Source organism: Mauremys mutica, chromosome 1, assembly GCF_020497125.1.
Source record: "Mauremys mutica isolate MM-2020 ecotype Southern chromosome 1, ASM2049712v1, whole genome shotgun sequence".
NCBI lineage: Eukaryota > Metazoa > Chordata > Testudines > Geoemydidae > Mauremys > Mauremys mutica.
In genome coordinates, this window is record NC_059072.1 from 342,854,741 (window position 1) to 342,915,311 (window position 60,571).

The 60,571-nt window shown below is 48.3% G+C and overlaps 1 protein-coding gene across 1 annotated transcript; it reads right to left on the reverse strand.

The window, feature by feature from the left end:
* Positions 1-1,846: 1,846 nt before the first annotated feature.
* Positions 1,847-45,515, reverse strand: CCDC83 (coiled-coil domain containing 83). The gene is made up of 11 exons (XM_045020472.1): positions 45,369-45,515; positions 38,075-38,197; positions 27,360-27,444; positions 16,396-16,564; positions 14,415-14,582; positions 8,847-8,938; positions 7,179-7,247; positions 5,455-5,576; positions 4,291-4,385; positions 3,395-3,582; positions 1,847-2,549 (listed from the first exon to the last, which is right to left on the reverse strand). The coding sequence occupies exons 2-11, from the start codon at positions 38,158-38,160 to the stop codon at positions 2,373-2,375; spliced, it is 1,251 nt and encodes a 416-aa protein (XP_044876407.1). The 5' UTR covers positions 38,161-38,197; positions 45,369-45,515; the 3' UTR covers positions 1,847-2,372.
* Positions 45,516-60,571: the final 15,056 nt, after the last annotated feature.

Genomic DNA, 60,571 nt, shown 5'->3' on the forward strand with positions numbered 1-60,571 from the left:
CCTTTGCTGCCTGGGTGAGAGGTTTGTGTGTTAGGATGTGTGCTGGGTGGGGGCACCACCTGACAGAGAGTCACAGTTAGCACCTGCCAGCTGCAGTGACGACAAGCCTACAGTGGAGCAGGGCACACAAGTGGAGAACAGACTAGGTCACAGAAGGCTCAAGGCTTGCTCTTAGAAGGTACATCGCTTTGGTTCTGTTCCTGTAATTTAAGAGGAAAGCCTGTCTAACTTAGCTGGTCATGGAGTCAGGGCCGGATCCAGGCACCAGCTCAGCAAGCAGCTGCTTGGGGCGGCCAACTGTGAGGGGTGGCATGTCCGGTTCTTCAGCGGCAATTCGGCAGCAGGTCCCTCTCTCCCTCTCAGCGAAGGACCTGCCGTTGAAGACTGAAGCGGCGGCAGTAGAGCTGCAGATCGCGAGCGTGGCTTTTTTTGTTGTTGTTTTGGGGGGGGGTTGCTGCTTGGGGCAGCAAAAACCCTGGAGCTGGCCCTGCATGGAGTGTAAGGTTAGATGAGACTGAATATGCACACAGGCTGTTTGTTGTTTTAAAAGCCTGTTTTCCTCCAATCTTTTGTTCCAACTACTAAACAAACATACTTTGTTCGAACCAGGCTGTTGGTCACTGTGGCTCCTGAAGAAAGGAAACACGGATGCCCAAAGCCCAGTCAGGCCTGCAGGGCGATAGGGGTTGCTAGACAGGACAGAGGTACAGTACCCAGGTCCTGCTCAAAGAGCAGAAAAATCAGTAAGGCTACACGAGAGAGCTTACAGCGGCACAGCTATACCAGTGCACACACCACTGTAAGATCCCTCGTGTAGTTGCTCTATGCTGACAGGAGAGAGATCTCCCATCGATGTAATTAATCCACCCAACGAGCTGGTGGCAGGAGTGCTTATGCCGGTGAAACTTACATTGCTCAAGGGGTGCAATATTCACACCCCTGAGCTATATAAGTTTTGCTGACATAAGTGGCAGTGTAGACATAGCCTAAGGCACTCAGAGTGATCAAGGAGACAGATACACAGCCAGCCCCGTAACCATGACAGGCCTGAACAATATGCCCAGCAGGTTTTCAAATCCCGTGGGGCTCCAGCAGTTTTGGGGCCTGGTCTCTCCCTTGGCCCCACCTGCCGCCCCCCGGTGCTCCCCCCTCAGGGACCCTGGCAGCACAGCAATGCTGAGCAGCATCTGCCTGTTCACTCCAGTGGCTGCCGGCCCCTCCCTCAGGCCCAGGGGCGAGGTGGGGCTGTGCCCCGCCCCAAGTGCCCCTGAAACCAATGGGACGCTGTGGTGATGGTGCCTGGGGGCAGAAGCATGCAGAGCCCCCCTGGCCTGCCCTGCCTTGGAGCCCCAGGTAAGTGCCACACCCCTTCCCAGAGCCTGCACCCCCACCCCACATACCCCCTACTAACCCCAAACTCCCTCCCAGAGCCTGCACCTGGTCCCCACACCCCCTACCACCCCCAAACTCCACTGCAGAGCCTGCACCCCAAACTCCCTCCCAGAGCCCAACCTCTCACCCCTTCTGCACCCAAACGCCCTCCCAGAGCCTGCACCTCAATCCCCTCCCCAGACCTCCTTCCCCACCCAAACTCCATCCCAAAGCCTTAGGCAGGTGGGGGGCAGAGTTTTTTTGGGGGGTGAAGTTTTTGGGGGGCGGGTTCTGGATGGCATGAGTGACATTGGCCCGCTGGGAGGATTTGAGGACTGGCGCTGGCCCTAAGGTAAATTGAGTTTGAGACCTCTGCTTTCATTGAAGAATATATACATTTTTAAATCCACTTTCTGGGGTTGCAGTTTAATTTCATGCCATTTATTAAAATGTATCTGATCTTTTGATTTATGGGGGTGAAAATAAAATCATTCAACCAAATATTTTGGCAATAGTTTGGATTATTCTCAACATACTGTACTTTGCTTAAACCGAGTAGTAAATACTTAGCAGCTTCCACCTTTTATGTCAGCCTATGTTTATCTGTTTGTCCTGTCTAATCAAACTAGAATTCTGTATCTGGAAGACTGCAAGTAGGGACCAGAGAAGTCAAATATTGACCCTGATCCTGCGTTAGCTACTCCCCATCTACATTACTGGGAGTTTACATTGCACAAGGAATGTGCAGGTTCATGCCCACCGTCTATAGTACTAAGGAAAGAAACCTTTATATTAGCCATCTAGAGACATTCCTGTTAATGCAGCCAGCTATTTAAATAGTCTAATATTTAATTCTTTCGGTATTTAAGAAAAGAGCTTCCATAAAGCATTGTGTCACAGATTACCTGGAAAACAGATCAAAGATTTAATGAACTTCAAATTACATTTCTAAACGAGCAACATAAATTAGACTATTTTTAACCAACCAGGACCTTTTGTTCCTAAGTAAATACAGATTTGATCATGCGGTATGTGATGTGGCCCTCTGATTTATAGGTATCAAAACTCTCTTCAAACTGGCATTTGCTTGACATTTCTCTCAATTCTTCATGAATAGGCATGGCTCTTCCCACTGCACTCATCAGTTTCGTCCCCAGGGGACCCAGTTTTGAGTATTCCTGGAGTTGCAGAAGAGAGAGGGAATATTGTTGTTCATCAGCAATTGCATGACAAAATAGAGGCACTTCAGAAGATGATTGTTTTCCTTTTTAAAGAGACTCGGTAAAGATGTCCTCAAGGGGTTCCATGTTCAACAATTTCCATATCAAATGTACTTAGTTTACAAGTAAAAAAAGGTTCCCGTTCCAACTGCCAGCCCTGCCAACTCAGTCTGGGATTCAATAGCCTTAAATACACTCTGTGCCCCTTTGCACTTACACCTGGGAAGCCCTAGTCCAAGGGGATGTCTACACTGCGCAGTTTACAGTGGCACAGCTGTGCCACTCAAGCCTTGCCACCGTAAGGTGTGCCGTGTAGCCGAGAGCTCTCCTGCCGACAAATTAAAACCAGCCCCAATGAGGGATGGTAGCTTTGTCAGCGGGAGGGCATTTCCCACGGACAAAGTGTTTTTTTTCACACCCCTGACCAACAAAAGTTTGAATAAGAAAAGTGCAATGTAGACATAGCCCAAGCCTCCCCGCAGACAGTGAGGTCTGGAAGAGGTGGCCTGGCCATTTACCCTTCCCAACCCCAACTTCAGAAAGGTCTAAGATCCAGACAAAGGAGAGCATTTGAACCCACACAATACCCCACACTTGGGGTGCAGCATCTCCAACTCTTTTCATGGGGAGTGTCACCCTGGCTGCTTATACAGTATATCTATAACCCCAAATATGGAAGCCAACAGCACCTTTCGCCATAACAGTACTGAAAGCTGAACTAGTGCTGCTGGTAGCTCATTTCCTGATTAAAAAAAGCTAGCGCCAGGGTAAGTGAAAGAAGCCCCATTGATTTTATCCTTTACCTGGATATCTTTTTCATCTTCATACAATAGGTAGTTGAGAGCAGAAGCCATTGGCTCTCCCCGCAGATCCTCATAGCTGTCTTCCTGCTTCTCGGCCTCTGCCTCAGACTGAGTATCTGAAAACACTTCCTTCTCTATGGCTAGGGGTGCTGTGCTCTTGGTGCTTTCATCTCCAGCATCTGTCTTTGCTTTTGGGGGGAAGTCCAATGAGATGTAATGGGGTTATACTTTGTGAAGGTTAGAAATAAGGTTTATCATGGAAATTGTTTGTAATCTTTACTATGAGGTTGCCAGGGAGACTCCCAAATATACACTATGGACAGGTAAAAAAAGAGCAATGGACAAGAGTAAATAGTTTTATGCCATAATGCACATGCAAGCCGCTGAGATACTGCTGCTCTACCAATAGCACCACTTTATATCGCACAATCCAGTGGAATATCTCTCAAATTGTCAGTTAATTCCACATGTGTCTTGGACAGACACACTGAGACCATCCTCTTAGACCATAGGTCACTGTACTGCTGGAGGGAACATCTTTGGGATGAGATGTAAGACAGTATATGATGATTCGTGGGCAGTAAAAATCCAAGGCATCTTTTTGCACAAGGCAGTTGATCCTAGCAATCTGGCCTGGCCCAGTTCCATATTGGGAAACTACATCCTACTGACCTAAATATCTATTTCACTTAACACAATAGTGTATTATTTTCTTCCTGTCCTGCACTGTGATGTACAGCTGCTGTACAGGCTGCTAAACCCGAGGTAACTGCATTTCAGTGGTAGATTAAATGATCACCATGTACACTAGAATGTTTGCAAAGGACTTTGCAGACGAAAAGCGCTTAATGTAAGATTACTTATAAAGTTCCATGACTTTTTGACATGTGCATTACCTGCATAATCTCTACACTGTAGTCCTTCCAAGTCCTCACTAAGCAATTCCTCTCCTTGAACTTGCAGGCCAGCTCCCTGGGTAAGAAATAAATGCCTATGGAATTTAAAAAAAAACACATGACATTAGAGCTCTGAACATATTTCCCTAGAAAGTGGAACAATTAACTATGCCTTGTTTTCAGAAAAGACGTACTCGAAAAGCCATCTGACATTTAATTGCAAGCTCAGAATAATGCAATAGTTTAAAAATGTGATTGAGGCAGCCAGGTAGCTTAATGACTATGCTCTTTTGTATCCCTAATTCAAGTCTGCCATAAAATTCAAAGAAAACAAATGCAGTCTCGGATCAGTACATGGTCCAGACCAGAGCTGAAAGTCTTCACTTAGAAGCAGTCCAAGGTTCTTCTAGCAAGGAGAGTTAGAGACCCTGTTTTGTGGTTAAGATGTGACTGCTACAGCAGGGCTGAAATCCCGGGGCAGGGACAGTAAAGAGATGAGTGATAAACATAGTGTGTAACACCAGAGGTTATGATACCACATGTGCTAAATTAATCCTCTTTTGAGGAATAAGTTAGTGCCATTAGATGTGAAGGAACTTTAAGCTGTGCAATGTACCCTTACAGTGCCATGAAAGAGCCTCTTCCTTATTTCTGCTTAGTACAGCACGCCACCTGCGGTACTTGGGAGTGAAAAAACTAAATTAGCACATTAGCCTTCACGCCCTCAAATATTTGAACCAACAATAAGGAGCAGAGCTATGCCCTAGTGTCCAGCCTGCACAGCTAGATATAGGGGGGGGGTGTGGCAAGAAGGAATTCTTCCTCCCAGCCGGGGGTGGTGTGTGATCTGTACAGCAGGAGATAATCCAGCTCTTCCACCCCCACATCCGGATCCCTATGTGCTGGTGCATACAGAGTTACAAGGTAGCTGAGCTTCAAATCATGCCCCCAACATCCTCAAATCCTGCCTCTTTTGGATAGGAAAGCTGCATTGGTTCTGCTGCCCAGGGACACTGAATGGCTGTGGAGGCAGCAGAAGTAGTTTCTAGGACCCAGATTCTCAAAGGTATGTAGGCTTCAAATGCCCACTGAACTCAATGGAAGTTACGCGTCTAAATACCTTTGAGGATCTGGGCCTACATCTGTAAATGGAACCATTCTTACCCTGATATTTTAAGATTTTGAAGTCTGCAGTTAAACAGGCTCCTAATCATATATATATTTTCTTCTTCTAGTAGCTGAGCAGATGCTTCCAAGTCACTTACTTCCTTTCGGTATATTTCAACCTGTCACAGATGAGAAAAACCATGAGGTAATCTTGAAAGAGAGGGGGACCTGCACAAAGGGTCACGATCCAGCAGCTTTCTGAGTTCTTATCCCGTGTCACACTAGCTCCCTCTGTTGCCTTAGACAACACAGAAGGTCAAGAGGAGGAAGACCTGAATCTATGAGTAAGATGACTATGAGTAAGGCTGCGAGTCTGTAGCAGCCGGTGCTGGCTCAGGGGCTGCCCAAGCCGGGTAGCCTGTAGGCCAGCAGCAACAGTTTGGGTGTGTGGGAGGGGGCTAGGGGTTGGTGGGGTGTTGGGGGGGCACTTACCTGGGCAGGGGGCTCCCCGGTTCCCACGGGCATGACCCTGTAGCTAGTCCTAGGCGGAAGGGCCAGAGAGGCTCTGCGCGCTGCCTGTGTCCACAGGCCACGCCCCCGCAGCTCCCATTGACTGCAGTTCCTGGCCAATGGGAGCTGCACAGCCGGCACTTGTGGCAGGAGCAGCATGCGGAGTCCCCTGGCCTCTCCGCCACCTCGGAGCTGCAGGGACAGGCGGAGCTGGGTAGGGAGCCAGCCCCACCAACCCTCGCACCCCAGCACCAGCAGGGGTCCCGGGCCACCTTCACTTGCACCAGTGGAATCTCTGGTCCACCTCCCTCCCGCCCCCCCAGCACCTGCAGCCCCCCTGCTCAAGTTTTAGTTAGGGATATATACTAGTAAAAGTCTTGGACAGGTCATGGGCATTTCCAATAGAGACACGGAAGTGTTAAGGCACTGGTGAGACCTCATCCGGAATCATAAGCACTGACTCCGGCCCTGGAGCACCCACGGAAAAAAATTAGCAGGTGCTTAGCACCCACTGACAGCCAGCTTCCCCCTTCCCCCGCACCGCCTGCTCATCAGCAGCCTCACCAATCAACTCCTCCCCCCCTTCCTCCCAACACCTCCCACCCCCCCAATCAGCTGTTTTACACCATGCAGGAGGCTCTGGGAGGAAGGGGGAGGAGCGGGGACGGGGCACGCTCAGAGGAGGGAGCATAACTGGGTGGGAAGAGGTGGGGTGGGGACTTGGGAGAAAGGATGGGTGGGGGTGGGGGTCTGAGGCAGAGCAGGGGCAGGAAGAGGCGGGATGGGGGTGGGGGTATGAATGGGTCAGGTGGGGGCGAGGTCTGGGGCGAAGCGGGGGGTTGAGTACGTCCCAAGCCCAGAGGAAGCTGGTGCCTATTTTATTGCAAAATTGCAACACTAGGCTTTTAATACAAATTTAAACTACATTCTGTAAACGTTTGAAGGACTGGAGTCCTAAAATTGTATACTGGATGATCTCGTACATTTCTACTTATTAAACAGTTGATTGTATGGAGTGGTGTAGTCACTAGCAGAGCCATGATTCTGGCTGTCACTGAAATTGTGACAGGATATGCATCTTGACATGCTGATGTCACAAACAGAGAACCTGTCTTTCCCTCACAACTGTGGCTTACTTAGGACAACATCCTGCTCACCTTTCTCGCTGAAGGCCTTAGAGGCCTACAATAAGAAGCAAAGTGATGACTACAGACCACCACTAAATTCAAACCCTAATTATCATGGCGTGAAAAACCAGATACTCCTTTTACCTCTTCCTTCAGCCATTCGTTTTCTTCAATCTCCCTGTGACTGGTTTTGTCAATGTGCTTTACGGCATTCTGAGAAAACAGAATTTCAGATCTTCTCTGAAGACAGAACTTTGACAATGGCACATACTTGAGGAAAACATTTCTAATGAGCAGTTTAGTCCTCTAGGCAGGAAATATCCACACAGGGAACTAGAAACTGTGCAAGGTTCCCCTATACCATTCTCTCGGGAGACTTGAAGGGGCTCTGCCATGGGGTAGGCAGGAGGGTTAGCCCTCAAATCAGCTATTCCTTACAGATGTTCCAGTCCAATACAATTTGTGACCAGTTATTATTTCTGATATGAGTTTCCCTAAATAAGAGCTTTCTCCCTCCCCTCCATATCTGCTATTTCTGATTTATCCTGCACTGAAGTCATAATCTTATCTGTGTGAAATCAGACTTTTGCAACGGAAGGACGGCAATACCACAAATTCAGTGTTGTGGCCCTGATCCTTTGGGGCGCCTTTCAGGTACAGAGGTCTGTACTAGTGAATTTGATTGCAGGATCAGAGGTTTGTCTTCATTATTGACTCACGTAAGAAATGAACTACCAGGAATCCGTTGTTTAACATCACATGTTTACAATCCATGGGTCTGATTCTCTTCTCACACCATTGTAAATCAGGAGTAACTTAACTGAAGTCAGTGAAGCTAAACCTCTAATCTTCAAAAAGATCTAATGAAGTGTGGAATCCTACTGATGGACATACAGATCCATCAGCATAGATCACTTTGTTAATTGGATACTAACACTGGTATAGATGAGAGAAGAATCAGATCTCACATATATTGATGAAACCTACCAGTTTCTGAAGTATGTTTTTCTAACTTTCTGACCATTTTGGTCCACTCTTGGATCAATCTTAATTCTTGAGTGAGAAAACAATATGATATAAAACTTCAAGAAAAGAACATACTAACACTTCAAACTTGCAAACACTTATGCACATGTTTAACTTCAGTGGGACCACTCAAATGTTTGAAACTAAGAATATGTGTTTGCAGGAGAAGGGCTTTGATCATTGCCAGTTTTGTTTCTGCAAAGACAGCATTCCGAAAATACTTAATTCATGATTTTTTGAAATGTCAAGTTATTTAAGTTGAAATTCTAAACTGAAACTCTGTATTTGCCTTTTTGTGTTCCACACGTTCATGTTTACATTTATTTTTTGAGACTTTTAAATTGTGAGAAATATCAATATTTGGACATTAACATTTGTCTGTAAATGTAAAACATGCCACTTTCTGTATTTTTTATTACAAATTCAACATTTTATTGTAAATCCCACACTCTTAGAAATTTTCACTAATTTTTATTTTTCAAAATTAAATTCCCAGTAAAAATGTCAAGTTCTTGAGTGAGCCTCTGTGCCTCAGTTTCCCCAACTCTAAAATAGGGATGATGCTACTGACATTTGGAAAAGCTCTTTGAATAAAGAACACTACAATATTGGCCAACAAAATATTTTACAGTTCATTTTATTTTGTTCCAACCCATAAGATACCGTCATTCCACTAATGAAAGCCCAAGTCAGTCTTTTTTTTACAATCCAGTTTAAAATCAATAAGAGAATGAGTATTTGTAATCAAGACGCGATTAGCATTCAGTATAAAAGCAGAAAAAGTACCTCAGTAGCCCATTCTTTCTTTTCGTTCATTTGTTTCTCAACCAATTTGTCCATTTTTTCTTTTGTCGTTTCCAGAGTATGTCTATAATATTCTTTCAAAGCAAAGCAGAAGTCATTAGGTGACACTGATTCCCTCTGCAGATGATGAGATAACTGACTCGGTGTTACTGAGCTCACAGGACACTACAGCCAGCACCTCTTTAGTGCATGTTGATATTGCCGTGAGGATGTGAGTGTAGCACAGGGAAATGTACCATGCTAGGTTTACTCTAGCTAGCATGGGTAAAAAGAGTAGTGTAGATGTGGAGGCACAGGCTTCAGCCTGGGTGAGCAACACAAGTACAAACCCAAGAGGGAGTCAGAGTATGTACCCAGGTGGCTAGCCCAAGCCCCCATCACCACCAAGTCCTGTGCTTTGTATGATTTTATATCCTATATAGAGAGGATATATCTACACTATGAGCTAGGAATGTGCTTCCTCTGCTCATGTACACAGACTTGTGACAGCTCAGTGAAAGAGAGTGCAAGTCGACATAACAGTGTAGCCCTGGTTTCACAGACAACAGCAGCAAAGGCACGCAAACCCAACTGAAAATGGTGAGTACGTACTTGGCACCGCTCAGCCATGCCTCCACTATGTATGCTCACGCTCGGTCAATGAAAGCTAGGATTAGTATATGCACATGAACAGGGGAATCACACCTTTAGCTTGTAGTGTAGACATAGTCTTAGACTTTTGTAAGGCTTTCGCTTTATATTGCCCAACATTCTGATTAAAGAATTGGCACTACACAATATTAATAGAGCACACGTTAAGTGGATTAAGAACTGGCCAACTGACAAATCTCAAAGAGTAATAGTCAATGGGGAATCATCAAAATCTTAACTTCAGTTCCCAGAAAGATAATGGAGCAAATAAACAAGCAATCAATTTGTAAGCACCTAGACGATAATAAGGTGATAAGTGACAGTCAACATGGATTTGTCTAGAACAAATCATGTTGAAACAACCTAATATCCTTCTTTGACAGGCTGCCAAGCCTTCTGGATCCTGGGGGTGGGGGAGCAGTAGATGTGATATATCTCGACTTTAGTAAGGCTTCTGATACTCTCTCTCATGACCTTCTCATAAGCAAACTAGGGAAATACAGCCTAGACCAGTGGTTTTCAACTTTTTTCAATTGCAAACACCTAAAAATTTTTGAATGGAGGTGTGAACCCCTTTGGAAATCTTAGACATAGTCTGGGACCCCCAGTGGTCCATGGACCACAGTTGAAAACCAATGTTCTATGATAATGACAACCTTTTGCAGACCCCTTAGACATAGTCTGCAGACCCCCAGGGGTCCACAGAACGCAGGTTGAAAACCACTGACCTAAACGAACCTATTGTAAGGTTCGTACACCATGGTTTGAAAAACCAAACTCAGTGAGTAGTTATCAATGGTTCACAATCAACTGGAAGGGCATATCACAGGGGTGGGCAAACTTTTTGGCCCGAGGGCCACATCTGGGTATGGATATTGCATGGCGGGCCATAAATGCTCATGAAATTGGGGGTTGGGGTGCAGGAGAGGGTGAGGGTGAGGGCTCCAGCTGGGGGTACAGGCTCTGGGGTGGGGCCAGAAATGAGGAGTTCAGGGTGCGGGAGGGGGCTCCGGGCTGGGTCAGGGGTGCAGGAGGGGATGACCGGCGGGCAGTACAGGGTCTGGGGTGGGGGTGGGGCTGAGGCTGCAGGATGGTGCTCCGGCCTGGGACCAAGGGATTTGGAGGACGTGAGGGGGGTCGGGGCAGGGGGTTGGGGTGCAGGAGCGGATCAGGGGTGCAGGCTCCAGGCAGCGCTTACTGCAAGCAGCTCCGGGAAGCAGCGGCATGTCCCCCTCCAGCTCCTACATGGAGGCGCAGCCAGGCAGCTCAGCACGCTGCCCTATCTGCAGGCGCTGCCTCTGCAGCTCTGATTGCAGCTCCCATTATCTGGGAACCTTAGCCAGAGCCCCATGGGTGACCCTATGCATAGGAGCCGGAGGGGAGACATGCCACTGCTTCTGGGAGCCCCACAGAGCCACAGCACATGCGGAGCAGGGCAAGCCCCCAGCTGGAGTACCAGAGTGGGGCAAGCCCCGGACCCTGCTCCCTGGCAGGAGCTCGAGAGACAGATTAAAATGTCTGAAGGGCTGGATGTGGCCCCCAGGCCGTAGTTTGCCCACCCCTGGCATATCAGGTGGGGTCCTGCAGGAATCTGTTCTGGGGCCGGTTCTAGTCAATATCTTCATAAATTATTTGGATAATGGCATAGAGAGTACACTTATACAGTTTGCGGATGATATCAAGATGGGAGGAGTTCCAAGAACTTTGGAGTACAGGATTAGAATTCAAAAATGATCTTGACAAACTGGAGAAACGGACTGAAAGGAATAGGATCAAATTCAAGAAGGACAAATGCAAAGTTCTACAATTAGGAAGGAACAATCAATTGCACAAATACAAAATGGGAAATGACTGCCGAGGAAGGAATACTGCAGAAAAGGATTTGGGGGTTATAGTGGATCACAAACTAAATATGAGTCAGCAATACAATATTGTTGCAAAATAAGTGAATATCATTCTGGGATGGATTAGCAGGAGTGTTGTACACATGACACGAGAAGTAATTTTTCCACTCTATCTAGCAGTGAGGGCCTCAGATGGAGTATTGTGTCCAGTTCTGGGCACCACACTTTGGGAAAGAGGAGGCCAAATTGGAGAAAGTTCAGAAGAGAGCAACAAAAATGACTAAAGGTCTAGAAGACATGATCTAAGAAGAAAGGCTGTAAAACTTGGGTTTGTTTAGTCTGGAGAAGAGAAGACTGAGAGGAGACATGATAACAGTCTTCAAGTATGTAAAAGGTTGTTATAAAGAGGAGGGTGATAAATTGTTCTCTTTAATCACTGAGGACAGGACAAGAAGTAATGAGTTTAAATTGCAGCGAGAGAGATTTAAGTTAGACATTAGGAAAAATTTCCTAACTGTAAGGGTAGTTAAGAACTGGAATAATTACCTAGGGATGTTGTACAATCTCAGTCATTGGAGACATTGTAAGAACAGGTTAGACCAGGGGTCGGCAACCTTTCAGAAGTGCTGTGCCGCGTGTTCATTTATACACTCTAATTTAAGGCTTTGCGTGCCAGTAATACATTTGAACGTTTTTTAGAAGGTCTCTAAGTCTATATAACCAAACTACTGTTATATGTAAAGTAAACAAGGTTTTCAAAATATTTCAGAAGCTTTATTTAAAATTAAATTAAAATGCAGATCTTATCAGTTTAGTGTGATCCTTGCCCTTGCTTTTCCTTGCTGAGTTTTCCAATGTCTGGCACGTATTTGGATACTTTAGGCTGCACACAGGCTTCTGAGTGATCAGTTGTTAACCAGCTGGCAGGAAGTCAGTGGCTGGAACCCCAGATCAGCCGCTGAGGTGAGTGGAGCTGGCGGCTGGTAAGGCTGAGCAGGGCTGGAAGCCTGGACCCTGGCTGGCAGGGAGCCTGCGCTGGAACTCCAACTGAAAGCAAGGTGAGTGGGGCTGTGGCGGGGACCCCGGCTGACAAGGGGCCAGCAGCTGGAACCCCAGAGCAGTGACTGAGCGGCTCAGCGCACCGCCACTCTGGGGTTCCGGCCACCGGCTTCTGCCAGACGGGGTCTCAGCCCGCTGCCAGCCTGGGGTTCCTTCACCCAGGCCAGCAGTGGGACCCCAGCTGGCAGGGGGCCAGCAGCGGGAACCCCAGAGCAGTGACTGATTTCCTATCCTTTTTAGTCTGATTTCCTATCCTTTTTGTAGTTTTGAGCTTAAAGTCCCTGCATATTTGGTACCTGTCTTGGACATGAGGTTTTCCTAGGCACTTCAGGCACCTGGAGTGTGGCTCACTAGTTCCCAAATGTCAGGAACTTAAGAGTACAAAAAGTACCCCAATAAAAGGAAAGCTACTATTAAACTATCCTAACCCTAAAACTATTAGCTGTTAATCAAGTACCAACTCTATACAACACTAGAAGCAAGGGAAAGCTTGTAGAAGCATGGGGAATGCTCCAACCTCCATCACAGGCAATAAGAAGGAACTGAGGAATGTTCAGGGCAGCTCTGCCATTTCTGCCATGGTCCAGCAGTGCAAGGGCACATGTGCCACCTTGATGGGTACCACTGAAGTAAAAATCTGACAACTGTGCATTGGGCGTACACACATCTGAAATGGAATGGACATGTGCAGTCACTTAAAGAACCACCATTTTTTGTCTCTTGTCTTTTGACTGTAAGCTCCTTCGGGCAGGGACTGTCTTTGTGTTTGTATGGCACCCAGCAAAATGGGGTCCTGGTGCATGACTAGGGCTCCTAAATGCTACAGCAATATAAATAACAGTAAATCTTTCTAAAAATATGCTTTAGTTCAAACACATTATTGGATTAGATGCAAGAATCACTGTATGAAAGAGACTAGATTATCATAATGGTCTCTTCTGGCCTTAAAGATCGATGAATCTATATAAATGTTCATTCTATTTTCTGCTTTACATCTTGGTGCAATAACATTTTGAACTGATTTAAAACAGGGAAAAGACAAAGTGCAAAATACCAGTCTTTCCTTGGTAGTTACTTAAAATACTAACTGACAGGCTAATATGCAATAGGAAAAACAGTTCAGATCTTTATCAAGATAAAGTATGTTTTCAGAACAATTACCCTGGGGAAGCCAAAGAGAATAATAGAATGGTTCTTATCTGCAGCACTTGATGCTTGGTAATAGTTGGCACCGACTGTACGGGGACCATTCTCACAGTGGTGTCGCTGCCTGTCACTACCAGCTGCTTGGCTGTGGTAATGAATACTAAGAGTGTTACAAGGGGAAAAAAAATCAGGACTTTCTTTTAAATAATAAGAGTTACATAACACCTAAATAACTGGCATATTATTTAAAAGTCCTCTATACAGATGAATCTATATAATGGTTTTATAGAGCACACATCACTACTGTTTATCTAAGCTCTTACATATGCTCCATAAGAACTTAAACTGTGCCTTGAATTTGCACATATTTATGTTGAGGATTTTGCAAAGCTGCAAATAGGGGACTTTGTTACCAGTAGGCTAAATGCAGTTCTTGCGTAATCAGGTGAAGCTCCATGGGCACCTGATTATACTAGATCTGAATTTCACCAATCCCCAAAATGATCTAAAATTTCTCCTGTGTTAAAGGAGCTTTCAAATGGAAACCTGTGACGCATGGTACACGATGAGCACAAACCAACACTTTCAAACTAAGGTACCTAAAATTAGGCTCCATAATCTGTTTTTAGCCACCTATGTAAAAGCAGCCTGATTTTCAAAGGTATTGCACATCTGCAACACTCCCTGGACTTCAGTGGAGCACCTCGGAAAAGTAAGTTGCTTTTATTTAGTTGCCTACATACAGATATATAGGATTAAATATTTTGGCTTAAATGGATGTAATTAGTCTGAGCACAAATTACTTTCTGCAAATGAAGATTGTAGCTTATTTATGCACTATATGTACTTGTATTGATCTTGCCATACTGACCTGTCATTTGCACAAGGTCATCTTTGAGTCCGTGGATATCATTTTCTAGGAGCTTGATCTGTCTGGCATGTTCTCCACTTCCCACATTTTTGTACTCTAACCAGTAATCCTTCTCAGCCTGTTTTACCACTAATTTATGGTCAGCTTCATTTATCTTGGAGTGTAGCTCTATTAAAATAACAAAACCAGAAGGGTGAATCCTTTTTTCTGTCAATTTTTTGTATCAATTTTTTTTCAGTTAGGGAGTTTTCAATGGGAGTGGAGGAGGAAATATCATATCCTATAACTTATTACAAAATCCTGGCCCTCTACATTCTCAGGGGCCACCATTTTCCCTGAGTGCAGCCTGGTCTCACCTGGTTGGGAACAATAGGTGACCATGGACATTTTGAAAGAGACCATTTTAAACTGAGGGCACCAGTCCTGCTAAGAACAATAGGAAATGGCAGCCAGTTCGAAAGAGGGCAGTGCTGGGAATTTCTGTAGTAGAACATTATTCCTCAGCCTCTGAGGAAAAAGAAACTTTCAGCTGTGAAGCATAAGAGCAATAAATGGCTACTAATCTTAAAAGAATCTCTACATGTATTCAATGCACAACATTTCAATGAGTTTTAACTACATGGAAAATTTGAAGAGTCTGTGTTATTCCATTATAACTTGAGACATAAAAGGACCAACACAAGGTGCCTAATTTCTTACAGGAATCATTTAAAATTAATTATAACTCAAACCAATAAGCTGATTTACTGATTTATGTGTAAATTCCCGGACAATTCATAGTGTACTCAAAGAGTAAGTACTGTAATTTTGGGGGGTAAAGCTGTATTCTTTCTATGTAACCAATAGGTTGAATCTCTGTGTCACATGGTGACTGGCCCTTAAGTGAAGATGAGGAGTCCACTCCCACCAGTAACACACTTCACTCACTTTCCCATGTGGAGAAAATGATCAAAGTCACATGAGAGGCAGGTCATGAGGCTAAATCAGGCCTTCTGGAGTGGAGATAAGACAGAGGACTGTGGAGAGCCAGTGCTGGGAATTGATGCTTGGTGGAGACTGGGAAGAGACCCAAACGAATCCCCTAAAGGAGGGTCTGACGTAGAGCCATCTCTTGGGTATGGCGACTGCCCTGGGCCCTGCAATTTGGGGGGCCCTGTGCAGGAGGGGAGGGAGGCGGGAGGTGGGTAGACAAGCAGGGTGAGGAGGCAAATGGGGAGGCGAGCGGTGGGGAGGAGAGTGAAGAAGAGACCCCCTATCAGAACTTCCCCCTCCCCCCAGCCCCTCCTGCCTGCCAGCGGGCCTCGCCGATCAGCGCCTCCCCTCCCCCTTCCAGCACCTACCACCTGCCGTGGATCATCTGTTTCGCAGTGTCAGGCGGTGTTGGTGGGGGGAGGAGAGAGGAGCGAGAGTGCAGAGTACTTGCGGGAGGGGGCAGAACTGGGCAGGGAAGAGGCAGGGTGGGAAGAGGTGGGCGGGGCCTGGGGGGAAGGAGTGGAATGGGGGCGGAGCCAAGGGGAGCATTCCCCAGCAGATTAGAAACTCAGCGCCTATGTCCCTGGCCCTGCTCCCCCCTGGGGATGGCCCTGGTCTGAAGGAAGAGACTGAGCAGAGCCAGGGAAGGGCAGAAAGCTGATCCCAGAGGGCAAGCTGAAGAGTTCTGAAATCGTCTGAAAAGACAAGCCCTCAGGAAGGAGGAGGCTGTGCCCAGTTTGAGACTGAGGGTGGAAGGCCGCGTTGTGTTTTTTCAATGTGGATACCTTTCAGGGAATTTCTCTTTACTGACTTTGCTGGCCAAAACACTGTGGCAATCAAACCAGGCTGGAAGGTTGGGAGATGCAACTTGAGTGAGGGGAAACTGAGGAAGATGCTAGCAGCCTGACACCAGACTGGGGTTAGGTGGTGCTGCTTTAGTACAAAATTCAACTCAATCCTAACTATGGAAAACTGCAAACAGCACTTCCATAACTAACTTACTACTCACCTTTCAGAAGCACTTCTTGGTCCCTAAAATACTGCCATTTCTCCCTCATTGCTGCCTCTACATCATCCCTGGTTACAACCTCCTTTTGCTCTAGTTCTTTGTCCTGTGTTTTCAAGTTGCTTAGCAGACTGCGGATGTGTCCCAGCTGTTCTTCCTTCAGATAGTCATTCTATGAGAGGAACAACAGTAAGATACAAATAAAAGGGGTTTAAAATCTCTTCCTGAGCAACAAATTGAAATATCACTCGGATCTGTGACAGCATGGGCCCTTGCAAAAAGTAGAGTTGAAGGTGTTTTGTAAGTCCCAGAAGTTTCTAACTAAGCTCAAGCCTGTTACCAACATGAAAAGGGAAACAAATGACTGTTAGTCTGCTCAATATTCCCATTGCTGAGAATATAGGCTGTATGTTGCGTTTTAACAATAATACTTATTACTGACTTATTTGCTTAGATTCAGGAGAATTCTGGGCACCATACAAACATTCCTTATAACAACATACCACATAAGTTCTATCACCTTTGTTTTACACATGGTGAACTAAGACAGTGAAAGGTTAAATGACTTGCTCACAGTCACAGAAGCAAATTAGCATCAGTGTCAAAATTAGAACTCCAGGGTTTTCTGGTTCCTGTGTTTGTACTCAGATCACTGCACCATGTCTCTCTATCATGTCGCCCAAACTCTAGTTGGAAAGAGTCTGCAGCTACCAATGTAGTGAGTTTGCTCCCAATGCCACACCATCAGAGATCTAAGTACTATACAAGCCAAATACATACCAATGGGAATCCAATAAAATACGCAGCCAGAAAGCATTAGAGACACTTTGCTTCTCAAAGGATCAGTGCCCAACTGACCAGAGAAATGGGGTGGAAAAAAAGAGGGAGCCCAAAGAGCTGTCAAAAGTAGGCTAACCAAAACAAATGGTACTGCAGCATACTCTAAAATATCCTCCAAGAACTAAAAAATGAAAGGAGTCCCATGAGAGACCATGAGTTGGCTGCTGACTAGGGGGAAAAAATCACAAGAGACTACAGCTGTCAGTGGAGAGCAGAGCCAAATTAGCTGCTCCCAGTGATGTCAACAGTCCACAGCTGGAAGAGAATAGATGCTGCAGGAATTTGGGAAACACCAGCCACATGAAGCTACAACTCTCCTAAGGGGAGACTTAAAATCAGTGGCCTAATCACGCTCTATCACTTAGTAAAGTGCTACAAACAGAGGGTAAGGGGAGGATAGGGACCTTATTGTCCACTTCACCTTCTGGAAGAAGCCTAGTCTGCAAAACTGTTTGATTGCCAAGGTCCAACTCTTTCATTTCATTGAGAGAGACAGTCTTCCTTGAGCAATACATTATATATATTTCTGGAGTCCAAAGTTCACTGTGCTCTAATACTAACCTAATTAGGCCTTGTACTTAATTTCTTTTTGAAGTGTGATTCTTCTGGAACAGTGACCATGTACAATTAGTACCCTGGGGTTCCATGTTTCTTTGTTTCTAAAGTGACTCAATGTGGTTAATTTACAAGTAAGTTATTTCTCTATCTGATAACGTTGTAAACTCAGCCTGGAGTGTTGAGCTGAGCTCTGTAACGGGTTGGACTCACCCCCGCGGCGCCTCCTGCTGGTGACTCCAGGAATTAGCTCTGTGCCAGCGTTCAGAGCGCCCTCTGCAGGCTGGTGATCCACCTGTCGTCTGGCCCCCACGTCCCTCCCTGGACCCGGTGCCCTTTCACATGGGGTGCTGCCCCCTGGCAGTAACCCCTTTCTCTCTGGGTCTCCCCTCCTTAGGGAACCCCCACCCTCTATCTCCACCTTGCCTCAGTATATGGTTACTGTCAGTCATTGTCTAGCCCCACACTCTGGGGCAGACTGCAGTATCAGCCTACTCATCACAGGCAAGGAGGGTTTGGACCTGCTGCCTTGGCCTACCCCTGGGCTGCCCTCTGCAACCCCCAGTACCTGTTAGCCCTCTGCTAGGCCGCAGCCTGGGGCTTTCTAGGCTGGAGCTCCCCAGCTCCTCAGCCTTTTCCCCAGCCCTGCTTCACTCAGGTATCCAGTCTCAAGCTAAGCAGCCAGGCCCATCCCTCTCTGAAGGCAGAGAGAGACTGTCTGGTTTCTGGCTTCCCTGGCCTTCTTATAAGGCCCTGTTCCTCAGTTTGGGGCGTGGCCCCCAGCTGCAGCCACTTCCCCAATCAGCCCAGCCTTGAGAGCAGCCGCTCTCAAGCCCTGCCAGGCCACTTTTAAACCCCTCAGGGCAGGAGCAGGGTCCACCCTGCTAGAGGGAGCGCTCTGCCTGCTTGGGCTGCCCTGCTGGCTGGAGGGCTCCCCCTTCTCTGGCTGCCTTGCTGGCTGGAGCTCCTTCTTCCTTTCCTGGGCTGCTGCTGCTGGCTGGAGTGCTTCTTCCCAGGACTGCTGCTGCTACAACTGCTGCTGAGTGGGTGAGTGAGGGGTGGGGGGGGCCTTGCTGGCCAGCCCCCACTCCCCCACCTCTGGAGGGAGAAGCCGGGACCCCACCACCACCACCACTACAGCTACCACCTGTGGGGGGTCCTTCCTGCCTAGCCACTGGGGCTGCTAGAGAAGGAGCTGCTACTGCTACTGCTGCTGGAGCTGTGTTTGTCCTGGGGAGCTGCTGGAGCCTGGAGGAGGAGGGAGAAGAGGACTGAAAAGACCACCGGCTGCTGGGGAGCGCACAGAACACCGAAGACCACTGTGGAGGGGGCTCCCAAAGACTGAGTAACCCTTTAACTGTGCTCTAGTGGTGGGGGTTTAGACTGTGTTTGTGGGGACACAGGGGGTGTGGTGTGGAGCCTGCCCCCTGGTCCATCTGTGTCCCCCCCCTACCCCCACCACCACCGCTGCCCCCTCCACCACCCCCGCAGGCTGCTTACCATCTGCCTCTGCTCCTGCCTCTGGGACCCAGCTGCTCGCCTGGCTTGCCACGCCCTATTGCCACCATTTGGGCTTCCAGCAGCCAGCCAGCCATTGACTTTGCACAAGTGCTTGTGGGTGCACGCACCCCCCCTCCCCGGACTGACCCCTTCCCCTCAGCAACAGGCCCCCTAGCTTTGCCCCTTGTTGCCTGCCCCATTTGCCCCTCGTAGCCTCCCTGCCCCCCCCCCGCTTCAGTTTGTTTGCCTGCCCCGCCCACCTCCCTTTGCAGCTTTGTTTGTCCTGCCCCAGCCCTAAAGCCAGCCCCTTGGTCCCTCTGCCCCACTCCCAGCCTGGTTGCTACCTTCCCTCCGCGGCCCCTTGCCCTGATTAGCCCCTCCCCTCGTGCACCCATAGCTCTATCAGCGCGCTTGTGCCTCTCTCCTGTTTAAGTTGCCCCTCTTGCACTGCACCCCCCCATTGCTCTTGTTTCCCCCTCCCCTCCCCTAGTGCAGCTAGAGGAGCCGGAATTCGATCCTGTGTTGGTACCTGACCCCCGCCCCCCCTCGAGTCCTTGGTAGTCCCCCTATCTGCCCCACCCGTTTTGGCACCCTCCTCCCCTGCCCACAGCCTAGCAGGGAGGAGTGGTTGACCTGTCCTTCCCCCCCCCGCCCCTTTCTCCGGTGTTCTCCCTCCCTCCCTACTCAGCATGGCGGGAGACGCGGTGGGTGGGACCCCTGGGACAACGCCTGTCCCCCCTCCCCCGCCTGCTCCCCCCGAAAACCCCCCAGTCTCGACCTCAACCGCCTCTGCCGGACCTCCTGCCACCGCTACCGCTGAGGCGCCGGCAGCGGCGACCGATGGGGTGCCCTCTGCTGCTGCCACGTCCCTCGCCCCTTCCGCCTCTGGGGGAGCCCCCCCAACCGGCAGAAAGGGCCAGGGCAAAAAGAAGGGAAAGGGCCCCGCTAGGAAGACAAAGCCCTCCATGGCGGAGCCTGCCACCGCGGCCCTGCCACCGGCCGCGGCGTCCCTCCCCGCTGTCCCCTCCCCCAGCTCTGCGGGTGCCCCTCCCTTGGCCCCCAGAGCGTACGCCCAGGTGGCGGCGGCCCCTCCGCCTGCCGCTACGTCATCTCCCCCGACCGCCGCCTCCGGTACCATCTACAGCGGCCGGGGCCCCTTCCCCACCTTGACCCGGAAGCACGGCGTCCGTTGCCTCCTGGTGCCCGCCTCGCCCCACGTGGAGACCTACGTGCGGGCGTTGGCGAGGGTGGTGGGGCCCACGGCCATCGTGGCGGCCTCCAAAATGTACGGCAAGGCGGTCTTCTTCCTTGCCTCGGAGGCCGCCGCCCAGGAGGCGGTGGAGAAGGGCCTGGCGGTGGGGGGCGTGTTTGTCCCCCTGGAGCCGCTGGAGGACCTGGGGGTCCGTGTGGTCCTGACCTCCGTCCCTCCCTTCCTGCCTAATGTCGCCCTGTTGCCCGCCCTCTCTACTCTGGGGAAGCCCATCTCCGTGGTGAGCCCTCTCCCCTTGGGCTGCAAAGACCCCGCCCTCCGTCACGTCCTCTCGTTCCGCCGGCAGGTGCAGCTTCAACTGCCGCCGGCGGCGCGTGGCGGAGAGGCGCTCGAGGGGTCTTTCCTGGTCCCCTATCAGGGGGCCCAGTACCGGGTGCACTACTCCACGGGGGAGGCCCGGTGTTACCTCTGCCAGGCGACGGGGCACGTTCGGAGGGACTGCCCCTTGGCCCGGCACGGGGGAGCGTCCGGGACCCCCGAGCCCCGGCAGAGCGCTGGCCCTGTCATCTCTGGCGCCCCCGGCCGCCCGGTGCCCAGAGCCGCCCCTCCGCCTCCTCAGCCCATCACTGCTCCCGCTCGGGCCTCAGGGGGCCGTCCTCCCGTGCGCCCAGACGAGCGGGAGTGCCCTGCCTCTGCTGCCTGCACTCTGGCGGGGCCTGTGGAGGAGGGTGCGGCAGGGGTACTGCCGGGCGTGGGAGGGGGCTCCCCCCAGGGGGACCCTTCCCTCCCTCCTGCTGTCCCACCTGTGCCTCTCCAAGCCCCAAAACTGTCTTCTCTGCCCCCTGACCCAATCCCTGTTGACCAGCCCGCAGGCAATGCCATGGAGGGCTGGACCCGGGTACAGGGTAAGCGGGGCAAGCGGAAGGCTCGGGCTCCGCCCGTGCCACCTGAGGCGGAAGCTCCCCGTAAGACCAGAAAGGGGGCCGCCGACACCGAGCCTTCCGCCGTGCCCCAGGGGTTGACCCATCTGCCGATGACGGCTAGGGAAGACGTGGCAGCACCGGAGGGTACCACCATCCCTCCTCCGCAGTCCCCCCCTGCGGAGGCCTCCGCTGCGGCCCCTCCTGGTCCCTTGCCGCCTGTACCCCCTGCAATACCCGAGGTGAGCGTCGCCTCGGGCGCGAGTGGTGAGGACCCCGGGGTGGTGGGAGGCGAGCTCCCCTCCATCTTCGAGGAGATCGAGGCCCTGGGTCTGACCCCGGTCACCCCGGGGGAGGACGACCCTCTGCCGACGGGCCTTGATCTAGCCGATCTCACCCCAGCTTCCCCTTCCCCGTGCTCCACCAACCCTCCAGCTGCGTCTGCTCCCGCCTCCGAGGGTCCCCTGGACTCCTCGACTTGCCCGGCTGCGGATGGCACCCTGCTGCTGGCCGCCGAGCCTGTTGAGGCGACGGCCGGTGCCTCGTGGCCGGGAGACAAGCTACTGGGGGTGTCCCTCGGTGGTGTGGGGCGATCGAGTTCCTTCCCGGGTGGGGGCCCCCCTGAGGGTTCCGCATCTCCCCGTGCCGAGGCTGCTCTGCCTGCCATTGAGCCCGAGCCCGGTGTCACTGGGGACCCCCTCCGTACCCCTCAAACCCCCATGCCTGGCTGCGAGGAGCCACCCACTGAGAGTCCAGCTCTTGCGGCCCAGGGTCCCATCTCTGTCCCCCCCCCCCAACACTGCTCCTGACCCCAGCCCTGCCCCCTCCACCTCCCGTGATGTTATTGCCGCCCCTGGAGCTGTCTCCTTCCCTTTCCCGGAGGATGACTCCCAGGGAGCGGCCTTTGAGTTCCACAGTCCGACCCACTAGGGGCTGCAATCTTCCCTCCGCCGCCCCCCACTGAGCCGGGGTCCGCCCCTTGCTTGCCCGTCCCAGTAGGCCACGGGGCTGCGCCAGAGGCCCCATACCCCCATACGCTGAGAGAGGAGTTGCAGGAGTTCCTGGAGGACGTCCGGGGCTCCCGCAACAAGATCCCGCTTGCTCTCCAGCGCTGGGGGGACTTTCACAAGATCCTCCTGGCCACGAGGGCCCTCATGGGGGAGGGAAAGAGGACCGGGAAGCAGGGTGCCGCGGCTTACCATCGGGTGCGCAAATTCCGTGACTCCTTGCTCACCTTCGGGGTGGGCCACGGTTTGTTGCGCGGCCCAACGGGGGCCGTGAGCGCCCCTGCCGACGAGGATCCCCCCCAGCCCTCCTCATGGCACTCGTCACCTTTGCCACACTGAACACCCGGGGCTGTAGGGTGGGCTTCCGCAGGAGCCAGGTGCTCTCCTTCCTTCGGGAGGGGGGGTACTCTGTGGTTTTCCTGCAGGAGACCCACACGGATCCGGCCGCCGAAGCTAGCTGGCGGCTGGAGTGGGGGGACGAGGTCTACTTCAGCCATCTCACAACCCGTCGGGCTGGAGTGGCTACCCTGTTCTCCCCCGACCTACGGCCTGAGGTGCTGGGGGTCGCCGAGGCTGTGCCGGGCCGCCTGCTGCACCTCCGGGTCCGCATGGAGGGGCTCGTGGTCAACCTCGTCAATGTCTATGCCCCGACATCGCCCCCGGAGCGGCTGCAGTTCTATCAGCAGGCATCCGCCTTCCTCGGCTCCTTGGATCCTCGTGAGTGCCTGGTCCTGGGCGGGGACTTCAACACCGTCCTAGAGGAGCGGGACCGCTCGGGGACCGAGCAGAGCCCAGCCGCCGCGGACGTCCTCCGGGAGATTGTCACCCATCACTCCCTGGTGGACGTCTGGCGCGACCACCACCCGGACGATGCCTCCACGTTCACCTATGTCCGGGTGGAAGCCCATCGGTCGTGCCGCTCCCGGTTGGACCGCATCTATTTGTCACGGTTCCATCTCTCACGGGCCCAGTCCTCCAGCGTCCGGCCGGCCCCTTTTTCGGACCACCACCTCGCCACCGTGACGGCCTCTCTCTGTGCGGAGAGGCCGGGGCCGGCCTATTGGCACTTTAACAACAGCTTGCTGGAGGATGAGGGCTTCATAGCGTCCTTCCGGGAGTTCTGGCTGGCCTGGCGAGGGCAGCGGCATGCCTTTCCCTCGGCGCGGCGGTGGTGGGATGTGGGGAAGGTGCGCGCCCGGCTCTTCTGCCGTGACTACACCCGGGGCGCCAGCCGACGGAGGGATGCGGCGATAGGGCAGTTGGAGCGGGAGGTCTTAGAGCTGGAGAGGCGTCTGGCCGCCAGCCCCGAGGATCCATCCCTTTGCGGGGCGTGCCGGGAGAAGCGGGAGGAGCTCCGGGTCCTCGAAGACTATCGGGCCCGGGGCGCCTTTGTTCGATCCCGCATCCGCCTCCTTCGGGAGATGGATCGCGGCTCCCGCTTCTTCTACGCCCTGGAGAAAAGGAGGGGGGCCAAGAAGCACGTCACCTGCCTTCTGGCGGAGGACGGTTCCCCCCTCACGGATCCGGCGGAGATGTGCGAGAGGGCCCGGACCTTCTACGCGCGCCTTTTCTCCCCGGATCCGACCGATCCTGCCGCTTGCAGAGTGCTCTGGGACGGGCTCCCGACGGTCAGCGCGGGCGACCGAGACCGGCTAGAGCTGCCTCTCACTCTGGCCGAGTTCTCGGAAGCCCTCCGCCGCATGCCCACCAACAAGTCTCCGGGCATGGACGGGCTGACCGTGGAGTTCTACCGCGTGTTCTGGGACGTCCTCGGCCCGGACCTGGTCAGCGTCTGGGCCGAGTCCTTGCGGAGCGGGGTCCTCCCTCTCTCGTGCAGGCGAGCCGTGCTTGCCTTACTGCCGAAGAAGGGGGACCTCCGCGACTTACGGAATTGGCGTCCCGTCTCGCTCCTCAGCACGGACTACAAGATCGTAGCCAAGGCCATCTCGCTGCGGCTGGGGGCCGTGCTGGAGGACGTGATCCACCCAGACCAGACCTACACCGTCCCGGGCCGTAGCATCTTCGACAACCTGTATCTGGTCCGGGATCTCTTGGAGCTTGGGTGCAGGGATGGTCTGTCGTTCGCCCTCCTGTCCCTGGATCAGGAGAAGGCGTTCGACAGGGTGGACCACGGGTATCTCCTGGGCACTCTGCAGGCGTTAGGCTTCGGGTCCCAGTTTGTGGGTTTTCTCCAGGTGCTGTACGCTTCCGCAGAGTGTCTGGTCAGGCTCAACTGGACCCTGACCGAGCCGGTCAGCTTCGGGCGGGGAGTGCGGCAGGGGTGCCCCCTCTCGGGCCAGCTGTACGCCCTGGCGATCGAGCCCTTCCTCTGTCTCCTCCGCAGGAGGTTGACGGGGTTGGTGCTTCGGGAGCCGGAGCTGCGGCTGGTCCTGTTGGCGTACGCCGACGATGTGCTCCTCGTGGTCCAGGACCCGGGCGACTTGGCGCGGGTGGAGGCCTGCCAGGCTGTGTACTCGGCAGCCTCCTCCGCCTGGGTCAACTGGGTCAAGAGCTCTGGCCTGGTGGTCGGGGACGGGTGGCAGGCGAGCTCCCTCCCAACCGCGCTTCAGGCCATCCGGTGGAGCGCGGGTCCACTGCTCTATCTCGGCGTTTACCTTTCTGCCACGCATCCCTCTCCGCCGGAGAACTGGCAAGGTTTGCAGGGCAGGGTGGCAGAGCGGCTCCGGAAATGGACAGGACTCCTCCGGTGCCTTTCCCTCCGAGGGAGGGCACTGGTGCTCAATCAACTGGTCCTGTCCATGCTCTGGTACCGGCTCAACACCCTGGTCCCAGCCCCGGGGTTCCTGACCGAACTCCGGACGGTGGTTCTGGAGTTCTTTTGGCCAGGACTGCACTGGGTCCCTGCAGGGGTGCTCCACCTGCCCCTGGAGGAGGGAGGGCAGGGCCTGAAGTGCCTGCGCACTCAGGTCCACGTCTTCCGCCTCCAGGCACTGCAGAGGTTCCTTTATGGTGTGGGTAGTCCGGCATGGAGAGCTCTGGCACATGCCTTCCTACGCCGCTTCCGAGGGCTCCGATACGACCGGCAGCTCCTTTATCTCAACCCGAGGGGCCTTCCGCGAGACCTCTCCGGGCTGCCGGTCTTCTACCAGGACCTCCTCCGGACCTGGAAGCTGTTCTCTGCGACCAGGTCCGTGGCGGCCACCGAAGGGGCAGATCTCCTCGCGGAGCCCCTGCTACACAACCCCCAGCTCCGTGTGCAGGTGGCGGAGTCCCCCGCGGTGCGCCAGAGGTTGGTCCTGGCGGAAGCTACCAGGGTTGGAGACCTCCTGGACTACGACCGGGGAGACTGGCTGGATCCCCCGACGCTCGCTCGGCGTATGGGGCTCTCCAGACCTTGTACTCCCCGGCTCGTACTACAGGAGGTGAAGGCCGCTTTGCCGCCCGCTGCTCGGGCCTACCTCGACCGGGTCCTGCGTGAGGGCACGCCCCGCCCACCCCCCACCCCGAGCCCTCCAGACCTTTTCATCGGGCCCCTGCCCCGTGGACCCGACCGCCCCCCCGCCCCTTCTCCGCCAGCCGGCTGCACGATCTGCAGCCGGTCCGTTTCCAAACCGCGCCAAGGAAGCAGCTCTACGCGCTCGTGCTCCACACCCTTCACTTCCTCACCCTCGTGTCCCGCCCCGACACCAAGTGGCGGGACCTCCTGCCACCTCTGGAGGGTGAGGAGCCCCGGTGGGCCAGCCTGTACTCCACCCTGGTCCCGAGGCCCGTCGGGGATATCAGTTGGCGGCTCCTCCACGGGGCCGTGGGTACGGGCGTGTACTTGGCGCGGTTTACCCCTGTCCCAGACACCTGCCCCTTCTGCGGCGTGAGGGAGACCCTGGCGCACATTTACATAGAGTGCGCCAGGCTGCAGCCCCTCTACCGGCTCCTCACTAATCTCCTATTGCGTTTCTGGCTGCACTTTTCCCCACACCTCCTTCTCCATGCACTCCCTATCCGTGGCCCCACGAAGTCGCGGGACCTCCTGGTCAACCTCCTCCTCGCCCTGGCAAAAATGGCCATCTACGCGACCAGGGAGAGGCGGTTGGCCAATGGAGACTCCTGCGACTGTGGGGCTTGTTTCCGATCCTTAGTCCGCTCACGTCTCCGGGCGGAGTTCCTCTGGGCGGCGTCCGCTGGCTCCCTTGACGCCTTCGAGGAGCAGTGGGCGCTGTCCAGGGTTCTCTGCTCGGTGTCACCGTCAGGCTCCCTTCTTATGACCCTTTGACCGCACTCCTGTCCCTGTTCTTTTATTAGTTGTCCCCCGCAATTAGTGGGTTTCTGAGGCTCTGTGGCACCTCCCCTTAGGCTGGGGGGGGTTCCGTTAGCATGGGGCGGGCTTGCCCGCCCCATTTCCTGGAAACCCAATAGATACAAGCTCTTTTCCTCATTTTCCACTATATTTGAGGTTCTGCAGGCCACACTAGTCCCTCATTTTCACTTGTGCAACTTCACTACATCAGAAGGGATTAATAAAATGGCACCTTCTTATTCAACAGATCTGTATTCAGAGTCATTATCTGCTCACTTAAATGACAGAAATAAGATCATACTGATTTTTATTCCTCTTAAGCTTGCACAGCCAGCATGGGTAATAGAGAGGGAGTTGGATTCTATTTCTTCTTATGCAACAGCCACAGAATTGTTTACTAAGTTCCAAATCACTATACCCATGCAACTCATTTTTACAGTTATTTTTGGAGCAGAACTCCACTTTGTTACATATAATTTAGAATGACAAAATTATGCCTCTTTAAGCAATATAAAGTGATTCACTAACCTTGTTTTCAAAATAGGCTTTGCAAAATATTAATTGCTACAAATACTGTAGTTACAATAAGTGTATTTAGTTTACAATGACAAATGATTTAGCCTTACTAGCTAAAATACACTCGAGAACACAAGATAGGAAAGAGATGCATGTTTACTTACTCTTTCATGATATTTTCTGTTCTTTTCTTTCAGTTGCTTTAGTTCAAATAGAAGCTGATTAATTTCCTCTTCTTTTATCTGAATTCTGAAGAGAAAGAAGCATGTATGAAGAGTCATAACACAGCTACAGAAGAGAGAGGGAGTGAGTAGTTATTTTAAAGTAAATTAGATACAAATACTAGTTAGTGCTTTTTGCCTGTAGATCTCAAATTAATTGCTAACGTGGGTAAGCATGGTTATCCCCATATTATTGGGCCACAGAGCAGTTAACTTTCCCCCAGGTCTCTTAACTCTGTCAGCTGCCCTATTCCCACAATCATGCTGTCTCCCTAATAGGCCAATGCCTCTTCAATGCAGAATTTTGAATGGGAAGTGGTAAACTCCATGGGAGTCTATTCGCAGATTCTTCTAAGTTGTCCTGCCAAGGGTTGGAGTTTGCTCCCTGCAAAAACAGCTGGGGATTCGGCTTCCTGAACACTTTACAAACTATGCATTCCCTGCTGATGGGCTGCACTGAAACACACAAACATATGCATGTGCACATACACACACAACTTGTAACTGAAAAAGAGGGAATTATTTAATGGTTTGGCCTGCAGTAACTTTTTGGGTAGATATTTGGTCAGATCAGACGTGATCAAGCAGAAAGGCCATTTCCCCAACTGTGTGGAAGGGCTTCCTTGACGTTTGGGGGACAGGAGGCTACGGAGAGTACATAGCAAGCTTGCTGTTCTCACCAGATTTGTCAAAATTTGCACAGCAGAGGTTAGCATGTGGCCACTAATTGCTAAATAAAAAAACAATTACCTATCTTTCTGTAACTTGGTTCTTCAAGATGTGTTGCACATGTTCATTCCACGGTAGGTGTGCACTGCCCCAGGCACAGTCGTCAGAGATTTTTTTCCCCTCAGCAATATCAGTCAGAGTGGCTTGAGCTCCCTCTAGTGCCACACACACTCCTGCATGCTGGTATAGGTGGACTGGGCTGCCCTAAACCCCTTCTGTTTCTTTGGACCAGATAGACTCCGAAAGAGGAAAGGCGGGTGGGTTGTGGAATGGACATGTGCAACATATTTCAAAGAACAACAATTACAGAAAGGTAGGTAACATTTTTTTCTTCTTCGAGTGATTGCACATCTCCATTCCACTGTAGGCGACTCACAAGCAAACTCACATGGAGGTGGGCCGGGAGTCTAACTGAACAGTGATTATAAGACAACCTGTCTGAAACTGAGACTCTCTGGTCTGATGGGAAATGGCATAATGAGAAGCAAGAGTGTGGACTGATGACCAAGTCACTACTTTACAAATGTCCACAATCGGCGATTGTGCCAGGAAAGCCACCAAAGTTGCCTGTGCTCAAGTAAAATGCACCAATACTCTAGCTGGTGGGGTTATATTAGCCAGTTGGTAACATAAACAAATGCAAGAAGAGATCTAGGATGAGATTCTCTGCATGGAAACTGATAGGCCCTTAACTCTGTCTGCAGTCGCAATGAACTGCGTGGAGGATCTAAAGGATAGTACCCTAGGTAGAAAACTAAAGCCCTTCTCACATGCAATGAATGAAGTTTTTCCTCATCTCTGTGTACATGGGGTTTTGGAAGAATGTCAGCAGATAGATTACCTGGTTAACATGAAAATTAGAGACTACTTTCGGGGAAATTTAGGATGAGGGGAGAGATGGGCTCTGAAACTAAGGCTCTCAACTTGTCCAGCCTTCTGGCAGAGGTAATTGCCACAAGAAATGCTATCTCTGAGACATGGAAGGCTGAAATAGCTGCCAGATGCACTCTTATAGAGCTAATACCCAAAGTCTGTTTTAAATCTAGAAAATAATCCAGTACAAGGTTCTGGAGTACCCACTCTGGAGATACACCTTTCTGACGAGACCAAATGGAGAAGCACTTCCACTTAGCCAGGTAAGTGTTCCTAGTTCAGGGTTTTCTGCTATTCAGAAGCACTTTCTGAAGGTCCTTCAAGCAGAACCTTTCAAAGGGTGTCAGCTATGAAGCATCCACGCCATCAGATGGAGAGCTCAGAAGCTGGGATGGAGCAGGTGCCCATGATCCTGGGAAATTAAGTCTTGATCAAATGGGAGAGACAGCAGAGGCTCAACTGACAAGGTTAGAAAGGTCGAGTACCAGTGTTGACGAAGCCATGCCAGGGCATGAAGTAAAGGAACTGAAGGGAAGGTGTACAGGAGGAAATTCTTCCAAGAGAGAAGAAAAGCAGCTGTCAGTAAGCCTGGACTGATCCCGTCCCATGAACAGAATTGAGAGCATTTTCTGTTGGTTCTTGTTGCTAACAGGTCCACTTGGGGAGTCCCCTAGAGCTGGAAGATGGACCTGGATATAGTGATCAGTCAAGGCAATCGGAAAAGGACTTGCTCAGCACATCTGCTAATGTGTTCTGTTTTCCTGAAACGGAAGCAGCCCTGAGATGAACTGAGTTTGTTGTACAAAAAATCCAGAGACAAACTGCCTCCTGGCACAGTTGAGTCAAACATGCCCCTCCCTGCCTGTTTATGTAAAACATGGTTGTTGAATTGTCTCTTAAAATTAATAAATTATTTCCTACTATGGGGAGGAGGAAGACCAAGCAGCCTAGACTTACCACTCTTAACTCCCTGATATTTATGAGAGTCTTTAGATCTCAAAATGACCAGAGACCCTGAGTCTATAGGGACCTGATGTGAGCTCCCTAACCCAGGGATAATACATCTGTGACTACAGTGAGGCTTGGTAGTGGGAGGGGAAAAGGGAACTCCTATGCAAACTTTCAGAGGGTCCATCCAGCAATGTAGAGATGACAAAATGAATGCTCAGACTCCCCAGTGAACTCTACTGTCTGTACCAGTTTCAGGATTGATTTGTTCCAATTTACTAGGAGCCCCAGTATGTTGTATGTGGACAGGATAGTAGTTATGCTGAACAGGACTTGAGTTTCAGACCGACCTCTGATCAATGAGTTGTCCAGGTACTGGAACATATGGACACTTAATTTTTGTAGATGCACTGCCACCACCATTATGCACTTCATGAACACCTGAGGAGCAGCTGACAAACCAAATGGAACTATTGTGAGCTGATAATGGCAACTATTCACCATGAGTCTGAGAAACTTCCAATGGTTGTGGCATATTGTGACATGGAAGTAAACATCCTTTAAATCAAGAGCAGCATACCAGTCCCCTGTTCCAGGGAAGTAGTAATCTAGAACTAGTAATCCAGAGAAGCAGTAATCTAGAACTTCCTCTACGGCCCCTGCCTGAAGAAAAGACTGGACCTCCCATTGAAGGACAAGCTCATGAGAGTGGTCTCTAAAGTGGGGTGCAAGGGGGGTAGAAATGAACTGGAGGGCATATCCCAGTTCCATCATGCTTAAGACACACCAGTCCGATGTGATGTGGGTCCAAGCACTTAGGAAGTGCCTGTTGGTTCACAATCCTGAGTCACAGACTTTCTGAGGAATAAAGTTTCTGACCAAACAAATACAGTCTCTGAGTCTTTGCCTTTTGGTATGGAAGCTTGTTGTGCTGTTTTTCCTGCTCATTGGCAGCTGCCACCACAAGAGAAACTGGAGGGGTGGGAGGATGAGACTGAAAATATTCATAGGTTTTAGAGGAGACAAAACATGTCCTCTCAGCTCATTTTGCTTTGGGGTGCAAGGAGGAGAGTGTCTACCAGAGAACCCTGACTGGCTCCATGGTGGCTTCATTAATTGGTAAAGCCACCCTGGCCAGGATAGTTGACACCAACATGTCCACCAACTTGTGAGAGCTTTCACACACCTCTTCTGCCTGAATGTTAAGTACAGAAGCCACTCTTTTTAAAAGATCTTGATGAGCCCTGTAGTCCTCTGGCAGTGGTGAGTCATTTGACTGCTCAATAGCCTCATCTAGTGATGAGGACGAGGAAGCAATAGGCATCTGAGGTGGTGATTGGTCTATGACTTGCGGTGGAGAAGCTGCCCAAGTGATTTCTGGCTGCTTGGTACCAGTCTCAGTACCACTTCCTGGAGAATGGTGCACTCAGTGCCGATATCTTCAGTGCACTCTCCATGATAATGAGTGAGATGGCTGAGGGGAGGTCCTAGCTGGATGGGGGACCCCCCATGATGTCCAATACGGCCACTGGTATGGGCCTGGAACCCATCTTTGCCTGGACAATTGACCTTTAGAAGGAGGCCAATGCTGAGGTTGCTGCACAGCCTATGGCCTCGAATAGGGGGTATTTTCTCCATCCTGGATGACATACAAATGACCTCACCTCTGAGTCCAAAGAAGAAAAGTCAGCTACTTCTGACAACTTAGGGGCAGATCCAGATGGGACTGTGAGAGGCAGTCTGAGCCTGGGGATGGTGGTACCAGGAAAATTACTGGAGGCTTTCCGCTCAACAGCATGGGCCTTTGCAGAAGCTTGGTTAGCAGTACTACAGAATCTCGATGCAGTGAGGTATGAGCCACAGACATCAGTATCAGCTGCAAACCTTCTACCTGCCAGTGATACCAGTACTGGCAGGTTAAGCAGGTCCCTTGCAGCTGCATATGCCTCTGGCATGGTTGGGAGTGGCACCATTTGATGGCTCCGCAAAAGTCTTCAGGGGCTGGCCTCAGCAGACCTGGCAGAGGCTCAGGAGGCAGCAGTCCCCTCTTGGGAAATGACAAGTGTTCCTGGAACAGCCACTTCCCTGAATGCTCTGTAGAGTCTCCGCCTCTGTCTGACTTCAGTACCGACATAGTCAAGAGAGGTACCAAACCTGACGAAGGCCTAAGTCTTTTCTTTGGTACTGGCAATGGGAATGAGGAACCACAGACATCTCTTGTTGAGTGCTCCATAGTGAAGCTGATGTACTTGTGATGCTTTCCCTGTGTGACAATTCTGGTGGGGGGCAAAACGCTGCCTCCATGAGCAAGCATTTGAGTCTCATTCCTCTATCTTTTTGGAGCAGGGCTTAAATCCTTTGCAGATGTGACATCTGTCACTAATGTAGGATTCTCCCAGATATTTCAAGCAGGGTGGGAGTGGCATCATTCCAGTACCAATCCCAGTACCAAATGATAAAAAGTGATCAAAAAAGACTTAGAACGCAAACCTAGCACTAAAAAACGTAGTAGTAGTTTACCACAGACAGGATCTATACAGAAAGAAATGAGGGAAGCACTTGACTTAACAAGTCTGGAATTGCTCCAACAACTGCCACTGGTGTAAGAAGGAACTGAGGGGATTCAGGGGTGGCCTCACCCTCTTATACCAGTATTCAGGGGTGCATGGTGACAGAGGGCACTCAATACACCCCAGTGGATACTGCTGAGGCAAAAGAACTCCAACAACTGTTCACGGGGTGCACACACGCCTACAGTGGAATGAGCATGTGCAATCACTGAAAGAAGAACTTCCCAAACCTTGATGAGTAGCTTCCATGAGTTTCCCTGCAGCACTGGCCTAAGAAACTGCATTTCCTATTTTACAATTTTATTTCTACAGGAAAGAAAGAGGAGGGATGAGAAGTATAAATAAACCATACTGACTGCTGGCTAACAGCAAAGCACCTTGGCATGCTGATGTATAACATTCTGTTGTATTGACTGTACCGATATAGGACAGGCATAGTAGTTCAGTTATCTAGCTTATCATGCAAACACTGGGCCACATTTTCAAGGGCTGTTTCCATAGCTAGAGCCAGATTTTCAAAAATGCTTTACATCCAGCAGCTCTCACTGTGATACTTATGGCTAGATTTTCAAGAGAGCTCCGCATGCAACATTCTGAACTCTGAAAATCTGGCCACTTGCTTTGGTACTTAAATGGGAGCTGAACTCTTCTGAAAATCTGGCCCAGGGAGCCTAATGCAGTATTTCTTGCTCATCCACACTTGTTAGCTTCCAGGGGAGCGCTGAGTAAGTAAGAAATGCAGGCTCAGACCTGAAAAGTAATTTATTCTGAATTTGCTGATAAGCTTAGCCCAGTGAACCAGCTCACAACATTCATACCTCTTGCTGAATGACTTTTGTTTTGTTTTGTTTTTTGTTTTGATTATCCACTGAGCTCTTAAAGGCAACTTTTTCCAGTAGTCCACTTAGGCTATGTCTACAGTAAGAGTGCTTTACAAGTATATAGGAATACTGATATACTATACCCATAAAACACTACCAGTGTAACCATATCTTACACGAGCAAAGCTGTGCTCTTATTAGTATAGCTTATTCCACACACCCCATGCACACGCCCCTGCGTGAAACAAGCCATACCAGTAAAAGTGCAGTTTTGCCAGTATATGCTGTGTTCATACTACTGGTTTTTTTCAGCACATCTGTGTTGGTCAGGGATCTCACCTCTTCATATTTCTGACCAATATAGCTACACCAGCAGAAATCTGTAGTGTGGACACAGCTAGTTCTCTCAAGCTCTGAAATCTTCTAACATTAGATATATTAGGTTACTAGTTATGTCAATTTCCAAAACCATATTTAATCTATGTCAAACCACTTTCCAGAACTGTCTTACCCTAGGGCCTAATAAAGGCATGTGTAACCAATTACAATTAGATCCTCTACTGTTCCACAAAGTATCATTCTCTCTTTTTTTTTCTTCCCATTCCTACTAGTGTGTATTGAGTCGAAAGGAGATTTTTTTTCCCCTTAATAAATTCGATCTGGATTTAGTCATGTAAGTTACAAGTTATCAGTATTGCATTCTCTGCTGTCAATTTGCCACTCTGAGTATCTGCTCCAAGGCATTCTTCAGATCCTCTTTTTAAAGACTTTAAGAGGAAAGTATATATTGAAGACATAGAGGAGTCTTTGGCTACAGTAAAAATGTACTACAGATCAAAGAGATTATGGTTTGGCTGCATGCTATGCCCATTGTTTACTAATTCACTATTTAAATTACATTCATTTTATCAAAATTCTTCCAGTCTATTTTGCTATTCTGAACATTGATGCTGATCTTAATTCCCATCATAATGGGTGAAGGAAGCTTCAATGGGACCTCAAGACTGGCCAATCAGATGGTATTAATGTCTCTGTTTTTGTTTTTTGAGTATCAAAAATATGTAGATGTATAATAAATTTTCAGGGGTTTTTGTTAATATAAGTAACTTTCTTACCCTGAAAGGGCTGTCTATTAAAATGTCAGATTCAAAGAGCTAGTGAACATGCTTGATTAACAATCTCTTTGGTACTGTTTTTCTGGAATAATGTATATTGCATGCAATATTTTATAATATGTAGAGAGCAGTATTGAACCACACCAAAATCCAGTACCAAAATGGTCTGGTAATTTACCTGTGGCACATCACCAGGCCCCACTAGTTCACAAGTGAGTTGATACTATCATTGAATTAGGAAACTCTATTAATGATGCAAAGAATAGCAAAAATCTATGAACAGCAACAGTAGGAAATTTCAACCCAAGGGAGAAAAAGCAGATGTGGAAGTTTTTTTAGAATTTGACAAATTAATCCTCAAGATACACCTGAGATCCTGGGAATAGGGCAGCTGACAGAGTTAAGACAGGGTCCTTCTCTTGAGAGAGGTAGGTTCATACGTATCATTATGCTCATTTTTACAAATAAAAAAACTGAGGCAGATGTTAAGGGTCTGATTTACAGGGGTATCAAGGAAAAAAATAAGATGTGCACATCTCCCACTATGGTATTAGGAGATTAAAAAATAAATTAGTGCAATTCCCATGTCAATGAAAGACTCTCCTGACAAATGAGTCATCTATTTGGATGTTGGAACTGCCAAAACTGTGAACTGACAAGAAAGCTATTGTTTTTCTCATCCAAATAACATATCTTGGCTATTTTTTAGTGGGATGATATATTGCTTTGTTTGTTGATTTATTGGGCCATACTCAGCTGAATCTGGTCTGTTACTCTATGGGAGTTCCCAGTGTGCTCCTTGAAAAATGCTAAATAAAGTGCATACAGTTCTACAGAAACCCTACACAAAGTCCTGCAAACTCTGGCAAAATACACTCGATCTGTAGGCATCTGCTATTCTGCTGTCTGGCCTTGTGACGTTATGAGTGTAATATAATATCTCATTGAAAGGTGACAGGGCCAGAAAGTGTTAATTAACTCACAGACTGACCTGACCCATGGCTGAACTTTAGAGACTGGTTAGGAAGATATGTAAATGAATACAACTTTGAAATGCAGACCTGTATTGTTAGAGGTAGAGGGGTAGATGTTTGCTCAGGTCTTTTAATATAAGCCAACAAGTCTTGTCTATATAGCTTTGATTCAAAGATCAAAAAAGGAGTAGTAATATTTAGGAAAATACTTGAGTGAACTAGTATTATTGTCTATAAGTCTCTTTGAAGGTTGTGGTAACCTGTATCTGAACTGTTTAATGGATAAATTACCCTACGCTAATTGCCATAATGTTTAGGAGAAGGAAAGTTAAGCCTATTGTTTTCTCAGGCCAAAAGGCTACAGGAAATTTACAAAAACCCTGGGAACGATCCTTCTTCATCTCAGACCTGCTTTGGGTTTCAAGAGGTGGAAACCTTAAGCCATAAGGATTGGGATCCCCAGTCATTGACTGGAGCCACCCTGAATATGGACATTGGACTATAACCTATGGACTAATTCTAAAGGGACATTTGGCAACTACAAGCTCATCTCTGCTATGTATCTGAACCTCAAGACTTGAATTCAAGTCTGTATGTATATTGATTTTTTAACCAACACTCTCTCTCTTTTCTTTTATAATAAATTTTAGTTTAGTTAACAAGAATTGACTATAGCGTGTGTTTTGGGTAAGATCTAAGTTATAATTGGACCTGGGTATGTGGCTGATCCTTTGGGGTTGGAAGAACCTTTCTTTTATATGATAAGATTTTCAGTAATCATCATCATATCGGACATGTGTGTCTGGATGGAGGCCTAAGGCTGGGTACTTTAAGGGAACTGCATTATTTGGACTTCTGAGTAACCAGTGAGATACTATAGAAGCTGTTATGTGCTGGCTTGGTAAATCTAAGTATTGGAATATCCACCAGTTTTGGGGGTTTGTTTGCCCCGTTTTGTTTGCAGTTCACCCTGATTGAGTGACCTCAGCTGGCTCCCACAGGCAGCATCATCACAAGCCTTGTGTTCCTTTTCCAGACATTGAACTAGTACTTGTTATTCTTCAAATGTTGATGTGAACTGTTGAATGTCTGCCCGCTGCTAGGGGTTTTTCCTTTCAAATTAAATCTGATAAAAGGCAAAAGCTAAATATTAACTTGTTCTCCTGTCATTCATCTTCCAAAAAATCAGACAGCTAGTAAGTCAGGTTATTTAATAACATATTGGTATATTCTCCTCTTTCCTCCCTTCTTCTCTTTTGCTTTAACATTTTTCGGCTTTCCCTCCATCATTTTCAAAGTCAACAGAGTGCTGCCAAACATGCAGCTTTTCACAGTGCAAGTAGCTTACAATGAAGGAACTTTCCATGTGGCCAAGTCCACAACTACAATCTTTAACCATGACTGTGTAACTTAGAGGTACATTCACCATAACTGGTTGGTTGCAAGTAACACTGTTTAGTTTGTGTCCACACAGCAGCTTTTTCTGCCATCATGACATCTGTGTTTGTGTGGCCGCACCTACCAGGCAGGTTACCTGAATCCATACAAGTGCATGCTGGAGAAATCCTTTCAGCTATCTTTTATTGCCTCAACAAAGAACAGAATGCCTCAAGGACATGCAGACAGACACAGGGACGTGTTGGTTAAAAGATCAATATACATACAGACTTGAATTCAATTCTTGATGTTCAGATGCATAGTAGAGGTGAGCTTGTAGTTGCCAAAAGTCCTTTTAGAAATAGTCCAAAGGTTATAGTCCAATGTCCATATTCAGGGTGGCTCCAGTCAATGACTGGGGAATCTCAATCCTTATGGCTTAAGGTTTCCCCCTCTTGAAACCCAAAGCAGATCTGAGAGCAAGGCATGTCCCTAGCAAGTAAGATCAGTCACACTAGTTACACAAACACGGTTTGGGAGGCCTATTTCCATTGAAAACCGGGATAGTGTGCTGAACTGGTTACAAGAAGGCAACCAAGTGCCAAATATGCCTCTAGCAGGGAAAAAATACTTTTAACTGTTATGCTGATTAACCAAGCTGGAAGTGTGGAGCTACAAACTGTCTTCAGAACCAACCCTGCCAGTGACCGGTTACAGATTCAATTGGGTCTTGATGGATTCTGTGCTATCAGATGATGTTATCCATAATAACCAAGGATTGTACATTTTGATATGATTTTGTGGGATATCTGATTGCATAGCTATGGAAAGAGGGAGGACTAAACTTAGTTACAGCGGCACAGTTGGGGTGTCCAGCCACACAGCAAAATATGTGCTCCCAACCAGTTACAGGAACTGAACATTATTTGTAGCAGGGGATTCACATGCTTAAGATTCACCAGTTAGTAACAAATTATTAACAGTGTGATGAATTTCTAACCTGAGGAAAAAAAGAAAATGTTTGACCCATTGTTTTCTCTCATATGCACAGGAGGGTGAAATGTTTTCTCCCATATGCACAGGCTTACAATCTGTATATTGTATCACAAAATAATATTAAAAAATCACAATCATCACATTTCTCCATGTTAAAACAGCAAATATTTCGACTGGCTGAGATAAGTGCTATTTGCTGTCTGTTTTACATGTATGTTTTATACAAACTTGAGAATTAAAATTTATGAAACATACTGAAATGCCAGCAAAGCTTCTGGGAAAGATGATCTAGCTTCTTTAAACTGCCCAACCTGATTCTCTTTTTTCTTCTTCTTTCCCATGTTTTATGCTGCATGTGTTCGGGAATTTAGAACATATCTAAGAAAAACAAACAAGGGAAATTAATGATCTGTATAACTTCACATTCTTACCTGGCTGTGGCACCTGCAACTAACAACTCTGAAAAAGTGGATGTTTTATCAGCAAAAATAGAAATAGTGAAATAATATTTAATCACAGGCTAAAACAAATCACTTTTCCAAAAATCTTTTCAATTTCAGATAGGTTTTTGAAAAAATAACCTAATATTAAAAAGTTACTTGGGGAAGTAAAAATAACAGTTTAGAAAACAAAATAATAGTTTAGAAAACAAATGTCCTTACCTATGTTTACAAATAGCCTGGTCTGAAATAAACTGATGAAATTCAATAAGGACAAATGCAAAGTGTCCACTTAGAAAGGAACAATCAATTGCACACATACAAGATGGGAATTGACTCCCTAGGAAGGAGTACTGCAGAAAGGGATCTGGGGGGTATAGTGGATCACAAGCTAAATATGAGTCAACAGCGTAACAATGCTGCAAAAAAACAGTTTTAAAGTACATTACAAGGAGGAGGGTGAAAAAATTTTCTTGTTAGCCTCTGAGGATAGGAACAGACTCAATGGGCTTAAATTGCAGCAAGGGAGGCTTAGCCTGGACATTAGGGAAAACTTCCCATCAGGGTAGTTAAGCACTGGAACAAATTGCCTAGGGAGGTTGTGGAATCTCCATGATTGGAAGTTTTTAAGATCAGGTTAGACAAACATCTGTCAGGAATGGTCTAGTTATTACGTAGCCCTGTCCTGAGTGCAGGGAACTGAGCTAGATGACCTCTCGAGGTCTCTTCCAGTCCTTCACTTCTATGATTCTGTGACTGTGTGATTAAATATCTAATATACTTTTTATTGTTTATGCTTCCCCCACCCACATACTTTTTACATTTATTTCAACTTGGACAACAAAAATGAGCCCATTTCACCTTATTTTTCTATTCGGTTTCACTGTTAGAATCTCACATTCTAGTCCAATATTTTAGGATTTGAGTTTCAAACACTGCAAAAAAATATGTGTTGTTTGAAAATGTTGACTGGAATTTTTAAACAATAATTATATCAAAATATTTCTATTGATTTTAGGTTTTGAAAAATCCTGCTTTTATAAAGCTTAAATTTAGGACCTCAGTTCAGTCATAGAATCATGAAAAGTAGGGCTCAAAGGAACCTCAAGAGCTTATTTAGTCAATCCATACAGAAGGGCTTACAAGACTGGGCCCACTGTCCCATTGCTAAATAAGGGCCAAATCTTGCAAATATATACTAGTAGTCGTGCTTTGTAATGAGTAGTTGCATTGACTTCAGCAGGACAAATTATGGCAGTAAGCACTAGACCCAATTGTAAATGATTTCAGGATCAGGCCCTTCATGCTAGTGGGGAGCTATGGCCGCCAATTCAGGAAAATTCATAAGCTCGGGAAGGCACTTAAGCACATTCTTACGTTCTAGTGACATGTACTCAATGCTGTCCTGAACTGGGGCCTATGTAGCAACTAGTAATTGCATTCCTTAGGATTGGAATTATTTCATTCTCACAAATCCAACCAGCAGTTGTTTCTTTTCTAGCCATTTTTCGTCTGTTTCCAGTCCATCTTTATCAGGCCAGCTCTAGCTCACTTCTTAGTATGCATCTCTCTGCCTCTTCTTTATATTCTTCCAGAACTATGAATGTTTGTTGTAGCTCTGACATGGGTTTTGATTGTCAGAACTGGGAATAAAACTGCTTACAGAAGGGATATGCATGTCAACAGTAATCCCTACGTGTATTGTCTTGCAATGCCAACCTCTGGAATAAAGTGACAGCGATTCTGTTGACAGGCTGGTAGCATTCATATATAAAAAACAAATCACAAGGAAAAGGCATCTATAGAGTTTCTTCTTTATTACATTTCAGCTGTATTTTCATTTTAATATGAAACTACCCAGCTGCTTGAGTTCCAAATGTTAATTAATTAACACAAAAAAAACTTAAACAAAGGTTGCTACTAGTCCACAGAACTAATGCCATTACACACAGCAGGCTAGATTCTTTCATCCTGCAGTAGACATAGCTCTCCTGGACCCAAAAGGGTAGAACAGGTGGCTTAAGCATCAGGGCTTCTCTAACTCACACCAGCTCCTTACATACAGTCTTAACTCTGAGTCACAACCACCACTTCCACAATAGGACAGGCTGTTTCCTATTAAAATTAACACACAAAAAATGTTGGGAAGCAGCACAGCATACTCGACACAAATCCATTAAAACAAGGAAATGAACTTAAGCCACCTAACTCTAGACATCGTTTAGTCCTCCACCCATAGGACCCAAGCTTACTATTACTACAAAGACCATCTACCACAGACCATGCAACCTGCCAGTCTACATCTCAGCTTTTATAAGATTATTTTTTTCCCAACATGAGTGGCTACTGTTTGGCATAGTAGTTGGTTGCGTTGGTAGAAGGTAGATTGGTAAAGGGCAAGTGCAGAAGAGCAGTTTAAAGGGAGTGATAGAAGGCTGGAAATCCTAGAGAGGCAGATTTAGGGTTGGACAAGAAAATGGGAGCTAGGAACCTATCATTTATGCCTTTGAAAAATCTCCTCCTTAATATTTTATTCAAAGGCATCTTTACCACTCCAAGTAAGCTGCATATAGGAAATCTACCTGTACTGAAGGACTGAGTCAATTTTGCTCGTTTTGATTATGTGGCTCTAGAAGAAGACTGATTGTTTCAAATCTGATGCTTAGAAGAGGCAGCCACCCATGTCCTCCCTCCCCCTCCTCCTCCCCACAGCTAATTATTTAACAGTGACAGCTAATTCTCATCATAAGAGTCTAATCCTGGAAACTTCAAACTCCCAGCAGGGACATGTGACCTGGCCTGGGATCCTCACAGCCATATGCTGTGTAGACCTATCCAAAGGGACCTAGATCAACATTTCCATGTTTGTATCACAGTAGTAAATATTTGCATTATGGAACCACATTGTGATGTGTCTGCTGCAGCATCGTAACATTTGCCATACATGAAGAAACCACCAAGCCCCAGGAACCCATTTGGGTATAAGGCCCTGATCAGCAGACCTGTCCTTAGTATGCCTACAACCCCCCTGCAATTACTTGTTAAGTTCATTTTTATTGATCAAATTCAATGTTTGCCACAGGCAGGGATTTAAAAAATAAAGAGAGGGGTGGGTGCTGATTTTAAGGCTGGAATTTCCCAAGCAGCTTAACTGAGTTAGGTGCTCAAATCCTACTGAAATTCAATGGGAGGTGGGTGCCTCACTCCTTTAGGCTTCTCTGAAACTTCCAGCTCAAGAACCGGGGTGCACAACATGTTTTGAAATGCAGCAGGATCAGGTTAGGTTCTGGGCATCCTCATTTCAGAATACAGAATCAAAGGGGGAAAAAATAACCATTTGCCTTTTCCATCTGTGCATCTACTGTAGTGATTTTCCTAAGAAATAGAAAATGGTGGATCATTCTCTCCCCCCACCCCCACACACCTCCTCTCTGGCTCTTCCATATTTATGGTCTCTGGGTCTTGCTCTAAATGGATTCCATGCATCCATGCTTAGTGCAGAATACAGGGATCAAGAAAGTATTTCAAGCAGCAAGTTTTTGGCAGCGCTTGTTTCTGAAGCTCAAGCCACAGCTGAGCTCGAGTGATTTATCTGTGAAATTCCTTCAGTGAGGCGAACACCACACAAGCCTCCAAGCCGGACCAAGGTGAATAACATACAGTAATAACACATTTAATAGATAATGCAAACCAAAGAAAAATACATAGACGAGAGAGAGCAGGATACATTTTTGGGGGCTGAGAATTGATTACAGATTTAAAGCCAACAAGAAACAATTTACAGAAGGATGATTTATTTAACTTCTCCCAAACTACTGTCACGTCTTGTCTACACTGCCACTTTACAGCGCTGAAACTTTCTCGCTCAGGGGTGTGAAAAAACACACCCCTGAGTGATGCAAGTTTCAGCACTATGAAGTGGCAGTGTAGACAGTGCATCAGCGTTGGGAGCTACTCCCCTCAGGGGGGTGGGTTTTTTACAGCACTGGTGCCGCTCTCTCCCAGCGCTGGAGCCACAACTACACAGCCACATTGGTAGTGAAGACATATCCTCAGTCACAGCTCTACCACCACCACCACCATTACAATCAGTACCCCTGCTGCTGTAATCTCCCCACCCATCAGCAATATTCCACCACAGCCAAACTACTGTAACCATCACAGTCATGACACACCCCATCACCATGACCATCAGCATGATTACCACCCGCATCCAAATTGTTTGTTAACCTTCATTGCCACCATACCTATCAACTGTGCCCCCCACTATTAACCCTACACTTCAAACACTGTCACACACAACCTGTTCCCCCAACTACTGTCAGTTACCCACACACGCTCCTATCATGTCACATGCTCTGCATCTCCCACCTGTCATACACAACTATGCCCCCACCATAGTCCTAAACCTCTGCAATCACTGTGGTCTACTGCCTGCAGCCTCAGCCACTATCAACACATACCTGCACCCCCACCCATCCTTATCACCCACCAGCACCCCCACCACTATCACAACACTCACCTGCACCCCCAGCCACACGCACCGATCCACATCATCAGTGCTATCACCCATCTGAACCCATCATTGCTGTCACCACACCCCCAGTCACCATCAACACACAGCCATCACTGCTGTCACACACCCGCACCTTCAGCTGCTATCAACACCCATTTGCACCTCAGACACCATATCTCTCACCCACCCATACCCCAGCCACCATAACCAACACCCAGCTGCACCCCCGCCATCACTGCTGTCACCCTCCTGCACCCTCAGCCACTATCACCAACACCCTCCTGCACCCTCAACCACTATCACCAACACCCACCTCCACCCCCGCCATCACTCCTGTCACCTTCCTGCACCCCCAGCCACTATCACCAACACCCCCGCACCCCCACCATCACTCCTGTCACCCACCTTCACCCCCAGCCACTATCACCAACACCCCCCGCACCCCCACCATCACTCCTGTCACCCACCTGCACCCCCAGCCACTATCACCAACACCCCCGCACCCCCACCATCACTCCTGTCACCCACCTGCACCCCCAGCCACTATCACCAACACTCCCCACACCCCCACCATCACTGCTGTCACCCACCTGCACCCCCCGCCACTATCACCAACACCCCCTGCACCCCCACCATCACTCCTGTCACCCACCTGCACCCCCCGCCACTATCACCAACACCCCCTGCACCCCCACCATCACTCCTGTCACCCACCTGCACCCCCCGCCACTATCACCAACACCCCCTGCACCCCCACCATCACTGCTGTCACCCACCTGCACCCCCCGCCACTATCACCAACACCCCCCGCATCCTCACCATCACTCCTGTCACCCACCTTCACCCCCAGCCACTATCACCAACACCCCCCGCACCCCCACCATCACTCCTGTCACCCACCTGCACCCCCCGCCACTCTCACCAACACCCCCCCACCCCCACCATCACTCCTGTCACCCACCTTCACCCCCAGCCACTATCACCAACACCCCCCGCACCCCCACCATCACTCCTGTCACCCACCTGCACCCCCCGCTACTATCACCAACACCCCCGCACCCCCACCATCACTCCTGTCACCCACCTGCACCCCCAGCCACTATCACCAACACTCCCCACACCCCCACCATCACTGCTGTCACCCACCTGCACCCCCCGCCACTATCACCAACACCCCCTGCACCCCCACCATCACTCCTGTCACCCACCTGCACCCCCCGCCACTATCACCAACACCCCCTGCACCCCCACCATCACTCCTGTCACCCACCTGCACCCCCAGCCACTATCACCAACATTCCCCGCACCAACACCATCACTGCTGTCACCCACCTGCACCCCCAGCCACTATCACCAACATTCCCCGCACCAACACCATCACTCCTGTCACCCACCTGCACCCCCAGCCACTATCACCAACACTCCCCGCACCCCCACCATCACTCCTGTCACCCACCTGCACCCCCCGCCACTATCACCAACACCCACGCACCCCCACCATCACTCCTGTCACCCACCTTCACCCCCAGCCACTATCACCAACACCCCCGCACCCCCACCATCACTGCTGTCACCCACCTGCACCCCCCGCCACTATCACCAACACCCCCGCACCCCCACCATCACTCCTGTCACCCACCTGCACCCCCCGCCACTATCACCAACACCCCCGCACTCACACCATCACTCCTGTCACCCACCTGTACCCCCAGCCACTATCACCAACACTCCCCGCACCCCCACCATCACTGCTGTCACCCACCTGCACCCCCCGCCTCTATCACCAACACTCCCTGCACCCTCACCATCACTCCTGTCACCCACCTGCACCCCCCGCCACTATCACCAGCACCCCCTACACCCCCACCATCACTCCTGTCACCCACCTGCACCCCCAGCCACTATCACCAACACTCCCCGCACCCTCACTCCTGTCACCCACCTGCACCCCCAGCCACTATCACCAACACCCCCCGCACCCCCACCATCACTCCTGTCACCCACCTGCACCCCCAGCCACTATCACCAACAGTCCCCGCACCAACACCATCACTGCTGTCACCCACCTGCACCCCCAGCCACTATCACCAACACCCCTGCACCCCCACCATCACTCCTGTCACCCACCTGCACCCCCCCCCCCCCGCCACTATCACCAACACCCCCCGCACCCCCACCATCACTCCTGTCACCCACCTTCACCCCCAGCCACTATCACCAACACCCCCGCACCCCCACCATCACTCCTGTCACCCACCTGCACCCCCAGCCACTATCACCAACACCCCCCGCACCCCCACCATCACTCCTGTCACCCACCTGTACCCCCAGCCACTATCACCAACACCCCCCGCACCCCCACCATCACTCCTGTCACCCACCTGCACCCCCCGCCACTATCACCAACACCCCCCGCATCCTCACCATCACTCCTGTCACCGTCCTGCACCCCCAGCCACTATCACCAACACCCCCCGCACCCTCAGCCGCTCCCACCCTGGCGCCTCCCTGACCCTCCGACTCCCGCTCCCGCCCCACAGGTCCCCTCCCCCGCCCCAGTGCCGCGGGCCCCGGCGGGCGGCGGGGCAGTTACCAGGGCCTGGCCGTCTGGGGCGGCCCCACTCCCTGAGCTCCGCGGCCGGCCTCGCTCGGGCGCCTCAGCCCAAACTTCCTCCCGTAACTCGGGCAACCTCAGCCCCCTCCCCGCCCTGGGCCGCGGCGCCGTGGTGTCAGCGTTCAGGCGGCGCCCCCTGGCGGGCCCGTGCGGGAGTTGCAGGTTCCAGCGGAAAGCAGGGGGGACAATCCCTCCCCATTCCAGTAGCCGGGCCCTGGGGGGCTCTGCAGCCCCCCCCCCCCCACACATATACTTTGTATGGAGGACAATGGCATCTGCAGAGCTGTCTGCCTTACTGTCTGTGCAGGGAGCATGCCTCTCTCCAAATCCCTACCTCAGTACCTGCTCCCAGGCAGGGCCCTCTGTACCCACCAAGCAGGCAGCAGGTAGGGTGACCAGATGGGATGAAGAAAATTTCGGGACACATATGGGAGGGCCCGCCGGCAGAGCAGGAAAAAACCAAACAGAGTCCCGGAGTCCCACTGGCGGGGGGGCGGAAAAAGAAAGAATAAAAACCAGAGTCCCGCGGGCAGAAAGATAGAGAGAGAGAGGGAAAAAAATGGAGGGGGAAAAAAAAAGCGGAATCCCGCCAGCGGAACAAAACAATACAGGAGTGTGAAATAGCAGGACAAATTGCATCCTAACCAAACATCAATTGGGACGCGGGACAAATGGCTAAAAACTGGGACAGTCCCGATTTTATCGGGACATCTGGTCACCCTAGCAGCAGGGTTGGAGCCAATCAGGAGCACCTGCCAAAATTGCTTTTAGGCTCTTCTGTGATTTGCTGAAGGTCAGCAGCAGAAAGGGCTTCAGACACCTCTCAGGAAGTAAGAATTGTCCCCTGGGTGGGAATCTCTGGGCCAAGTTCAAAGCCGAGATTCTCAAGAGGTATTGGTGAGGGTGAGGGAAGACCCGACCCAACCCAACTCTTGTGCCTGTATTGCAGCATTGGAACTTTTTATTATTTGTATTGTTGTCATGCCTAGTAACCCCAGGGCACAAAGCAGGGGCCCACCGTCATTCCTGCTGTACAATCAGAACAAAAAGACAGTCCCTGCCCTAAAGAGTTTTTACTCCATGTTTGTACACTGCTTAGCACAATGGGGGGCTGTTTTCAGCTAGCCCCTAGCTACTACTGTAACAAACATGATTAATAATATAATACATAGGAGATGAAACACAAAATGGGCAAATGGTAAAGTCGAATGGCAAATATTTAGATACGTAAAGGCCTGGTTTCAACAAGAGAGAATTATACTTTTATACCTTCCACCTACATAGATGATAGATGCTGGTAGCACCTTTCAGTTCAAATTATCCTGAAGTACTTTACAAACTCTCTTTGGATTTACACTAACAAATTAATAGATTACAAAGTCAGAAGGGCTTTGTTGGCATGTGGTCTGCCCTCCTGTATAACACAGGCCGTAGGGCTGCGCTGAATTAATTCCTGTTTGAACTAGAGCAAATCTATGAGAAAAACATCTAGTCATGATAGAAAATCCACCACTTGTACTTGTAGTTGTGTTGGTCTCAGGATATTATTAGAGAGGAGGTGGATGAGGTAATATCTTTTTTTGGACCAACCTTTGTTGGTGAGGGAGACAAGCTTTTGAGCCAAAAGAGCTCTTCTTCAGTTCTGGGAAAAGAACACCCAGCATCACAGCAAAATGCCAGGTGGAACAGATTGTTTAGCATAAGTCATTGGCACATATTGTAACATATTGTAAGGGACCATTCAAGAAAGAGTGGTCCGTTAACACTTCTGCCGTCGTAGAACCAATAGAGGGGGTTAGTAGGTAATACATTGTAGTAATAAGCCATACATTCAGTGTCTCTGTTCGGTACATGATGTTTGGTGTCTAGCAGAGTCATGAATTTATGCTCCCAGGCTCATATTTTGAAAGTGTTGTGCAGGTTTCCTTTGTGCATGTCTACACTATAAAATTGTATCAACCTAAGGGCTATTCTACACTTACGAGCCGGGTCGACGCGGTGAGTTCGACTTCTCGGAGTTCGAACTATCGCGTCTAATCTGGACGCGATAGTTCGAACTCCGGAAGCGCCGCGGTCGACTCCGGTACTCCACCACTGCAAAAGGCGGTGGCGGAGTCGACCTTGGAGCCGCGGACTTCGATTCCGCGGCGTCTGGACGGGTGAGTAGTTCGAACTAGGGTACTTCGAATTCAGCTACGCTATTCACGTAGCTGAATTTGTGTACCCTAGTTCGACCCCGCTTCTTAGTGTGGACCAGCCCTAAGTTACATTGCCATATAGACGCTTGAGTAATTAAATCGCTTTTGCGTGTGCACTCTATGCTTCTTGTCTCAGCGGCACATGTTCTCACCAGGATTGTACTGTCAGTTTGGGGCATTATGGGACAGCTTCTCAAAGCCAGTAACATTTGATGTGAGGAATGTGGTGTCTACACTGACACTGCATTGACCCAACTACACCAACATTGATTCTATGCCTCCTGTGGAGATGGAGTTATTAAGTCGGTGTAGTGGGGCTGTTATGTCGGCATGTGCAAAATTTTAGTGTCGACACTTACACAGTTAGGTCAACGTAAATTTCCTTGCATCAACATAACTGTCGTGTAGACCAGGCCAGATATTGAATTATCATTTTGTGAAAAGTGTTTACACACACAGGTGATGGGGTGTTTTTGTCTACAAACGCATTCCTCATGAACCCACCACACAGGGACATGCTTCCCAAGATACACAAGCAAGGGAACCCAGGCAGACCGATTATATCTGGCCACAGCACTCTTACTGAAGGAATATGGGGACTCATAGAAACCATCCTCAAACTACTCACCACACAAAGGGCCAGCTTCCTCCGGGACACAAATGACTTCCTCCACAAACTCCACGATACTAACAACTTCCCTCAAAACACCATCCTCGCCACCATGGATGTCACTTCCCTAGACACCAACATCCCTCACAATGACAGCATAGCTGCCTGCCTCAAATATTTACAAGTCAATGGACAACCCTCAGATATCCACCCTAAACACATTGCCAAACTCATCCATTTCAGCCAGGCACTCAGATACCACAGAATATGCTCTAAGGAGAAAGTCCAGGCTATAAACCTTAACACACTCAAAACCACCTTCACCAAACAAAGACAGTCCACCAGAGAAGTAGATCACCTAATGGAATGAGCCACCAAAATAACACAAAAGAACCTGCTTCAATATAGAAATAAAACCTCCTTCAACCACACACCCCTAGTTGTCATCTACCAGCCCACATTGGGACCCATATAGGGTATCATCGAACAACTACAACCCATACTCGATGGGGACCCCATTCTGTAATAAATCTTTTCCAACTCCCCACTTCTGGCCTTCAAACAACCCCCCAACCTCATAATCAGAAGCAAGCTTCTCACTGACCAGGACACACAAACTCAAAGTGGCATCAGACCCTGCCAGAATAACAGATGCAAAACTTGCAGACATCTCTCCACTGCTACAACGATCAACACCCCCCACAACACCCCTTTCAAGATCCATTGATCCTACACATGCCTATCACAACATGTGGTGTACCTCACCCAGTACACTAAATGCCCCAATAACAATTATGTGGGTGAAACCAGACAATCACTATGCTATTGAATGAACTCACACTGGAAAATGACAAAAGACAAAAATACCCCTATCACTGTGAACACTTTTCACAAAGTGCTGCTGGACCTCCTGGCTTGAAGGGGTTTCCATTATATACAGGGTTTACAGTGTGGTTTGATGACCGTCAGCACCCCCACTATAAAAATTGTTTCAGCACCCCTGAAAGCAATCACTCTATATCTGACCTTCCATTCCTCATCCTCAAATGAAACCTGCACAACACTTTCAAAAGGTAAGCCTGGGAACTTAAATTAATTACTCTGCTAGGCTAAACAGAGACACTGGATTTATGATTTATTACAAAAATCTGTAACTCCCTCTTTTTATCCTATGACTGTAGAGATGTTAACAGGTCACTCTACCTTGAATGTTCCCTTACAATAAGTGCTAATTACTTATGCTAAACAATCTGTTCTATCTTGCATTTTGTTGTGACACTGGGAGTTCTTTTACCAGGCATGTAGAGCTCTGTGTGGCTTGAAAGATTGTCTCCCTCACCACCAGAAGTTGGTCCAATAAAAGATATTACCTCACCCACCTTTTCTCACCACAACTCTTGATAAGTTGTTCCAAGGGTTAATTATCCTCACTGTTATAAACTTAGCCTTATTTCCTGTTTGTATTTGTCTAGCTTCAACTTCCAGCCATTGGAAGTTTCCATTCTCTGCTAGACTGAAGAGCCCATTATTAAATATTTGTTCCCCATTTAGATACGTGTAGACTGTAATTAAGTCACCCCTTAACCTTCTCTTCATTAAGATAATTAGATTGAACTCCTTGAGTCTATCACTATAAGGGTATGTCCACAGTACGAAATTAATTTGAACTTATTTTATTCAAATTTTCGGAAGCGATTTTATACATTCGGTATTGTGTGTCCCCACTAAAGCGTGTGAATTTGGCAGAGTGCGTCCATAGTACCGAGGCTAGCATCGAATGTTGGAGTGGTGCACTGTGGGAAGCTATCCCACAGTTCCCGCAGTCTCTGTCGCCCATTGGAATTGTGTGTTAAGCTCCCAGTACATGATGGGGCAAAAACATTCTCGCAGGTGTTTCTGGGTGTGTGCCATCACTCGCTCCTCCTTCCGTGAAAGCTACGGCAGACACCATACTACCAGCAGACGGTGCAGCATGGTGCACCGCCTGTCTCCTGGTACTATGAATCCACCTCGCATGTCCTCTCATCTTTCTATCTACTCTTTCATCTAACCATTTCCTGCCTTTTTTCAGCTACCATGAACAGAGCCGCACAGCTTCTGCCGCTTTTTCCATGTTGTCAGTCATGGGATCCTGTGGAAGCTACAGAAGGCAACAATTCCCCACCGTTTTTCAGCCATCGTGAACAGAGCCGCACAGCTTCCACCACAAACTCTGCTCGCATTTCCGCCACAAACTCTGCTCTCCTGCTCTTGCAGCTCTAATGAGCTTCCTGACTCCGTGAAAACTACAGAAGACAACCATTTACTGCCTTTTATCGCCCATCTTGAACTGTACAGCTCGTTTCGTGCCCTTTTTCCAGGATTACCCATGCAGGCGCCATAGTGCGGCAAGCATGGAGCCCGCTCAGATCTCTGCTGCAGTTTTGACCATTGTAAATACCTCACACATTATCCAGCACTATGTGCAGTACCTGCAAAACTAGGCAAGGAAGCAACGACAACGCAATTACTATACTGATGAGGACATGGACACAGACATTCCCAGAAGCACAGCATGTAGCGATTGGGAGATCATGGTGGCATTGGGCCTGGTTCATGCCATGGAACACCGATTCTGGGCCCGGGAAACAAGCACAGACTGGTGGGACCGCATAGTGTTGCAGGTCTGGGATGATTCCCAGTGGCTGCGAAACTTTCATATGTGTAGGGCCACTTTCATAGAACGTTGTGACTTGCTGTCCCCTGCCCTGAAGTGCAAAGACACCAAAATGAGAGCAGCCCTCAGAGCTGAGAAGTGAGCAGCCAAAGCACTGTGGAAGTTTGCAATGCCCAACAGCTACCGATCAGTCGGGAATCAGTTTGGAGTGGGCAAATCTACTGTGGGGGCAACAGTGCTGCAAGTAGCCAACGCAATCATTGACCAGCTGCTATCAAGGGTAGTGACTCTGGGAAATGTGCAGACCATTGTGGATGGCTTTAATGCACTGGGGTTCCCTAACTGCGGCAGGGCGATAGACAGAACGCATATCCCTATCCTGGCCCCGGCACACCGGGGCAGCCAGTACATAAACCACAAGGGGTACTCTTCCATGGTGCTGCAAGCACTGGTGGATCACAAGGGACGTTTCACCGACATCAACATGGGATGGCTGGGAAAGGTGCATGAAGCTTGCATCTTCAGGAACTCTGGTCTGTTTGAACAGCTGCAGGAAGGGACTTACTTCCCAGACTATAAAATTACTGTTGGGGATGTTGAAATGCCTATAATTATCCTCGGGGACCCAGCCTACCCCTTAATGCCATGTCTCATGAAGCCATACACAGGCACCCTGGACATTAGTAAAGGAGCAGTTCAACTATAGGCTGAGCAAGTGTAGAATGGTGGTAGAATGTGCTTTTGGATGTTTGAAAGCACACTGGCGCAGTTTATTGACTCGGTTAGATCTCAGCACAACCAATATTCCACTTGTAATTGCTGCTTGTTGTGTGCTCCACAATCTCTGTGAGAGTAAGGGAGAGATGTTTATGGCGGGGTGGGAGGTTGAGGCAACTCACCTGGTGGCCAATTTCACACAGCCAGACAACAGGGCGATTAGAAGAGCACAGCAGGGTGTGCTGCGCATCAGAGAAGCTTTGAAAGCCAGTTTCATGACTGGCCAGGGTACGGTGTGACAGTTGTGTTTGTTTCTCTTGAAGTTACCCGCCCCCTATATATATGAAAGGAAATAAAGTCTAAATTGTTTTAAAACTGTTCTTTATTATTTGTTGCACAACACATTGAGAGAAATCAGAAGGCAGACTGGGGGGTGGGGTGTTGGGTTAGGGGGGTGGAGGAGGAGGGAAGGACAAGTTGAGAAACCAAATCAAAAGTTCGCATATGCCAGCTTTCTGCTGCTTGGGCAATCCTCTGGGGTTGAGTGTGTGCGTCCCTGTAGCCTTCCCCCTCATGTTCATGAGATTCTGGGTGAAGAGGCTATGGAACTTGGGGAGGAGGGAGGGTGGTTATACAGGGGCTACAGCGGCAGTCTGTGGTCTTGCTGCCTTTCCCGCATTAGATACACCATACAGCGGAGCATGTCAGTTTGCTCCCCCATGAGCTTGACCATAGCATCCTGCCTGCTCTCATCACGCACGTGCCTCCTCCGTTCGTGTTCCTGTAATGCAATTGTTTGCCTCCACGCATTCAGCTGGGCCCTATCAGTGCGGGAGGACTGCATGAGCTCGGCGAACATGTTGTCCCGAGTTCTTTTTCCGCCTTCTAATCTGGACCAGCCTCTGGGACGGAGTAGATAGGGGCCGCATTAAAACATTTGCACCTGCGGGTGGCGAAAAAAGGAGAGCATTCTGGGATAGCTCCCGGAGGCCAATAACGTTGAATGTGTCCACAATACCTTTAACCCGGGATTGCAATCTAGATTTAAGCGCTACTCCACTTGCCGAGGTGGAGTACAGACATCGATTTAAAGAGCCTTTTAAATAAAAAACCTGGATTGGTCATGTGGACGGAATAATTTTATTTTTTGAATTAACTTGGCTAATTCTGAAATAACAGACTAGTGTAGACCAGGCCTAAGGCATATTTTCCAATTCTTCAGTCATTCTTGTGGCTCTTCTCTGAACCCTCACCAATTTATCAACATCCTTCTTGAATTGTGGACACCAGAACTGGACACAATATTCCAGCAGTGGTTGTACCAGTGCCAAATGCAGAGGTAATATAATGTCTCTGGTCCTATTTAATATCCCCTTGTTTACACATCCAAAGATCCCATTAACCCTTCTGGCCATAGCATCGCATTGGGAACTTGTGTTCAGTTGATTATCCACCACAACCCCCAAATCTTTTTTGGAGTTGCTGCCTCCCCGGATACAGTCCTCCATTTTGTAAGTATGGCGTACATTCTTTGTTCCTAGATGTATAACTTTCCATTTGGCAGTATTAGAACACATATTGGTTGATTGCACCCATTTTACCAAGCGATCCAAATTATTCTGTATCAGTGACCTGTCCTCTTCATTATTTACCACTCTTCCATTCTTTGTGTCATCTGCAAACTTCATCACTGATTATATGCTCTTTTCCAGTTCATTGATGAAATAGCTGAGGGCCAATAATATCCCTGTGAGATCCCATTAGACACGCACCCATTTGATTATGATTCTGGTTTACAATTACATTTTGAGGCCTATTATTTAACCAGTTCTTAATCTATGTCATGAATTTTATATCATTCTAGTTTCTTAATTAAAATGTCATGCGGTACCACATCAAAAACCTTACAGAAGTCTAAGTATCAACACTATTACCTTTATCAACCAAACTTGTAATCTTATCAAAAAATGACATCATGTTAGTTTGACAGGATCTATCTATATACCCATGTTGATTGGCATTCATTATATAGCCTCCGTTAGTTCTTTATTAATCAAATCATGTATCAACCATGACATTTTTTTGTCTGAGATCAATGTCAGTATGACAGGCCTATAATTACCCAGGTCATTCTGTTTGCCTTTTTAAACATAGGTACAACATTAGCTTTCTTCCAGTCCTCTGGAACTTGCCCCATGTTCCAAGAGTTATTGAAAATCAACATTAACAGTCCAGCAAGCTCATCGCCATCTCTTTTAAAAGTCTTGGATGCAAGTTACCTAGACTTGTTGATTTTAAAATGTCTAACTTGAGTAACTCCTGTTTAATAGCCTCCTGAGATACTAGTGTAATGGGAAGTGTTTTATCATCATACGATATGAGTACATCATCTAATTTTTTCCAAATACAGAACAGAAATAGTTATTGAACACTTCTGCCTTTTTTCCATTATTTTTGACGTTCTACTATTTCTACCTAGTAATGGACCAATACCATTGTTAAGATGCCACAAGTACTCCTGTTCTTTTTGTGGATACAGACTAACACAGCTGCTACTCTGAAAATTGTTAAGATTCTTTTTGTTCCTAATATACTTTTTTAAATGGTTTCACTTGCCTCTGAAATGCAAGTGCTTTTGGCATGAAGCGCAGGAGCAAAACTCCCCAACAATTTAGGACAGGAAGTAGAGAAGAATGCCACATAAGCAAGTGAAACTCCAGAGGAGATTTAGGTAGGTCAAATGTAGTCATCCAATTTAGAACAGGACCTGGAGAGCAGACCACTACTCTTGTGCAAAGTGCTCTAGTATTTTTAATTACCTCAAGAGATCAGAATCTCTGTTTCACATCATCCCTTCTGAAAAATGGCACAGAGCCCCCTCACAGCATGTGGAGCACTGAGTCATTTCCCATATCTCCAGCACCATTGTCTGCAGCAGCTAAGTTTTTGTTGGTGGTCTCACTTCCAAGTTCTGGCCTGGCCTGAGTCTGCTACAAAGGCCTATGTAGCTATCTTAGATAATATAGTATAATTGCAATCTTGAGTACTTGAAAAGCAGCCATAAGAAGCCAGTGAAAACATTTACTATGATGTAGAAATTTGCTCTATTGCTTAATTTAAAAAAATTAAAATTGCATAATCCATGGGAAGGATTTGGCTCCTTTTCTCCCAGTTTGAATGTTTGCTTGCTATTTATTTAAGCTGCCCATTCATTTAAAAATCTGCATTGCATCTTGGCCCGCTCTGCTGCATTCTCTACAAGGTTCCACTCCTACAATATCAATATTTGCCAAAGGTTAATTACACTTTAGTCGTACAGAGGGAAACTATTTATGCAGCCTCTCAGAACTGAGGATGGGCAGAGCCTTGAAAGAGTTAATGTATTTGCCATTAATTGGGCTACTGTGGTTTCCATGAAAGTAGGTCTCTTAAACTAACAATGGGATGGATGTTTTGAGGTTCTATCTTGCCCTCAGCCCTCAATGCCTTCAGAGACTGGGCATCAGGATTAAGAACCTGGCATTTTCCCTGTGGATACCCTCTTTCCCACACTGGGTCAGCGGCAGATCCAGGCACCAGTGGTCCAAGCGCGTGCCTGGGGTGGCAAGCTGCGGGGGGCGCCCTGCCGGTCCCTGTGAGGGCGGCAGTCAGGTAGCCTTTGGTGGCTTGCCTGTGGGAGGTCCGCCGGTCCCACGGATTTGGCGGCAATTCGGCGGTGGGTATGCCGAAGCCACGGGACCGGCGGACTTCCCGCAGGCAAGCCGCCGAAGGCTGCCTGACTGCCATGCTTGGGGCAGCAAAAAAGCTAGAGCCGCCCCTGCACTGGGTGCAAGAAGATTGAGTAGAGGGGAGCTCAGTGTCAGCCCCCAAGAACCAGAGCCAAGTTCTGCCCCTGATGTAACACCACCCCCAGCAACTCCACTGATTTTAACATGATTTCAAGAGTTTAAGTCAGGACAAAACTTGGTCCTTTCATGTGTGCTGGGGAAGGGAAGGTATTAACAGCATGATACCCAATGTCTGTCTCCCTCTCCTCCTCCCCTTAGAGCCACAGGGGAGTATTTATGCCCTATGCAGGCAGTCTAACACAGACCCCTCTCTTTCCCTCAATTGAGTTTTGTTCTGAAGTGCCCAAGTGCACAAATGAGGGTGGAGGTTAGTCCACACCCCTCTGGAAGTGAGTGTGGGGCATGAGGCCTTTTGTTCTATGTGAGGAGTTTTTGGGTTTCTTTTTCTTCAGGATGGAATTCTGTGTCTGAGTGCAGAGCCAGAAGCTGGTGCAGTAGGTTTAACAGAGTATCCAAGTTTGTTTGTTTGTTTGTTCTCCAGAGAAAACAGAGCCCTGTGAGTTTTCAGATGGATTGTTCAGGCTGATGTTAGTTCAAAGCGTCTGTTTAGTCTGACTAGGTTTCAACTGGGGACACCCTGCTAAGTTATTCAGGTGAGTGCCAATGTACTAGACCCAAGATTCAGGACATGATTTCCAAGAAATGGGTGCCTAAAGTTAGACTCCTAAATCCATATTTAGGACCTGAGTAAGTGACCTGTTTTTTAAAAGTGTTGAGCGTCCCTTTGAAGAGATGGGGGAACACCAGCAGGGGAAGCAGCCCTAGACAGAGTAAAATGTATAGCTAAATACAGTGGTGTCAACAGCATATCAGAGGCACTCTCCTTCTGTTGCACTGCAACACTAAGAATTCTGCAGGAATAATGCTATTAATTTTTATTGGCTTTTATGAGTTAGGGCCCATAAAAACTGTACATAAATTATTTCTCTTTCCTCACCCTTAAAAATAACTATGTCATGTCACATAATTTGAATAACAAGATCTTAATGGAGTTGATTCCCAATAAACTCCACCTTCCTGTGCCAAACTGGAAAACCCCTAGCTATTCAGAGCTAACACCTGTTAAGGAGCATGTTCTGCTTTCGGTAGGATTGTCTCACCTTCCAGTAAGTGAGTACTTCCAGAAAGCCAGAGAAAGGATGGTCCTGTGATTAAGGCACTAGCTTAGGACTTAAGATACCTGGTTTCAAGTCCCTGTTCTGCCACTGACTTCCTGTGTGACCTTTGGCAAGTCACTTAATCTTTCTGTGTATCAGTGCTCCATCTGAAAAATGGGGTCTTCCCTACTTCACAGGGGTGTTGTGACAAGAAATACATTAAACATGATGAGGTGCTTGCTTACAATATAAGTGGGGGCTAGATAAGTAGCCAATCTACTTTTTATCTGGTCTAAGGTAGGATAGACAAATGACCTAGTTTTGGATCTTGCTTCTATACTTGTAACAGAGTCAGGAACTCTTTACCAAGTACACAAAGTTGTGTTTGAAAATGGTTAGTTATTTCTGTTATGTTTTCATATAAAAATAGCAAAACAGGCACTTCAGTCTAGAGACTTCCTTTTAGAAAAAGGAAAGAACAAAAGAAAAGTCTCTATCATATAGCACAGTGACCCTGTTTCCTCTGTAATTTAGCAACTGTAAAAGAATAAAATTGTGGCTGTCTCTGCAGACAGGCATGACTTAGAAATTTAAAGATACAGTATACAGAAAACAAGAGATGTCACTGTTCTGAACTACAACCTGTATAGTGATTTTTAAAACCGCATTTCTTTAAAGTTCCCTACCATCCTAACTGAGAATTGATACTACAGAAAGTTTGAAAGTATGAGTGCAAAAAAAAAATTGGAACAATTTTAATGTGTATCATTCCCCACCACTTTTTATTCTGCCATGCTCTGAGCACTTCACAATAAATCATTATATACACACACACACAATTTTTGACAAAATAAAAATTTATCTGAAAAGATCTGAACTCCTAACAAATGAGGCTCACAAATGAAAGTGAGGAAGCACCATAATTGCAGCGCTACTGACACAACAGCATGTATCACCAGCCAGGTGACTTGGGTAGGGCCTAGAAACAGATGACTCAGAACAAGTTGATTCAAGGTGTAAAAATAAAACATTTACTGACAAAGAAATGATAAATTAAACATGAGTTACAGCCTCCTAGAAATCACAAGAGCAACCAGAATCTAGGACATTTGATTTGCCCTTGAGGCAACACGAGGGCTTTTTCCTCATATTCCTCTTCATCCCCTAGCAAATGTCAGCATAAAGCTAGGGCTTCAGGTCTTTTACACAAAGCACTATTGTATATTCAATAGTCCTTCCCAGGACTGCTGAATTTAAGCCAAAATGTAGAGAAACCCTGCGTGATGGCAGTAGGTACTATATGTTTGGCTTATACGGGAGCAAGAGTGTCAGGGAAAAGTATGAGGCCCCGTCCCGTCTGTGTTCAGTACACTCAATAAAGAATCCCCTTTATATTCATTATCCAGTCTTATCTCTTCCCTATCATGCAACAAAATTACCCACACTATACCAATTCCTTTTTTACAATAGGTGCAGAGGAGGAAGTAAAAAAAGAGAGAGATGAAGAAATCCAGAAACAAGAAAATCAAAAACAATTTTTCCTTTTCCAAAACCACAATTTTAAGTAGAAGTGAAATGGACAATTGCACTTAATTTAAACATGTTGATCAGAAACATTTTTTCCATTTTGAATGTTCCAATTGGAAAATCAAAACACTTAATCAAAATGGCAAAACCACATTTTCCAACTGGAACATTTTGTGGTAAAAAATTCTGACCAACTGTAGTCAGCATGATAAGCAGCATGATAAGCACACTATCTGCCTAACCGCTGGCTAGGTTTTTCTGTTTTTATTTTTTTTATTTTTGGTAGGTATAAAAACAGAAGAAAGTCTTAAGGAGGAATTTGAAGGAGGACAACGTGGTGACTTGGCAGGGATTTACGGGAAGCTCCTCCAAAGCAAGTGGGGCAGCACTGAACAAAGTATGAAGGTGCTTGTTCAAGAATTTCACAAAGCGGTGAGAAAGACTGGCATCACTGGCACAACAGAAGCAGAAGTGTATGTCTCTATAGTTTATTAGAAATGATAGGAAAGGTAGGGCAGGGTTCGATGAAAGAAGAACTTTTTTGTAACATTTTTATGAACAATATGAATGTTTCCATGCAACTGAAGAAGTGAGGTTTTTTACCCATGAAAGCTTATGCAGATGGGTTAACATCCTTCTCCTAGGACAGAGGGAAGGCATGAGGTGTTTGGGTCACATAGCTGTCTGGAGTGGTATAAATGTGAGCTGTCAGGAGCTAGCTAGATGTCAGGAGCTGGCTAGAGTCTCCACAAATTAGTGGAGGATCAGAAGACAATAGGAACCCCAATGATCAAATGATTAGCAGGGGCTGCTCAGACAGGCTGAACATGTGAACTCAGCATGGTTTTGCAGTGGGAGGAAAATGGACTGGAGGTGTCAGGAACAGGAACCTGTGATAAAAATAGAGTTTGCAAATTCACAGCAGCTCTCTGGGGACTGAGAGACTTGTATGTGGGAGTGGGGGATGTAGGGTGAGGATGGAGCTCAGGAAAGTAGGGCATAGCAAAGCCCTGGCTTCCACCCACAGGAACTCTATCTGAAGTCTGCCTTTCTCACACTAACCCAAAGGCTTTCCGATTTTGTATTGGTTAATAAATTGTTCCCTTGTTTTAAAGGGCTGCCTGGTGTCACTGCAGTTACAGACTGAAGAACACCGTGCCCCACAGGGAGGAAAAATTCTTTCACAGGAGTCTGGCTTGGCTGGACCAGCTGCAGAGAGCCACGGAGAGCAACAGGGATTGCTGGGGCTTGAAGGCCTGAGAGTTATGGTGGCCACAGGCCTGCTCCTGTAAAACAGTGGGAATTGTTGGGGTCCAGCACCCAGGAGACTGGTTAAAGGGTGGGGCATAGATCAGACCCCGGGACTTGTCGACACAGTGATAGGCCATGAAGGACACTAAAAGAGAAGACAAGTACTTTGTGTTTGATGTGAAGAAGGGATGCAAAGTGAGGGGGGTTTGGTCAAAGTGATGAGCCAGAAAAATTCTTTACCATGGTGAAATTAGTAGCAGCTGGGCTAACTGGGAGCCTAATGTCAGCACTTACCAGGAAGTAAGTTTAAAAGGAGATCCCAATTTTCTCTTCATCAAGCTGGAGCAGAGGAAGCTACTTCCGTTAGATTTATTTGCTTCTGAAGGAGTTATGAGTTTGTTCTTCTCCTTCCAGCTGATCTGTAACCATGCCATAGCACTCATTTATCTACCATAATAATGTGCCAACACACACACAGTTAAAGAAAAACAATTTCCCCTTACAAAAAGGTGTTGCTTTTCACAGATTCCTAGATTATAAGACCAGAAAGGAACACTGTGATCATCTAGTTACCGGTGGCTCGCGGCTCGCCAGGGTAAGCACCCTGGCGGGCCGGCCCGGTTTGTTTATCTGCCGCGTCGGCAAGTTCGGCCGATCGCGGCTCCCACTGGCCGCGGTTCGCGGTCCCAGGCCAATGTGGGAGGCAGGAAGCGGCGCGAGCCGAGGGATGTTCTGGCCGCGGCTTCCTGCCTCCCGCATTGGCCTGGGACCGCGCACCGCGGCCAGTGGGAGCCGCGATCGGCCGAACTTGCCGACGCGGCAGATAAACAAACCGGGCCGGCCTGCCAGGGTGCTTACCCTGGCGAGCCACGAGCCACCGGTTGCCGACCCCTGATCTAGTTTGACCTGTATAGCACAGGCCATAGGCCTTCTCTGAATTATTTGAATTAGTATTAGTATTTGAATTAGTGCATAAAAACATCTAATCTTCATTTTAAAATTGCCACAGATGGAGAATCCATTTGGGTCCTCCATGCGTAACAAAACGTTATATACTATGCACACAAATCCATAGCTTCTCAACTCTGCAAATAATGTATTAAATACAGAGGGCCAAATTCTGACCTTGGTTACACAGCAGGCTTTGTTGAGGTTATTTCTTATTTAGACTAATGTAATTTAGATTACAATTAGATCCCAGGAGTCAATTTCTGGTTATTTAAAGACTTCAGGGCAGGAGTACCAAATACACTGTTGGTCCTAAACAAATATATATAT

Bases quoted from the DNA above. Each gene is read 5' to 3' on its own strand.
- CCDC83 (XM_045020472.1), bottom strand. From the start codon at position 38,160: ATGGGAAAGAAGAAGAAAAAAGAGAATCAGGTTGGGCAGTTTAAAGAA. The intron at 8,939-14,414 runs GTCAGTATGGCA...TTGCTTTGAAAG, and splicing joins TGACCTTGTGCAAATGACAG to AATATTATAGACATACTCTG. The intron at 4,386-5,454 runs GTAAGAATGGTT...TAAATTCCATAG, and splicing joins CAAAATCTTAAAATATCAGG to GCATTTATTTCTTACCCAGG.